The sequence below is a fragment of the Nerophis ophidion genome, linkage group LG11 (genome assembly GCF_033978795.1).
Source record: "Nerophis ophidion isolate RoL-2023_Sa linkage group LG11, RoL_Noph_v1.0, whole genome shotgun sequence".
In the NCBI taxonomy this organism is placed as follows: Eukaryota; Metazoa; Chordata; class Actinopteri; order Syngnathiformes; family Syngnathidae; genus Nerophis; species Nerophis ophidion.
Window position 1 is genome coordinate 28,410,892 of NC_084621.1, and position 72,089 is coordinate 28,482,980.

Consider the following 72,089-nt stretch of genomic DNA (forward strand, 5'->3'; position numbering starts at 1 on the left):
CCGATTCAACCATTCCACCATCAACACATTCCACATTTTCTAGTTTTATGTCCCAAAATTTGCCGGTTTTCCCACCTTTTTGTAAAGGGTCTATTAAAGGTGTTACTACTTCCTCGCTATTTCCTTGCTAATGCATGCTAAATGTGGAGGTATATACTCTTCATACAGAACACCTCAGAGTTTAAATGTTTTGTTGCTTGACACATGCTAACTGTTAGCAGGCTAGCTTTTATGCTAATTTTGCGGGTGCCTCAGAGTCAAATATTTTGTGAATTGACACATGCTAACTGCTAGCATGCTAACTTTTAGCTAGTTTTGCTGTTACCTCAGAGTCAACATTTTGTTATTTGACACATGCTAACTGATAGCATGGCAACTTTTAGCTACTTTTGCTGATACCTCAGAGTCAAATATTGTGTTACTCGACAAATGCTAACTGTTAGCATGCTGGCTTCTTTGCTAATTTTACAGGTACCAAAGAGTCATACTTTTTGTTACTTGACACATGCTAACTGTTAGCATGTTAGCTTTTTTTTTACAGGTAGACAGAGACATATATTTTGGTACTTTACACATGCTAACTGTTAGCATGCTGGCTTTTTTCCACAGATTTTAAAAGGTACTGTCACGCCAAATTTCTTCCCCCTACAAAAACCTTCCCCCCGGAAGGACCCCAATGAGGGTGGAAGGACCTTAAAGCAGCCCACACAGCTGCCTGTTTTAAAAGCATTATAATTGGCTTGATTGTCATTGGTGAAAAATAACAGTGAGGAAAAAATATCAGCATTCCAGCATGCTAACCTTTCAATCTATTTTTGCTTCGCTAATTTTGCAGCTGTAACCCTTGAGAGTCATATAACTTGGTATTGTTCCGCTCTCATTGGGGTCCTTCAGGCATTGGAAGGGCTTCCGGGGGGAAGGTTTTTGTAGGGGGAAGAAATTTGGCGTGACAGTACCCCAGAGTAATATATTTTGCTACTTGACACATGTTAACTGTTAGCATGATAGATTTTAACTAGTTTTACCGAGACCTCAAAGGCAAATATTTTGTTACTTGACACATGGTAACTGTTAGCATGCCAGCTTTTCAGCTAATTTTGCAGGTACCTCAGAGTCAAATATTTTGTTATTTGACACATGTTAACTAATAACATGCTGGCTTTTAGCTAGTTGTACTGATATCTCAGAGACAAATATTTTGTTAATTGACACATGCTAACTGTTAGCATGCTAGCTTTTAGCTAGTTTTTCTGATACGTCGAAGTTAAAATTTTTGTTACTTGACACATGCTAACTGTTAGCATGCTAACTTTTTAATAAATTGTGAGGTGCCTCAAAGTCAAATATTTTGCTACTTGACACATGCTAACTGTTAGCATGCTGGCTTTTTTCCACAGATTTTAAAGGTACCCCAGAGTAATATATTTTGTTACTTGACACATGCTAGCATGCTAGCTTTTAGCTAGTTTTGCTGATACCTCAGAGTCAATTATTTTGTTACTTGACACATGCTAACTGTTAGCATATTAGCTTTTTAGCTTATTTGTACAGGTACCTCTGAATAAAATATTTTAGTACTTGACACATGCCAACTGTTAGCGTGCTGGCTTTTTTGCTAATTTTACATGGACCACATGCTAACTGTTAGCATGTTCACGTTTTAGCTAATTTTTACAGGTATCTCAGAATCAAATATTTTGTTACTTGACACATACTAACTCTTTGCATGCTGGCTTTATCTTTGCAAATTTTACAGGTACCACAGAGACATTGATTTTGTTACTTGACACATGCTACCTGTCAGCATGGTAGCTTTTTAGCTAATTTCGCAGGCATACCCATCAGAATCAAATATTTGGTTATTTCACACATGCTTACTGTAAGCATGCTAAAGTTAACATGCTAACTTTTCTTTAAAGCAAATTTCGCTGGTGTACGTTGTCGGGTTGTATATTTTGCTGACGCCATCTGGTTAACATTTAAGTCCGTCATTCACACAATTTCTACTGAATCGTCATTTTTTATGGGCCTGCTGCATTGCAAGCAGCCCACATTATTTTTGCTCATACTTAAAATTTTATTCTATCTTATACAATAATACAAGACAAACCGGCCAACGAACCCCCACATATGTTATACCGTCGGAAAAGTCTCGTTCGCGCCAACGAGGGTACTCAAAATTGGGAACGTTTCGTGTTACCATGGCAACGATATGCACGAACAACAACAAAAAAACAAGCCAATTTAATGGGTAAATTTATTTTAATGGACGATTGCTCTGAGACAAACGCCAAAAAGACAAGATTACCTCGTCTTGTAGCTCAGCCATTCTTTCACGTAGCATTCAGGTCTCATTTTGTTCACTTGGTATGTGACACAAGATAACTGTTAGCATGCAAACGTTAGCATGCTAACTTTTTGAGCTAGTTTTGCAACTGTTTACACCAGAGTCATTTAACTTCCATCCATCCATTTTCTACCGCTTATTCCCTTCAAAGTCACGGGGGCGCTGGAGCATATCTCTAATTTTACCTTTTTTACCCTATTTTCACAGCCATACACCTTTTAGTCATATTACTTGGTATACGAAACATGCTAATTGTTATCATGCTAATGTTTGCACACATACTAAATGTTAGCATTTTAATGTAAGCATGCTAACCTAATAAGCAAGCTGTCTAGGTCATTTTGTACAGTTACACCTAAAACTCTCTCATTCAGATACTCGGCCCCATTTTAAAAGCACGGCGGCATCCGGCGACCCCCGGCCAGAGGTCCAGGGCACAGATCAACGCAAGCTAGTGTGTTTCAGCTTTGTTCAAATTACCACTTTGCGCCTCTGGGGGTGCTAGTGAGTAACATGTTTAGAGTTAGAGTCATTTAAGGGCTACAATTATTGCCTTTAGGTCACCAAGTTATATAATTGTGTCTTTGTAAAGTAACATAATAATTATTATACTGATATTACTTTTGGCTGTATAGTGGAATAAAAGAGTATGCTGCCCTCAAGTGGTTTGGAGTTTGGAGAAAATTATTGATTGTATTCTTTAAAGGCCTACTGAAACCCACTACTACCGACCACGCAGTCTGATAGTTTATATATCAATGATGAAATATTAACATTGCAACACATGCCAGTACGGCCTTTTTAGTTTACTAAATTGCAATTTTAAATTTCCTGCGAGTTTCTTTTTGAAAACGTCGCGGAATGATGACGCGCACACGTGACATCACGGACTGTCAGGAAATATTAGCAGTTGCACCACTCGCGGCTAAAAGTTGTCTGCTTTAAGGGCATAATTACACAGTATTTTGGACATCTGTGTTGCTGAATCTTTTGCAATTTGTTCATCAATAATGGGGACTATAAAGAACAATGCTGTTGGTGGAAAGCGGTGTATTGCAGCTGTCTTTAGCACCAAGACACAGCCGGTGTTTCTTTGTTTGTTGTGAAGCTTTAACACAGAGCGGTCAAGCGAACATGTTTTCTCTACGTCAACCAGCATGTTTTTGGATGGGGAAATTGTGATATATATCTTATCGGAGACATCATTGGATTATTCGGCGCCCTGCAGCAGCTGTTTAAAAGGCAGCTGTGAGCTTGGCTCCTCGGCTTCTCTCTGAGACACTTCGTGTTCACCCCAGCCATCCGACCTCGAGGTATGACTTTACAATCTTTAAAATCTCACTAAAACACTATTAAACCAATAAGCAGATAAGGGATCTTCCAAAATTATCCTAGTAAATGTGTCTAATTACATCTGAAACGCTCACAAAGCCGCTGCCCGGAGGCGTCGCTTTTAATTTTTGTAATTATTATTATTTTTTTTTATAGTCCTTCACTATCAATATCCTAATTCACGAATCTTTCATCCTCGCTCAAATTAATGGGGAAATTGTCGGTTTCTCGGTCCGAATTGCTCTTACTGCTGGTGGCTCCCATTAAAAACAATGTGAATATGTGTAGAACCCTGCAACTCGTGACGTCACACGCACATACTTCAAGTAAAGGCAGGGCTTTTCTATTAGCGACCAAAAGTTGCGAACTTTATCGTTGATGTTCTCTACTAAAGCCTTTCAGCAAAAATATGGCAATATCGCGAAATGATCAAGTATGACACATAGAATGGACCTGCTATTCCCGTTTAAATAAGAAAATCTCATTTCAGTAGGCCTTTAGAGTGTTTTTGCTGTATGCTATGAAAATAAAACAGGCCTAGATTCACATCGTGTTGTGCTAGTGTTGCCGTTTTAAAGTAACTAATTTGCTATTATGTAGCAGGTGCATCCTGTTGGTGCAGGAAGTGTTTTTGCTGCAGGCTGCTGTAAAAACATGCGTGCAGCAAGTGGGAAGGATGCAGTTTTTTTGTTATTATAAGTACGTGCAACAGTCTAATGACAAAAGACTGAGATGGCATTTCATAATCATCACATGAATATATGTGACTTCTCCTGTTTGGATAAGATAAGAAAAGATAAGATGAGGTTGACAGAGCCTGAAGAGGAAACGAAATGACAAAGAAGTGAGCCATTAAGTTGTAAAAGATATGAGGTGGTAAAGGTAGTAAATGTGATGGCCGTGTTGCTTTCTGATGCTTGGGTTCTTCTAATGACTTTTACATTTTATATCTGTCTTATTTTTATCTACAACCCTTTATGTTGTGAAGATTCAACATTTGAAAGGCTACATTTAAAAAAAACAAAAAAAAAACTGTGTACAATACATATATGAGCTAGAAAAACAGAAGTCATAAGTGAGAAAGCAAGATTTAAATAGTGACTATTTAATATTAAAAAATATATGACACAATATGATTAATAAAATATAAAAAGCAAAGATTGAAAAAAAAATTATTTAGGAAACTAATAAGATTAAATATATATAATAAATATATACTGCGATGGGGTGGCGACTTGTCCAGGGTGTACCCCGCCTTCCGCCCGATTGTAGCTGAGATAGGCGCCAGCGCCCCCCACGATCCAAAAAAGGGAATAAGCGGTAGGAAATGGATGGATGGATAATAAATATATAAAAATATAAAGAATAGTATAAACAATACAGTACATTATAAGAAATACAATTTTAAACAAAATCAATTTAAGAAATAAATATAATTACAAATAAAATACATGTATAAGAAAATATAATAAATACAACAAAAATAAAAATAATTAATATAACAAAACAAAATACAATTAAGACATAAATACAATGACCAAAAAGATGAAGTGAAGTGAATTGTATTTATATAGCGCCTTTCTCTGGTGACTCAAAGCGCTTTACATAGTGACACCCAATATCTAAGTTACATTTAAACCAGTGTGGGTGGCACTGGGAGCAGGTGGGTAAAGTGTCTTGCCCAAGGACACAAGGGCAGTGACTAGGATGGCGGAAGCGGAAATCAAACCTGCAACCCTCAAGTTGCTGGCACGGCTACTCTACCAACCGAGCTATACCACCCCATATAGATACATCTATATTACAAATATAAATATAATACAACAAAATACAAACCCCAAAACCAGTGAAGTTGGCACGTTGTGTAAATCGTAAATAAAAATAGAATACAGTGATTTGCAAATCCTTTTCAAGTTATATTCAATTGAATGGATTGCAAAGACAAGATATTTAATGTTCGAACTGGAAAACTTAGTTATTTTTTGCAAAAATTACCTCATTTGGAATTTGATGCCTGCGACTGAAAGAGTTGAGGACTGCTCATCAAACACTTATTTGGAACATCCCACAGATAAACGGGCTAATTGGGAACAAGTGGGTGCCATTAATGTGTATAAAAGCAGCTTTCAAGAAATGCTCAGTCATTCACAAACAAGGATGGGGCGAGGGTCACCATTTTGTGAACAAATGCGTGGACAAATTGTCAAACAGTTTAAGAACAACATTTCTCTACGAGTTGTTGCAAGGGATTTAGGGATGTCACGGTCCGTAATATCATCCAAAGTTTCAGAGAATCTGGAGAAATGACTTCGCGTAAGCGATGATATTACAGACCTTCGATTCCTTAGGCGGTATTGCATCAAAAACTGAAATCAGTGTGTAAAGGTTATCACCACACGGGCTCAGCAACACTTCAGAAAACCACTGTCAGTAACTACGGTTGGTCGCTACATCTGTAAGTGCAAGTTGAAAATCTGCTATGCAAAGCGAAAGCCATTTACAGTATCAACAACACCCAGAAACGCTGCCGGCTTCACTGGGCCCGAGATCATCTAAGATGGACTGATGCAAAGTGGAAAAGTGTTCTGTGGTCTGACGATTCCACATTTCAAATTGTTTTTGGAAACAAACAGGAAAAGAACCATCCGATATTTGTTCTCGGCGTAAAGTTGAAAAGCCAGCATCTGTGATGGTATGGGGATGTATTAGTGCCCAAGGCATGGGTGACTTACACATCTGTGAAGGCACCATTAATGCTGAGAGGTACATACAGGTTATAGAGCAATATATGTTGCTATCCAAGCATACAGTATGTATATATATATATATATATACATACATGTACATATATAAAAGAATGCATACATTTAATGTATATATAATAATGCGTACATTCAATCAATCAATCAATGTTTACTTATATAGCCCTAAATCACTAGTGTCTCAAAGGGCTGCACAAACCACCACGACATCCTCGGTAGGCCCACATAAGGGCAAGGAAAACTCACACCCAGTGGGACATTGGTGACAATAATGACCCAGTGGGACGTCAGGGACAATGATGACTATGAGAACCTTAGAGAGGAGGAAAGCAATGGATGTCGAGCGGATCTAACATGATACTGTGAAAGTTCAATCCACAATGGATACAACACAGTCGCGAGAGTCCAGTCCAAAGAGGATCCAAGACACAGCAGCGAGATTCCCGTTCACAGCGGAGCCAGCAGGAAACCATCCCAAGCGTAGGCGGACCAGCAGCGCAGAGATGTCCCCAGCCGATACACAGGCGAGCAGTACATGGCCACCGGATCGGACCGGACCCCCTCCACACGGGAGAGTGGGACATAGAAGAAAAAGAAAAGAAACGGCAGATCAACTGGTCTAAAAAGGGAGTCTATTTAAAAGCTAGAGTATACAAATGAGTTTTAAGGTGAGACTTAAATGCTTCATATACATATAATGCAAACTTTTACTGTATGTATAATAATGCATATAATTATTTATATAATAATCTATACATACATAATGCACACATGTTATATATAATAATGCATACATTTACAGTATATACAATAATGCATGCATTGATATACAATGTATATTTTTACAGTATATAAAATAATGCATACACGTATATATAATAATGCATTTATTTACTGTATGCATAATAATGCATTTAATTATTTATACAATAATGTGCATATATAATGTATACATTTATATATATAACAATGCAAAAATTCACTGTATACGTAATAATTACAAGCTGTATAATAATGCATATAATTATATAATAATGCATATATATAATTCATACATTTACTGTATGTATAATATTGCATATAATTAATAATGCATACATTGATCTATAATAATTCATTCATTTATATAATGCAGACATTTACCAATGCAAATGTATGCAATATTATCTATAAACCTTATATATTATATTGCATACATTTTCTTCATGTATGCGTCTACGCAGCATGAATGTGACATTGAGCGCGGGCTAAGAAAATGTTAGCATGAGAGTAAACGCATGCCTGTGTGGGCGTTGTCTTTCTATTTTGGCGGCGTGGACAGTGTGAATATGTCCTCTAATCTCCTCTCAGCTGTCTCATCGCTCAGCAGGGGAGGGGTCATAGCCCAAATACTAACCCCCCCCCCCCGCCGACACACACACACACACACACACACACACACACACACACACACACACACACACACACACACACACACACACACACACACACACACATTCTGGTTATCATTTGTAATGGGGACCATGTTTTTGAGCATACCTTGAGGGGACCACTCTTTCCACAGGTTGTGGAGGCATAAAAACAATGAGGCTGTGGAGAGGCGTAGCCGACAGCGGGGTAGCAGTCCCACTCAAGATGGCGGCCAGGAGGCGGAGTGTGCGGCGGAGCGGAGAGGCGGGGCGCGCTTGAAGCGACGCTGCAGCAATCCGAGTCAGGTGCGTAAACCACACACCTGCTCTCAATCCCTGCATCTTCTCCTGGCCACCATCTTGAGTAGGACCGCTACGCCGCTGTCGACCCGTCGGCTACGCCTCTCCACAGAGGCAAAATGGCCACTGCCCAGTTAGCTCATACACGTCTTTAAATCTCTGGATTGATGAAGTAATGTGCTGATCATTCTTACATTAAATCTCTGAATTGATGAAGTAATGTGCTGATCATTCTTACATTCTTTACTTGATTGTAAAATATGTCGATCGAAAAGGGGTGTGACATTCATATTTTCTCAATAGTCAGTGTTTTTTCGCTCATAGAAAAATGTAAATGTCATAGTTAGTTGTTGACGAACCCCAAGATGCAGAGAAGGAGGCAGGCATTTTGAAAGTAAACATGGTTTAATCAAAATACTAAGACAAAACCAAACAAAGGGTACAAACAAAAAGTACGCACATGGGCGGATAACAAACTAAGAGAGCTAGCATGGGAGCTAGAAAACAAAAAGGAACTTTAGCATTGAAAACTGAGGTCGTACTTGTAACTTAGAAAACAAAACGGAAGCAGGGAACAAAAGACAGTAAGCTAAAAACCCGCTATCAAACATAGCTTACCGCAATGCTGCATTGACACATCAAGATACAACACGACAGGTAGCAAAGACAAGTTCGACATGTGGCTACGAAAAATCATTAATCCAGCAACTGACTCAAGACAAAGCAGGTACAAATAGGAGCGGGCTGATCGACAACAGGTGTGGCCAGGTGCCAATCAGTCGCAACTGAGGGAAAACAGCACACAGGGAGACAAACAGGAAGCTGAACCAAAATAAGAGCGCTGACCGGAACTAAGGACAGGAAATAATAAACGCACAGAGGAAAAACTAAAACACAAACAAACTGTCAGTGGCAAGCCTGACAGTAACATTCCATTACGTTTTTTAAGGCGGTCTGTCATAACATTTTTAGCATTCAGTCAGACATTATTGTACATTTTTGTATTAGTGTCCCTCAAAATAGATACACCAGCCCCGAGACACATTTTTTTCTCTAAATGAGGCCCCCGAGTCAAAATAATTGCCCAGACCTTCTTTATGGTAATAATGTTTTGTACTATAAACGGAAGAAGTGTGAGCAGAGCAGCGAGTGCAGTACCAGCTCCAGCCCGATGAGGGGGCTGCTGTGCAAATGTCTCACATGCAAACGAACCATTAAACATGTTTTATGGGCCAAAGCTTGAAAATCATTTTGGCAGCTTCAGAATGGTTTCCCTTTAGGGCACCAGTTTTTTGGTTGCCTATACCGTCAGAAGTCCCCTAAAGGTGTAAACCAGGGGTGTCAAACGTACGGCCCCCGGGCTCCATTATACACCCCCACTAACCCCCCTCCGTGCGTCGGTTGAGGTGGGCGGGGTTGGGGGGGTGGGTTTTGGTGCTAGTGGGGGCCGGATCAGGCCCGCGGGCCGATCGTTTGACACCCCTGGTTCTGAACAGGTTTTATCCGGCCCGCGGGATAAGTTTGCTACATATACAAATTAACCTGAAATTTTTGAATGAAAGAAACAGCTCTTTTACATGTGTTTACTGGATGTTGCAATAGCAATTATTTCTATCTCTGTAGATCAGCGGTCGGCAACCCGCGGCTCCGGAGCCGCATGCGGCTCTTGGATCACTCTGATGTGGCTCAGCTGCATACATGCCGACCCCCCCATTTTACCGGGAGGTTTTCCAAATTTCATTGCCTCTGCCAGAAAAACATTCTCAGATTTTCACCCAGACAACCATATTGAGGCCGTGCCGTGATGGCAATGCCTTAAATGTCCTCTCGACAATGTCGTAGCGTCCGCTTTAATACTATGCTATCTGAGTGCCGACCGGCCACATCTAGTGTGCAGCTGCTGACTCAACGCACAAGCGACTGCAAGGCGTAGTTGTTCAACAGCCACACAGATTACACTGAGGGTTGTGATATAAACAACTTTACCACTCTTACTAATATGCGCCACACTGTGAACCCACACCAAACAAGAATGACAAACACATTTCGGGAGAATATCCGCACTGTAACACATTATAAACGCAACATGACAAATACCCAGAATCCCATGCATCCCTACTTATTCCGGGCTCCATTATACACCCCCCTCCGTGCGTCGGTTGAGGTGAGCGGGGTTGTGGGGGGTGGGTTTTGGTGCTAGCGGGGGTGTTACACAGAAAACAATCTGAAGGTGTCTTTATTTTTAAGTTATCGTGCAGGGATTTTATTAGTCCGGCCCACTTGGGAGTATATTTTTCTCCATGTGGCCCCCGATCTAAAATGAGTTTGACCCCCTGGTGTAAACAGAGCTATGTCCCAGTTAAGTAAGCATTGCCAGCACACGCACACGCACACGCACACAGCCAGAGAGAGACAAGTGGGTCATGCTCCAGCCGTGGAGCTGTGATGTCCCAGTTGAGGCAGCAATGAGACAAAATGGAGCACAGCTCAGACCAAAACAAAGCCCTTGTCGGCCATGACGGGGGGGGTGTGGGGGTGGTCTCACGCTCATGAAGACGCCAACACAACATTGTGTGCGCCGCTAACACCAGCAGACATTAGCATGGAGTCAATGGAAACGTCCGCTGACTGACGGCAAGCGCCCTCCCGAAACGAGAGGCTGAATTATTCAGGCGGTCATCCCTGTGTTCATTTCCTGTTCAATCACAGCGTTTGAGCGCTGGTTCACCGACGATGAATGTGTCCTTTGAGGAATGACAGCACAGTTTGATTCTCTCTCTCTCTCCTCTTTCTCGGCTGTGTCGTGACCGAAAGATCGCTGGTTTGATACCCAAAAAAGATGAGATTTCACACGACCTATAAAGGTGACCTTTTATCGACGCACGTTCTCCACAGAGCCCGTTTATGTGCACCACATGTATCCCCTCCGTCACAGGCTTCGCTACGCGTCCTAAGATAATGCTACGGTCTTGTAATTTTTATTCAGTAAATATGCTAACCTAGCATGATGTTGCTGTCAATGTTAGCATGTAGGTCACAGACTGTGCCAGTGTTATTAACTCCTGGATATATATGATGGCATATATTGTGTTGGGCAAGCGCTCAATTTCACTGCGCATGTCATGAAAACGCTGCGATGAGGTGGCGACTTGTCCAGGTTGTACCCTGCCATCCACCCGATTGTAGCTGAGATAGGCACCAGTGTCACCCGCGACCCCAAATGGGAATAATGGATGGATGGATGTCATGAAAACGGAATAAAGTAGGCAATCTGGAAGCCAAAACACCATTTATTAGCATTGAAGCTACAACAGCATTAAATTGTCGCATTTCCAGTGGGGGTGATGATTTGATTCAGAACCGATTCTCGATTTAACACAATTCTTTCAAAAATTTTAATGAATTTTTAAGACTTAAAGTTTGAAAAGCTCCTTCTGGTTGCACGGAGATGGCCTGAAAAAGGTATTTAAATTAATTGTTTATTTTATTTTTTATTAAAAAAACTAAAACATGATTCTTCTTTTAAAAAGAAACAAAACATCTAAAACATTTTTTTTATTTTTAAATTGATTTTTTTTGCACCTGTAATTCCCTTATGATTTACTAAAATTACTTCTAAACTGTTTAAATTCTCAATTAAAAAATTAAAACCTGTTTACAACCTTTTCAAAAAAGTTATTTTTTAAAAATTTGTACTTGAAAATAGTTTTTTTTTAAATTCATACTTAGAAAAGCTCCTTCTGGTTGCATGGAAATGGCCTGAAAAAGGTATAAATAAAATGTTTATTTTTATTTAAAAAAAAAAAAGAACATTAATTTTCTTCTGAAAAGAAAAGAAAACATAAAACAAATGTTTTATTTTAAATAGATTTTCTGTGCACCTGTAATTCCCTTACGATTTACTAAAATAACTTTTAAACAGTTTAAATTCTCAGTTAAAACATTGAAACCTGTTTACAACGTTCTCCAAAAAATATATTTTTTAAATCTATACTTAAAAATAGTTTTTTTTAGTTTATACTTAGAAAAGCTCCTTCTGGTTGCATGGGAATGGCCTGAAAAAGGTATAAATAAAATGTTTATTTTTTTTTTTTTTAAATAATTTAACATAAATTTTCTTCTAAAAAGAAACAAAAACAACTGAGAAATATTTTTTTATTTTAAAATCGATTTTTTGTGCACCTGTAATTCCCTTACGATTTACTTAAATTACTTCTAAACTGTTTAAATTCTCAGTTAAAATATTAAAACCTGTTTACAACGTTCTAAGAAAAAATGATTTTTAAAATATATACTTAAAAATAGTTTTTTTTTTAATTTATACTTAGAAAAGCACCTTCTGGTTGCATGGAAATGGCCTGAAAAAGGTATGAATAAAATGTTTATTAAAAAAAAATTAACATGAATTTTCTTCTAAAAAGAAACAAAAACTTCTAAAAAATGTTTTTTTATTTTAAATCAATTTTTTGTGCACCTGTAAAAACATTAAAACCTGTTTACAACGTTCTCAAAAAATTTTTTTTAAAATGTATACTTAAATTTTTTTTTTTTTAAATTTATACTTAGAAAAGCTCCTTCTGGTTGCATGGAAATGGCCTGAAAAAGGAATAAATAAAATGTTTATTTTATTTTTTATCAAAAACATTTTTACATTAATTTTCTTCTAAAAAGAAACAAAAACATCTAAGACATATTTTTTTTAATTTCAAATCGATTTTTTGTGCACCTGTAATTCCCTTACGATTTACTTAAATTACTTCTAAACTGTTTAAATTCTCAGTTAAAACATTAAAACCTGTTTACAACATTCTCAAAAAAACTTCTTTTTTAAATTTATACTTAAAAATAGTTTATTTTTAATTTATACTTAGAAAAGCTCCTTCTGGTTGGATGGAAATGGCCTGAAAAAGGTATAAATAAAATCTTTATGTCCAGGGTGTACCCCGCCTTCCGCCCGATTGTAGCTGAGATAGGCGCCAGCGCCCCCCGCGACCCCAAAAGGGAATAAGCGGTAGAAAATGGATGGATGGATGGATTAAAAAAAAATTAACATGAATTTTTTTCTAAAAAGAAACAAAAACATCTAAAATATTTTTTTTATTTTAAATCGATTTTTTGTGCACCTGTAATTCCCTTACAATTTACTAAAATTACTTCTAAACTGTTTAAATTCTCAGTTAAAACATTAAAACCTGTTTACAACCTTCTGAAAAAAATGTATTTCTTAAATTTATACTTAAAAAATAGTTTTTTTAAATTTATACTTAGAAAAGCTCCATCTAGTTGCATGGAAATGGCCTGAAAAAGGTATAAATATTTTTTATTTATTTATTTCTTTATCTAAAAAAAATTAACATGAATTTTCTTCTAAAAAGAAACAAATCGATTTTTTGTGCACCTGTAATTCCCTTACGATTTACTAAAATTACTTCTAAACTGTTTAAATTCTCAGTTAAAACATTAAAACCTGTTTACAATGTTCTCAATTTTTCATTTTTTTTAATTTATACTTAAAAAATAGTTTTTTTAAATCTATACTTAGAAAACCTCCTTCTGGTTGCATGGAAATGCCCTGAAAAAGGTATAAATCCATCCATCCATGTATTTCCTACCGCTTATTCCCTTTGGGGTCACGGGGGGCGCTGGTGCCAATCCCAGCTACAATCGGGCGGAAAGCGGCGTACACCCTGGACAAGTCGCCACATCGCAGAAAGCTATAAATTAAATGTTTATATTATTTTTTATTACAATTATTTTTACATTTTTAAAAAGAAAAAAAACATCCCAAAAAAAATGTTTTTCTTATTTTAAATCGATTTTTTGTGCACCTCTAATTCCCCTAAGATTTACTAAAATTACTTCTAAACTGTTTAAATTCTCAGTTAAAACATAAAAACATGTTTACAACCGTCTCAATTTTTTTTTTTTTTTTTTTAATTTATACTTAAAATTACACTCAAAACAACAGCCACACTCTTTTAATCCAGTGATGCACGATTTTGAACAGTGGGCTCTGATTGGTTTGGTCTCATCTAGTGACCAATATTACTGTTGTGGTGATATTATTAGTTCATTTAGACATTTTGCATGCTTGAAAAGGTTAATTTAAGCCAAAAATACAAAGAATATGCTCAAAATCCACAACCAAATGTGGAAGTGCAATGTGACGACTGTAATGTGGCATCTTACTATGCGTCCTTCAAAAGTAACTCTTGCATCAGATAAATAAAGGGCAGCCTGTTCCTGAGCGGGAATGTGCTGCTCCACCCTCACAGCCAACACCCCTCACATGATAAGCAACATGGTGTCACTCCGCAAACACAGAGTAAAGTCGTTGCTAAGGTGCTCTTAGAGAGAATTATAATAATTACATCCTGACAAAGACAACACATGAGGCGTCCAACATTCTTTTCAGGGCTCAAGAGCCTCCGTTTAACTGGTTTCTTGCTGTTTGGATGCTAACTTAAAGCCCAAAGTTTAGGGATGTCAGACACTTTTATTACTTTTCAAGGACTGAAAAATAGTCTATATGCTGGTTTCTTAGCTTCTCATTTTTGAACTCATTTCATTAAAATATACAAACCCCTTTTTCATATGAGTTGAGAAATTGTCTTAGATGTAAATATGAACGGAATACAATGGAATAAGCGGTAGAAAATGGATGGATGGATGGATACAATGTTTTGCAAATCATTTTCAACCCATATTTAATTGAATGCACTACAAAGACAACATATTTGATGTTCAAACTCATTTACTTTATTTTTTTTTGCAAATAATAATTAACTTAGAATTTCATGGCTGCAACACATACCAAAGTAATTAGGAAAGGGCATGTTCACCACTGTGTTACATCACCTTTTCTTTTAACAACACTCAATAAACGTTTGGGAACTAAGGAAAGTAATTGTTGAAGCTTTGAAAGTGGAATTCTTTCCCATTCTTGTTTAATGTAGAACTTCAGTCGTTCAACAGTCTCCATTGTCATATTTTACGCTTCATAATGCGCCACACATTTTCAATGGGAGACAGGTCTGGACTGCAGGCGGGCCAGGAAATTCCCCTCACTCCTTTTTTAGGGAGCCACGGTGTTGTAACACGTGCTGAATGTGGCTTGGCATTTTCTTGTTGAAATAAGCAGGGGCGTCCATGAAAAAGACGGTGCTTAGATGGCAGCATATGTTGTTTCAAAACCTGTATGTACCTTTAAGCATTAACGGTGCCTTCACAGATGTGTAAGTACTCATGCCTTGGACACTAATGCACCTCCATACAGATGCTGGCTTTTGAACTTTGCGTCGATAACCGTCTAGATGGTTCGCTTTCCTTTTGGTCCAAATGACACAATGTCAAATATTTCCAAAAACAATTTGAAATGTGGACTCAGACCACAGAACACTTTTACACTTTGCATCAGTCCATCTTCGATGATCTCGGCATTTCTGGATGTTGTTGGTAAATGGCTTTCGCTTTGCATAGTAGAGCTTTAACTTGCACTTACAGATGTAGCGACGAACTGTATTTAATGACAGTGGTTTTCTGAAGTGTTCCTGAGCCCAAGTGGTAACATCCTTTAGAGATTGATGTCGGTTTTTGATATAGTGCCGTGGTTTCCGGCCATGCTGCTTACTTGGAGTGATTTCTCCAGATTCTCTGAACCTTATGATGATATTTTGGACCGTAGATGTTGAAATCCCTAACATTTCTTTGCAATCACACTTTGAGAAATGTTGTTCTTAAACTGTTTGACTATTAGCTCACGCAGTTGTGGACAAAGGGGTGTACTTCGCCCCATCCTTTCTTGTGAAAGACTGCCCATTTTTTGGCAAGCTGTTTTTATACCCAAACATGGCACCTACCTGTTCCCAATTAACCTGCACACCTGTGGGATGTTCCAAATAAGTGTTTGATGAGCATTCCTCAACTTTATCAGCGTTTGTTGCCACCTTTCCCAACTTCTTTGTCATGTGTTGCTGGCATCAAATTCTAAAATTAATGATTATTTGCAAAAAAAAATTGTTTATCAGTTTGAAAATCAATTATGTTGTCTTTGTAGCATATTCAACTGAATATGGGTTGAAAATGATTTGCTAATCATTGTATTCTGTTTATATTTACATCTAACACAATTTCCCAACTCATATGGAAACAGGGTTTGTAATTTGGAATAAAAAAACGGCTATTTTTATGATCACTTTAGGCACTATTTTAATTTTTAGTGGAACATAATTTATTTTCTGAGTGTTTGTTGATTCTATGTTTTTTTTATGGGTCCACTTTGTACTTTAAATCAGGGTCCTCCAACCTTTTTTACACAGGGAGTGGTTTAATGTATGCATTATTTTCACGGACCGGTTGTCTACTGTACGTGTGGCAGATAAAAACAGCAAAAAAAAAATAAAAAATCATTTGGCTACAATCTGGCACATTAACATTGTGTATGTATAAGTTAAATTGGAGAAATTGCTTTAGATCATAAATTAATTTATGTTTCTGTGTGGCCCGGTAGCTAATGTGTCACGCACCGGTACCGTCCCATCATATTTATTTAAAATTAGTTTTTGAGCAAAATGTGGATGTTTTCCATTTTTTAGCATGATTCGCCTTTTCCAAAGTATTGATTTTGTCATGTCTTTGTGATCATGTTCTGTTTAGTAATGCTGTTTTGTTTTTGACTCCATTAGTTCCTGTTTTTGTCCATTTGTTTGGACTCACGCACCTGTCAATAATCACAGCACTATTTAAGCCTGTAGTTGCCAGGCAGTCAGCCTGTGACATCACCCTCTACACACCCTTGATACCCGATTGATTGCTCACTTCCTGCCATAGATTCATGATTTTCACGTCACAGTAAGTGTTTTCGTTTTTGCTGTCCATAGTTATGCCATTGTGCGAGTTTTTGTTTTCAGAATTGAAAACCATGAATTGATTAACGTGGACCCCGACTTAAACAAGTTGAAAAACTTATTCGGGTGTTACCATTTAGTGGTCAATTGTACGGAATATGTACTGTACTGTGCAAACTACTAATAAAAGTATCAATCAATCAATCAATCAAAGAGCCAAGTTTTGAACCTCTGCTGAGAGCGCCTTTCGTTTGTTCCTTTTTTTGAGTTAATAACAAAAGATGTCATTACCTTTACGCCATGTCCAGTCCAGTAGATTTGCACCACGGGAAAACAAACGACACCATATTCCACATCCTGACAGATTTGTTATCCGTATCAAATGAAATGTAAATGCAATATCATTTATTTTCTCAGTATGTATTCTCACAGGTATTCGTTTAAAATTAAAAGAAAAAAATTATACTATTTCACTTTTTTTTTTTTCTACACAGCTATATTATAGTATTTGCTGACTTATAAATAATTAATTGCTCTATTAATTTGCAGGTCAAATATTGTGATTTTTTAAATTCGGCAGATGGCCCCATTATGAAACAGCAACACAGTATCAGTGCAACCAGTGAGTGTGTCACACACTCACTGAGGCGTCATTTAACTGTTACTAGTTACAGTATATGATGGTATACTTATGACAGTTATTTTCAAATGTACTACTTAGCTATTATTGTGTATATAATATTTAAATAATTACATCTGTTTAGCTCATATGTCACAAACTTCCGTTAGAATAAAAATTATTTGTTATTTTGACCAAATTATTGCGGTTTTCTATTTTTCCAAAACGTTCCAAGCACCGTTTATTGATTTTATATTTTTCTTTTCTTTCACCTTGTGCGTTCAGTAAAATATCTTTGTATTTATTCAAAATGAAAATAAAGGACTTGCAGCTGAGATAGGCTACCGCACCCCCCGTGACCCCGAAAGAGACAAGCGGTAGAAATAGATGGATGGATGGACTTTATATCTATTTCCCCCTTTGTTTGTTTTTGTATCATAGTTACTTCTATAACATTTTAGATGTTTTAATTTCAATACATGGGATTTTTTGTCGATTACAATACATTTTTATTTATTTTGACAATTATTATTATTTTTACATTTATTTTTTCTCACTTTTTTCTTCTCTTGTTGGAAACGGGGGGTAGCTGGGTGTGTTGGCACATTGCTTCCTCTACGAAAATTGGGGTGGGGGCATTTTGTTTTTCTATCTCAATGATGTTCCCATTTTTTCAACCAAAAAAATATATAAGTACAAATACAAAAATAAAATAAAATTAAGACAAACATATACATGTAAAGACAAAACTTGGTCTCAGATTTCTGTTTTAGGTGACAAAGTTTATTATTTATAGCTATTAGTATCAACATTTCAGCTTTTTCTCACTGAAACAATATTCAACGGTATTTGTTATTGGTTCTTTTGTGTGTGTAATAAATGTTAATAGTTTTTTTTTTTAATCTATTTTTTTTAGCGCAGCATTTAAAAATGAGCTAATTAAGAAACGCTGCCGGCTTCGCTGGGCTCGAACTCATCTAAGATGGACTGATGCAAAGTTGAAAAGTGTTCTGTGGTCTGACGAGTCCACATATCAAATTGTTTTTGGAAACCGTGGTCGTCGTGTCCTTCGGAAAAAAGAGGAAAAGAACCACCCGGATTGTTCTAGGTGCAAAGTTCAAAAGCCAGCATCTGTGATGGTATTGGGGTGTATTAGTGCCCAAGGCATGGGTAACTTAAAAATCTGTGAAGGCACCATTAATGCTGAAAGGTACATACAGGTTTTGGAAAAACATATGTTGCCATCCAAGCAACGTTATCATGGACACCCCTGCTTATTTCAGCAATACAATGCCAAGCCACGCGTTATAGTAAAAGAGTGCAGGTACTAGACTGGCATCCCTTTAGTCCAGACCTGTCTTCCATTGAAAATGTGTGGCGCATTATGAAGCCTAAAATACCACTACAGAGAACTGTTGAACAACTTAAAATTTATGTCAAGCAAGAATGGGAAAGAATTTCACCTGATAAGCTTCTAAAATTGGTCTCCTCAGTTCCCAAACATTTCCAGAGTTTTGTTAAAAGGAAAGGCCATGTAACACAGTGGTAAAACATGCCCCTGTGCCAACTTTTTTGCAATGTGTTGTTGGCAATAAATTATAAGGTAATGATTATTTGCAAAAAATAGATTACATTTCTCAATTCGAACATTAAATATCTTGTCTTTGCAGTCTATTCAATTGAATATGAGTGGAAAAGGATTTGCAAATTATTGAATTCTGTTTTTTTGCAATTTAGACAACATGCCAACTTCACTGGTTTTGGGTTTTGTATAGTCACCGACCCTGGAGAGCAGCAGTAACTGCTATGTGGCCTTCAATGAAAAGTAGTTTGATACCCCCGATCTGTACATACAGTGGGGCAAAAAAGTATTTAGTCAGCCATTGATTGTGCAAGTTCTCCCACTTAAAATGACAAAGGTCTTTAATTTTCATCATAGGTGCACTTCAACTGTGAGCGACAGAATGTGAAAAAAAAAAATCCAGGAATTCACATTGTTGGAATTTTAAAGAATTTATTTGTAAATTATGGTGGAAAATAAGTATTTGGTCAACCATTCAAAGCTCTCACTGATGGAAGGAGATTTGGGCTCAAAATCTCACGATACATGGCCCCATTCATTCTTTCCTTAACACGGATCAATCGTCCTGTCCCCTTAGCAGAAAAACAGCCCCAAAGCATGATGTTTCCACCCCCATGCTTCACAGTAGTTATGGTGTTCTTGGGATGCAACTCAGTATTCTTCTTCCTCCAAACACGACCAGTTGAGTTTATACCAAAATGGATGATACAGCAGAGGATTGGGAGAATGTCATGTGGTCAGATGAAACCAAAATAGAACTTTTTGGTAAAACTCAACTCGTCATGTTTGGTGGAAGAAGAATACTGAGTTGCATCCCAAGAACACCAGACCTACTGTGAAGCATGGGGGTGGAAACATCATGCTTTGGGGCTGTTTATCTGCTAAGGGGACAGGACGATTGATCCGTGTTAAGGAAAGAATGAATGGGGCCATGTATCGTGAGATTTTGAGCCAAAACCTGCTTCCATCAGTGAGAGCTTTGAATGGTTGACCAAATACTTATTTTCCACCATAATTTACAAATAAATTCCTTAAAATTCCTACAATGTAAATTCCTGGATTTCTTTTTCACATTCTGTCGCTCACAGTTGAAGTGTACCTATGATGAAAATTACAGACCTCTGTCATCATTTTAAGTGGGAGAACTTGCACAATCGGTGGCTGACTAAATACTTTTTTGCCCCACTGTATGTATATTGTGCAGGTAAACCTATAAAACATAACCTTCTGCCCAACACTAATATCTTCCTTCTCTGTGTGTGTGTATGTGTGCGTGTGTGTGTTCAAGCCGAGTCATGTGAGAGTCACACTTCAACAGTCCTTTACTCCTTTTTCCAACAAAGCAAACTACAGCAGCAGATTAGATTAAATAAAGAAAAAACAAAAACAAACATGCAGTCATCTACACAAACATGCAGCAAGATAAGAGTGACATCCTCTTACGGAACAATCTCTGACTGCTTGTTATCATTTCGAAAAACACACGGTGTGTGACTCCCCGGCTAATCTTTTCTCCACTCTAATTGGCTTAACTGTAAACCCCGAGCGGTGAGGCGCTCATCCGTGACGACATTCCCAGGGTGGATGATGAAGAAGGTGTGTGTGTGTGTGTGTGTGTACCACACGGTGGCTGGTTCCACTAAAGTTAGTCTGCGTAACGTCAAGCCAGTGTGTACTGTAATGCAAACACTATAAATGGCGCCTCCACATAATAAGAGTGAGACGCTGCCACAGCCAATCACCAGCCAGCATTTCACGGGTGGGAACGTGTTCTTCCCCGCCCACTTGAGGTTTGTGGTAGACCCTTAAAGGCCTACTGAAATGAGATTTTCTTATTTAAACGGGGATAGCAGGTCCATTTTATGTGTCATACTTGATCATTTCACGATATTGCCATATTTTTGCTGAAAAGATTTAGTAGAGAACATCGACGATAAAGTTGGCAACTTTTGGTCGCTAATAAAAAAGCCTCGCCTGTACCGGAAGTAGCAGACGATATGCGCGTGACGTCACGGGTTGTGGAGCTCCTCACATCCTCACATTGTTTACAATCATGGACACCAGCAGCGAGAGCGATTTGGACCGAGAGAGCGACGATTTCCCCATTATTTGAGCGAGGATGAAAGATTCATGGATGAGGATAGTGAGAGAGGACTAGAAAAAAAAAAGACAGCAGTAGGAGCGATTCAGATGTTATTAGACACATATACTAGGATAATTCTGGAAAATCCCTTATCTGCTTATTGTGTCACTAGAGTTGTAGTGAGATTAAACCGTCGTACCCGAAAGTCGGAGGGGTCTGGCCACGGGTGTGGTGACCACCGGTGTTTCTGAGGGAAGCTGCCTCTTTGACAGGTGCACGATGAACGACGCAAGCTCCGCTCATGTCTACAGTAAGAGTCGAGTTATTACCACAATTTTCTCACCGAAACCTGCCGGTTGACATGTGGTCGGGAACCATGTTCGCTTGACCGCTCTGATCCATGGTAAAGTTTCACCTTCGGGAATGTAACCAAGGAGACAACGGCTATGTTTGTGTTGCTAAAGGCGGCCGCAATACATTGCTTCCCACGTACATCTTTCTTGTTTGACGTCTCCATTATTAATTGAACAAATTGCAAAAGATTCAGCAACACCGATGTCCAGAATACTGTGTAATTGTGCGATTAAAGCAGACTACTTATAGCTGGGATCGGGCTGGAAAAAAATGTCCACTACAATCCGTGACTGTCAGGCTAGGACTTGGTCTTGGGTTGTTTTCCCGAGGTGCGAAGCGAATGGAGTGGAAACGGCGTGAAGGTAGGTACATATTTAATTTATTTACTCATAAACTAAAAACAGGAACAAACAAAAAGCGCTCACAATGGAGGTACAAAACTTGGGCTTTGAAACAAAAGACCAGCACAAAGGCTATAAACTATAAACATGAAACAAAACACTTGTGCTATGGCATGAATGACAAAAACTTACGTGGACAAAATGAACAGCATAGCAAGGCATGACGCAGATATTCGAGGTCGTGAAGGAGGTGATGTTGCTGGACTGACTACTTGGTAACTGTGGCTTAAATAATGAACGTGATAAGTGAAAACAGGTGTGAGACAAGACAGGTGAACTGATTGGTTGTCATGGTAACAAAACAGGGAGTGAAAAAAAAAAGGAACTTAGAGTCCAAAGGTCAAAAGCACCTGGTATTCTTAGGCAGTCTCCCATCCAAGTACTAACCAGGATGCTAACAGGTAGTATGCTTAGGGTAGTATGGCGATAGAAAACTCATGATCAGACATGACGGATGAAAACTAAATCAGTTGGCATGGTAACAAGACAAACAAGGAAATGCAAAACAGGACTAAATGTCCCAAAAACTAAACATAGCATGACCAAAACAAAAAATGAACCATAGGCGTGACAGTGACGTCACGCGCACGCGTCATCATACCGCAACATTTTCAGCAGGATAATTTGCGCAAAATTTAAAATTGCAATTTAGTAAACTAAAAAGGCCATAATGGCATGTGTTGCAATGTTAATATTTCATCATTGATATATAAACTATCAGACTGCGTGGTCGGTAATAGTGGGTTTCAGTAGGCCTTTAATGGAACCCGCAAGTCTAAATGTGACCTGAAGGGGTCAGATTTGGTCTGGACGGAGTCTGAATAGGACACAGATCAAGCACGTTAAGGTTTGATGCCAATGAGCGGCTCCGATATAACAGTAGTACTATATTGTCCTGGGGCTTCACGGTGAAAGAGCGGTTAGTGTGTCTGCCTCACAATACGAAGGTCCTGGGTTCAATCCCGGGCTCGGGATCTTTCTGTGTGGAGTTTGCATGTTCTCCCCGTGAATGCGTGGGTTCCCTCCGGGTACTCCGGCTTCCTCCCACTTCCAAAGACATGCACCTGGGGATAGGTTGATTGGCAACACTAAATTGGCCCTAGTGTGTGAATGTGAGTGTGAATGTTGTCTGTCTATCTGTGTTAGCCCTGCGATGAGGTGGTGACTTGTCCAGGATGTATGCCGCCTCCCGCCCGATTGTAGCTGAGAGAGGCACCAGCGCCCCCAGAGACCCCAAAAGGGAATAAGCGGTAGAAAATGGATGGATGGATGGATATATTGTCCCGATATTTTGGCATTTGTCTACATTTGTTTACATTCAGTAGCACTAGCTCGCTATTGTATTCTCCTATGGTGTGTAGTGAAACATGTTTAGCTAGTACTCGTTCTGCAGAAATTATATTTGGAAAAAAACGTTATTTTTCGCCATGCCGGCGAGGATTAGGGATTTAGAAGTAGCTAAAACACAGATGTTAGCCGCTAGCTAGCTATGTTTTGAAGCAGTGGTTCTCAAATGGGGGTTCACGTACCCCTGGGGGTACCTGAAGGTATACCCAGGGGTACGTGAGATTTAAAAAAAAATATATTCTAAAAATAGCAACAATTCAAAAATCCTTTATAATTATATTTATTGAATAATACATCAACAAAATATGAATGTCAGTTCATAAACTGTGAAAAGAAATACAACAATGCAATATTCAGTGTTGATAGCTAGAACATTTTTTGTGGACATGTTCCATAAATATTGATGTTAAAGAGTTCTTTTTTTGTGAAGAAATGTTTAGAATTAAGTTCATGAATTCAAATGGATCTCTATTACAATCCCCAAAGAGGGCACTTTAAGTTGATGATTACTTCTATGTGTAGAAATCTTTATTTATAATTGAATCACTTGTTTATTTTTCAACAAATTTTTAGTTCTTTTTATATCTTTTTTTCCAAATAGTTCAAGAAAGACCACTACCAATGACCAATATCTTGCACTGTTATACAATTTAATAAATCAGAAACTGATGACACAGTGCTGTATATTCCTTCTTTATCTCTTTTTTTTCAAACAAAAAGGCTTTGCTCTGATTAGAGGGTACTTAAATAAAAAATAAAAAATGTTCACAGGAGGTACATCACTGAAAAAAGGTTGAGAACCACTGTTTTAAAGCACCCCTTGCGGAGCGGCGGTTCAGTGTTTATAGCCTCAACATTATCGTTAGTTTTATTCTAAGCCAAAATATGTTCATTCTACTTCTTCTGTGTCTGCCCTGTGACTGCTTGTAAGTGCTCTGTGCGTGTGTTTTGACTACCATTCGCCTTTGCTCGTATTACAAGCAATCTAAAAGCGGCGCGGCGTCATGTCCGGGAATAAATAAATAAAAATTACAGGTATTTTTCAAAGGCAGTATGGTACCCATTTTAATTCTTTAGTATCGCATTACTTTATTAGTACCGTTATATCATACAAATCTACGTAATACTACGGCTGTATTTTGTTAAGATTTTATCGGTACACTTTTATCGATATCCCCTCATCGATACCGGTATTTATCTGTACTCTTCTCAATACTATATGTAATTTGTGTAAATGTTTTTTTTATTTTTTTATTTGTTTAATTAGCATTTCTATTAGCACAAATTCAACCATAACCCTTAACAACACCTGTTTTTTTAAAAGTCTTAAACAAGTCATCTATATTTGCTAATGCAGTTATGTCATCTTCATGTCAATTACCCTCAGCTGGAAATTATATTTATGTATGGCATGCATGTGCCATACATGCATGTCACAAACCGTTTACATGTTATGTCACATCAAATATGTCATATAAATCAATACAATCAAAGAGCATGTTTTGTGGGTGTGCATTTCCTAACTATAGGGATTGTTTGTGTCTATGTTGCACACGGATGTATTAGAGCAGGGGTGTCGAACTCATTTTAGCTCAGGGGCCACATGGCTGAATATATTTTCCCAAGTGGGAATAGATGGCATGATAACTTAAAAATAAAGATAACTCCAGATTGTTTTTTTGTTTAATATTAGACCAATCACACTCTGAAAATGTACAAGTCATAATGGTTTTTTTAGATTTACATGTTGCAGTTAATTGTATTCTATTTTCATTAGTTATTTATACTTTCTGAATAAATGATGCGCTAATGTTCATTAGTCAAATCGGTGAAATTGAGCCTGGCAGAGTTTTAAAGTGCTCCCATTGGTGATAATTTCCAAATATATCGGAAAATGAAATTAATGTAATTTATTGATTTTCTTCAACGTATGTACTAACATCATGTGGTTAATTATGTACATATATACAAACCCCGTTTCCATATGAGTTGGGAAATTGTGTTAGATGTAAATATAAACGGAATACAATGATTGGCAAATCATTTTCAACCCATATTCAGTTGAATATGCTACAAAGACAACATATTTGATGTTCAAACAGATAAACTTTTTTTTTTGTGCAAATAATCATTAATTTTGGAATTTGATGCCAGCAACATGTGACAAAGATGTTGGGAAAGGTGGCCATAAATACTGATAAAGTTGAGGAATGCTCATCAAACACTTATTTAGAACATCCCACCGGTGTGCAGGCTAATTAGGAACATGTGGGTGCCATGATTGGGTATAAAAACAGCTTCCCCAAAAATGCTCAGTCTTTCACAAGAATGGATGGGGCGAGGTACACCCCTTTGTCCACGACTGCGTGAGCAAATAGTCAAACAGTTTAAGAACAACGTTTCTCAAAGTGCAATTGCAAGAAATTTAGGGATTTCAACATCTTCAGTCCATAATATAATCAAAAGGTTCAGAGAATCTGGAGAAATCACTCCACATAAGCGGCATGGCCGGAAACCAACATTGAATGACCGTGACCTTCGATCCCTCAGACGGCACTGTTTCAAAAACCGACATCGATCTCGATAGGATATCACCACATGGGCTCAGGAACACTTCAGAAAACCACTGTCAGTAAATACAGTTTGTCGCTGCATCTGTAAGTGCAAGTTAAAGCTGTACTATGCAAAGAGAAAACCATTTATCAACAACATCCAGAAACGCCGCCAGCTTCTCTGGGCCCGAGATCATCTAAGATGGACTGATACAAAGTGGAAAAGTGTTTTGTGGTCCAACGAGTCCACATTTCAAATTGTTTTTGGAAATATTTGACATTGTGTCATCCGGACCAAAGGGGAAGCGAACCATCCAGACTGTTATCGGCGCAAAGTTTAAAAGCCAGCATCTGTGATGGTATGGGGGTGCATTAGTGCCCGAGGCATGGGTAACTTACACATCTGTGAAGGCACCATTAATGCTGAAAGGTACATACAGGTTTTGGAGCAACATATGCTGCCATCTTAGCGCTGTCTTTTTCATGGACGCCCCTGCTTATTTCAGCAAGACAATGCCAAACCACATTCAGCACGTGTTACAACAGCGTGGCTTTGTAAAAAAAGAGTGCGGGTACTTTCCTGGCCCGCCTGCAGTCCAGATCTGTCTCCCATCGAAAATGTGTGGCGCATTATGAAGCTTAAAATACGACAGTGGAGACCCCGGACAGTTGAACGTCTGAAGCTCTACATAAAACAAGAATAGGAAGAAATTCCACTTTCAAAGCTTTAACAATTAGTTTCCTCAGTTTCCAAACGTTTACTGAGTGTTGTTAAAAGAAAAGGTGATGTAACACGGTGGTGAACATGCCCTTTCCCAACTACTTTGGCACATGTTGCAGCCATGAAATTCCAAGTTAATTATCACTAGGTGTGGTGAAATGTGTCCTTTGCATTTGACCCATCCCCTTGTTTACCCCCTGGGAGGTGAGGGGAGGTGTGAGTAGCAGCAGTGGCCGCGCCTCGAAATCATTTTGGTGATTTAACCCCCAATTCCAACCCTTGATGCTGAGTGTAATGGGTAATGGGTCCATAGTCTTTGGTATGACTCGGCCAGGGTTTGAACTCCCAACCTATCGATCTCAGGGCGGACACTCTAACCGTGGTTAACTTTTAACTGACATAACGTGCGTGACTTTGAAGAACTTTTGAGGAGGGAATATTGTGGTGTTACAAACTTTTGTGTGGTGATGCTTCCTTTTTTGTCATTACTCAAAGCTGAACTGAATGTGACTGTGTGTCATAATTACGACGGCCAGCTGGAACGAAAAATACAGACAGCAGTGTCATTAGTCCAGAATTGTCACAGTTCTCCTGGACCGACGTAATTAGGAACCGGTACCAAAAAATAGCGGTACTCGGTCAACATCCCTATGTAGTACTATAGTAATAATTTGGCTTTTTGACCACAGCTGCACTTGAATATTCATTTCTGCACAGCTAAACAATTATATTTCAGAACTATTAATTGTATTTGTAGGTCAATTGTAGTTACTATGTTAAATCCAGCAGATGTCAGCATCGTAAAACAGCAACACAGTATCTGTGCAGTGTTAAAGAGGAACATTATCACAATTTCAAAAGGGTTAAAAACAATAAAAATCAGTTCCCAGTGGCTTGTCGTATTTTTAGAATTTTTTTTCAAAATTTTACCGGTCTCGGAATATCCCTAAAAAAAGCTTCAAAGTGCCTTTTTTTCGCTCTCCGCGAAGACACTATCCATTTTCCTGTGACGTCATGCAGTGCTGCCAATGTAGACAAACAATGGCGAATCGCACAGCAAGATATAGCGACATTAGCTCGGATTCAGACTCGGATTTCAGCGGCTTAAGCGATTCAACAGATTACGCATGTTTTGAAAGGAATGGTTGGAGTATAAAAGTATTGAAGAAGAAACTGAAGCTATTGAGCGAATAGCTATTGACGCTATTCATAGCCATAGCATGGCCAAATAGCTGCGTTAGCATCGCCGGTAAAATGTGCGGACCAAACGATCAAGACTTTCGCATCTTGTGACACTGGAGCAACTTAAATCCTTCGATTGGTAACTGTTTTTTTCACATTAAATGTGGGTGGAAGGAAACGTAATATAGTTGCAAATGCATCTGCAGGTTATCTTTGTGCCATGTGTGCTTTAGCACTGCCGGTAAATAGCATGTTAGCATCGATTAGTGTAGCATGTTAGCATCGATTAGCTGGCGGTCACGCCGCGACCAAATATGTCTGATTAGCACATAAGTCAACAACATCAACAAAACTCACCTTCGGGATTTAGTTGACTTTATTGTTGCAAATGCATTTGCAGGTTATCCATACATCTCTATGTCATGTCTGCCTTAGCACCGCAGGTCAAATGTGCAGACACTCCGGCACATTCAATGGGGGTCTGGCGGAAGATTTCTTGCCACTTTCGCATCATCGGACCAGTGGTGTAACTTGAATCCCTCCCTGTTAGTGTTGTTACACCCTCCGACAACACACCGACGTGGCATGATGTCTCCAAGGTTCCCAAAAATAGTCGAAAAAACGGAAAATAACAGAGCTGAGACCCGGTGTTTGTAATGTGTTGAAAATGAAAATGGCGGCTGTATTACCTCGGTAATACCACCAAAAGAGCCATTAACAGAAAGGCGTTTAATTCGCCAAAATTCACCCATTTAGAGTTCGGAAATCGGTTAGAAAAATATATGGTCTATTTTCTGCCACATCAAGGTATATATTGACGCTTACATAGGTCTGGTGATAATGTTCCCCTTTAATACAGCTAGTGAGTGTGCTACACACTCACTGAGGCATCATTTACCCATCACTAGTTGCTCGTAAAATTATGACAATTATTTATTTGAATGCATACCCACTTATCAATATCAAACTAAATCTACCCACCTTAAATGGCCCAAATTTCCATGAAATAAAAACATATATGGACTATTTCCCTAAAAAAAAATAGTTCAGGCACAGTTTCCGAAGTACTGATTTGGTCTGGTATCGGTTAAAATAAATCTTCAACAAAAGTACAGTAAAAGTGATGTTACACATTTATTTATGCTTTTCATTAATTTTTTATTATGTATTTTGCGTTGTTTCCTGCATGCAAAATTATGATTACTTAATAATAAATGTGATTTGTGTCCATATATATGGCGTCTAGAACGGAATAATTGGATTTATTTATATTTTTATGAGAACAATAGCTTTGATTTTGTTTTCAGTTTTTGTCAAACGGATTACTCGCGAAAACTGAGGTACTGTTGTGTAAGGAGAGAGACAGTTCCCTCAAACCGCCACTAGAGAGCAATCTAGTCAATGATGGCCGGTCGGAAAGCTGACAAACTTGTCAAGGAAAATGTGGTCCAAAAGTGGAACGAGTATATATAACCCAAACCAAAATAAATAAAAAAAGCAAGTGTTTAAAAGTGATTTTTGTGTTTTATTAGAAATATTGAAGATGATAAGCATAACTACAAAAAGAAAATAGCCGTGAAAGATGTTACTGACACTACTTCTTTAGACTTAGACTTAGACAAACTTTATTGATCCACAGGGGAAATTGTCATTTACATTTACAAAGGATGGAAAGGGTAAGGATGGAAAGGATAATGCACACAAGGGCACAAAAAGAGGGCGAAAACCAAAGGTATAAAGTACTCTTAAAAAATGTACCATAGTAGCAATATAAAATATAAAATTTTTGTAATATTCAAATGTTATATATACAGTATATAATATATTATCCTATTATGTTGTATATTGTATACATTATATACAAATACTGTGATGAGGGGGTGACATGTCCAGGGTGTACCCCGCCTTATGCCCGAATGCAGCTGAGATATGCTCCAACGACCCCAAAAGGGACAAGCGGTAGGAAATGGATGGCTGGATATATACAAATATAATATAAATTATACAATTCATCACTAATTCTTTATTGCTTTTACATGTTTTTATTGAAAATATACACATTGTTTCTAACAATACCTGTATACTGTTTAGTCATTTTATGACACCTGGAAGGAATGAATAATAATATTTCCATTCATCTTTTCTAAACCCATTCCGAGTAAAAAATATATATATATGTATACATGTATATTTTTTTAAATATATTACAAAATAAATAGTACCTCTATCAAGTCACTTTGAAAAAATCTAGTGCCAACCAACAAGTAAAGAAACACATTTTTATCCAAGAGGAGACTGAGGGCAGCAAGAAAAAGGAGCGCGGCGGAAAAGTGGGGACTGTGGTGTTTAGCTACTGTGTGCGTTGATCCTACATTACATGGTATTTTTTAGTACTTCTACAGATATTACTCGGTAATTTTGCCAAAGCGTAAATAGGATAGTGTTGAGCGAAGTCGGTGCTGTGCAGTGACCACTAGTGGACGCTTTTGCTATTGCATCCAGCAGTTTTGTTCGCCACTTCAAAGCGTCACCCACTGTGTGTAAAATAAACAAGGTTCAATTCCCCTTCATGATTTCCAAATCTTTTTTTTTTACACTCATGCATAATTTAAGAGGAGCCAATTATTATTGTTGTTATTTTGAAGTGCAGAAGCGGCCCACAGCAGGCTAAGACTGCGGGACTTGAACGTTTACTTCGGCAGCAGAGCGCTGCGGGGGTCAGACGTGGTAAAGTCAACAGTGCCGAGGAATCTTTATTGGTCCAATTACAGCACATTAATACATGTAACAACGGCACGGTTACTCCCTTGGGGAACTGTCCTGACAGGAGGACTGGGAAGAATGTTTTTAGCACTCAGGTCTTTGATCCACACGGGACTTAGGGCCTCCGATGCAGCGTGAACCTGTGGCCCAGCATCAGTTATCATGCAGAGTAAATAATGAATAATAGGTTTGTTTAAATGCAAGGATTAACTGACCTTGTAGAATGTAAAAACAAAACAAAAAAGTTAATGTTCATGCAAACGTGCTTTTAAAACTTCAAAAATAATTTTCAGGAGTCCATTGGAGCTGCACAAGAAATGAACATGCTGTAATTTGCTGCTCTCTAGTGGCCAGTATTGTCATCGCAGGTAGGAATTTTAATATCTTTATTATATTATTGTATTCAGCCAGCAAGTTTGTTGTAATGATGCCATATGGAAAGACTTCTACATAGTTGATAATAAAGGTGAAAATGTGTTGAATTATATGAAATGAATTAAATGTAACCCTCAGGGGGAAAAGGCTGACTATATTTGTGTCCTTTCAGTAATTTTTTGCTGTTTTTTGGTGTGTTATTTGTACGTTACATTTAAACAGTGATTTCACATGTGTTCCCTAGTTATTCAGCCATATCCCAAACAGGAAATACAAATCGTTCATTTTTCAAAGGGCATAAAAACAATATGGATTCCCCCCCCCCTCTCAAATCTATTAATTAACTTTAACCCCATAGAAAGGTTTTTATTTTATTTGAACTCTTTCATCAAATGATGTCACAGTTTTAATTAGTATAAATGTGCATATTTACTCAATACAACCTGTGCCGTTGTCTGAACAAAAGGCCTTTTAAAAGTGTCAAAATCAAAATAAACATGACATGTTTGGTATTTTTTTGTTAAGGACTGAAATGTGTTAAATTTGAGAAAGAAAGAAGAAAGAATTGCCAGTATGAATCAAAGTTTGTTTCTCGCCCCTCAAAATGTAAAGACTTTTAAATCCTGTTTGGCCTTAAAAAAACAATTCAATACAAATTTGTGTTGGAATTTTCAAAGGTTTTATTTCACTTTTAAAAACTAATCAATTGCTAAATTTTTAACTTCATTTAATTTTTCAAGCAAAAAATAAATAATTGTCGTGTAATACAGTCATTGCTAGTAATATTTCCAGGTCGATTGTTATTCCACTATAATTTACCTAACATCCATCATGACTATTTACATTATAAAGGATCACCAATCATCAATAAAGATGTGATAGATAGATAGATAGATAGATAGATAGATAGATAGATAGATAGATAGATAGATAGATAGATAGATAGATAGATAGATGGATAGATAGATAGATAGATAGATAGATAGATAGATGGATAGATAGATAGATAGATAGATAGATAGATAGATAGATAGATAGATAGATAGATAGATAGATAGATAGATAGATGGATGGACGGATGGATGGATGGATGGATGGATGGACAGATGGATAGATAGATGGATAGATAGATAGATAGATAGATAGATAGATAGATAGATAAATAGATGGATAGATAGATAGATAGATAGATAGATAGATAGATAGATAGATAGATAAATAGATAGATAGATAGATAGATAGATAGATAGATAGATAGATAGATGGATAGATAGATAGATAGATAGATGTATAGATGGATAGATAGATGGATAGATAGATACATAGATAGATAGATAGATAGATGGATAGATAGATAGATAGATAGATAGATGGATAGATAGATAGATAGATAGACAGATAGATAGACAGATAGATAGATAGATAGATAGATAGATAGATAGATAGATAGATAGATAGATGGATAGATAGATAGATAGATAGATAGATAGATAGATAGATAGATAGATAGATAGATAGATAGATAGATAGATAGATAGATAGATGGATAGATAGATAGATGGATAGATAGATAGATAGATAGATAGACAGATGTGTAAAATTATCAATTCAGGTTTGGTTTGTAAATACAATGGCATAAAGTTGTCACAAGGGAGCGCCATTGTCACTCACAAACAGTCTCCACTGGGTTAAACACATATAACTCTTTCAAACATCTATCCACCCATTTTCTACCGCTTGTCCCTTAATCGATACAAAATTCTAGATTTTTGTCATGCAAATTTTTGAATGGGTGAAACAAAAACAAAACAAAACACTTCTTACAGTTATTAGAAGTCTAACAAACAATTTCTGGTCACAAATATAACGAATGACGGCCCTTTTTAAAATTTTTTTAGATCTATTTCTTGAATACAAATACATTTCACAACAACTTTAACCTTCTTTTACAGGATTACGGCCTACTACAACTTCCTGCACACGCCATGTGTTCAAACAACTATAACACATTTTTATGGAGCCATAAATGAGGAGTCCAAACAGGGAAGCGGTCGCCATGGAGACGGTCGGTGCCTATGACGTGAGGAAAAAATGGCGGCCAGGTGGATTCATCGATTGTTCGACCGTTTAGGTTACACATAACAACGTCACGCGGTCATAAAATTTAGGAACCGTAATGTCAGCACAGTCTTGGAGCGGTCCGGCGCGTGTTGCCATGGTAACGCGTGAGGCACTCTCGACACTTCTCTTTTTACGACAATCCAAACCAGAGCGATGTCGAACCAATTAGCGACATGCGAGAAGAAAGACACGTTTTTTATTTTATTTTTCATTTTATTTTTTTTACCTGAGCCCGCCTGCAGTCCAGACCTGTCCCCCGATGATAAAAAACGTGTGATTGTCACCAAAAAGAAGGAGGAAGGTGGCGAAGTGAAATCTCAGACTTAGGAACCCATAATAATTATGGTGAAGGTTTTCTTCCCATGATGCACCGGGGCCGGTAGGGCTGGGAGTGACCCATCACCGTGACCCCAAACAGGACCGGAAAAACTGATAAAACGCCTGTTTGTGATGAGTCAGCTGAAATTGTAGGTTTTGGATGATGTTATCGACTAATTATACATTATTTGGGAGGTTTTACGCTGCACCATGAATTGATTAACGTGGACCCCGACTTAAACAAGTTGAAAAACGTATTCGGGTGTTACCATTTAGTGGTCAATTGTACGGATTATGTACTGTAATGTGCAATCTACTAATTAAAGTTTCATCCATCCATCCATCCATTTTCTTTCGTGGGGTTGCGGGGGCAGCAGCCTAAGCAGGGAAGCCCAGACTTCCCTCTCCTCAGCCACTTCGTCCAGCTCCTCCCGGGGGATCCCGAGGCGTTCCCAGGCCAGCTCGGAGATATAGTCAATCAATCAAAAAACTTTTTAGATAAGGGATTAGCGTTCAAACTTGACTCATTAAGAGTTTGATGGTATGGGGGTGCATTAGTGCCCAAGGCATGGGTAACTTATACATCTGTGAAGGCACCGTTAGTGCTGAAAGGTACATACAGGTACCTTTCAGCATATGCTGCCATCTAAGTGCCGTCTTTTTCATGGACGACCCTGCTTATTTCAGCAAGACAATGCCAAGCCAAATTCTGCATGTGTTACAACAGCATGGCTTCATAGTAAAAGCATGCGGGTACTAGACGGGCCTGCCTGTTGTCCAGATCTGTGTCCCATTGAAAATGTGTGACATATTTTGTATATTCTAAGCCACATTCAGTATATTCTACAACAGCGTGGCTCCATAAAAAAAGAGTGTGGGTACGTTCATGGCCCGCCTGCAGCCCAGACCTGTCTCCCATTGAAAATGTGTGGCGCACTATGAGGCGTAAAATACGACAGCTGAGACCCCGGACTGTTGAACGACTGAAGCTCTACATAAAACAAGAATGGGAAAGAATTCCACTTTCAAAGCTTCAACAATTAGTTTCCTCAGTTCCCAAACGTTTATTGAGTGTTGTTAAAAGAAAAGGTGATGTAACACAGTGGTGAACATGCCCTTTCCCAACTACTTTGGCACGTGTTGCAGCCATGAAATTCTAAGTTAATTATTATTTGCAAAAAAAAAAATAAGTTTATGAGTTTGAACATCAAATATCTTGTCTTTGTAGTGCATTCAATTGAATATGGGTTGAAAAGTATTTGCAAATCATTGTATTCTGTTTTCATTTACCTCTAACACAATTTCCCAACTCATATGGAAACAGGGTTATATATATATATATATATATATATATATATATATATATATATATATATACATATACCGTATTTCCTTGAATTGCCGACGGGGCGCTAATTTATTTAAAACTTCTTCTCACTCCTGCGCTTACCAAAGGCATGCGGTAAAAGTAAGCATGCACTAATCATTTTAAAACCTCCTCTCACTCCGGCACTTACCAAAGGTATGCAGTAAAATTTTGAGTGTGATGTAAGCTTAGGCCTTAAATCCTACTGAATAGCTCTTAATCTTCTTCCCTTTATGCGATTTCAAATTAACGGTATTGAAATCAGCCTCCTCCATTTTGAAAATAATGACAGGGGAAGTGTCACTCGTGACGTCACAAGTTTGACCAGGCGGTAATACTAAGCCTGCGCTAATTATTTTGGGAAGCGAGTTTGACCCGGCAGTAATTCAAGGCAGACGCATACTATATGCCCTGCGGCAATTCAACAAAATACGGTATATTTATGCATATATATATATAGTCGAGGTAACTGGGGTTTAACCGTTTATACATTAAATCAGGAACAAACACAGAGGCTATTTTATCCCTCCAAGCCTGTTTCACAGGTTTCCCTGCTTTTCAGGGGATTTTAAAATCCCCTGAAGAGCAGGAAAATCAAATAGCCTCTGTGCTTTTTCTTGACCTAACGTGTCACAAACACACATTTATATATACAGCATATTCATATGTATATATATTCATTCATATATATATATATATATATATATATATATATATATATATATATATATATATATATATATATATGCACATTCACACACACACACGCACACACACATATCCAATAAAAATGAGGTGCACTTGGTTTGTTGGCTAAAATTTTCAAAAATGTGGATGCTTTTAATGTAACCCTAACGAACGAAGTTTCGTAGAAATCATAAGAAGTGGTGTAGACTCCTTTAGTGTACCATCTAGAGAAAGAAGTCAGTACATATGTACTGTATATGGAATATCATCGTTGAGGATGTTTGTGCATTGTGTGTAATGTTGCAGTGACCAAAAACATTCAATAATCTTGTTCAATAAAACCTCTGCCTTGTTTTTAATGAATACTCAGGTCTACAACGCCACCGATCATTGTGGTGGTGGTACTTAGAGAGTCAAATTTTTTGTTTTTTTAAGGTGATCCTCGGTGAAAAAAGTTTGAGAACCACTTTAACTAGAGATGTCCGATAATATCGGACTGCCAATATCATCAGCTGATTAATATTTTAAAATTTAATATCGGAAATTATAGGTTTCATAAAGTAAAATGTTTAACTTTTTAAAACACTGCTGTGTACACGGACATAAGGAGAAGTACAGAGCGCCAATAAACTTTAAAAGCACTGCCTTTGTGTGCCGGGCCAGTCACATAACATGTACGGCTTTTCACACACACACAAGTGAATGCCACGCATACTTGGTCAACAGCCATATAGGTCACACTGAGGGTGGCCGTATAAACAACTTCAACACTGTTACAAATATGCGCCACACTCTGAACCCACACCAAACATGAATGACAAACACATTTCGGGAGAACAACTGCACCGTAACACTACATAAACACAACAGAACAAATACCCAGAACCCCTTGCAGCACTAACTCTTCCGGGACTCTACAATATACACCCCCCACCCCCTCCCACCTCAACCCAGCCCCCCCAAACCCACCCACCTCAACCTCACATGCTCTATTCCAAGCTGCTGTTTCGAGGCATGTTAAAAAAATTAATGCACTTTGTGACTTCAATAATAAATATGGCCGTGTCATGTTGGCATTTTTTTCCATAAGTTGATTTATTTCGGAAAACCTTGTTACATTGTTTAATGCATCCAGCGGGGCATCACAACACAATTATGCATAATAATATGTTAATACCACGATTGTATATATCGGTATCGGTTGATATCGGAATCGGTCATTAAGAGTTTGGCAATATCGGAATATCGGAGATCGGCAAAAAGACATTACCGGACATCTCTAACTTTAAACTACTGGTCCGTAGTAGAGTAAAAAGCAGAAAAAGTAGTCATTCCTGCAGAATTCACTTGAGGGGGTGAAATATATCAGTGTTTTTCTCAAAAGGTCAAAAAGTCATGAGGCCTGCTGTCTCCTTCCATTAGGCTTCATTGATCAGCAGCCATGTTCTAATTGGCTGAGGCTGACCATCAGGGTATTCCTCATTGGATGATTGACCTTCCCCCTCCCACTCCCTCACTTCCTGCCCACCCCCCAGAAAAGTCCCCATAAGTCCTGTCCTGGCCCTAAAGGTGTTTTTTTTAGTCTGGTCGTCAGTCACGGCCTAAACGTGTGTTGCAGTATTAATATTATATTCACTTATAAACACATTTGCATGCATGAAGATACAAAAAAAAAAAGAAAAGTTGTTTGAATTTGGGGGCGGGTTCAGGGTGGGGGTGTCATTTGCATTTGGTGAAACATATGGCACGGCCACGGAAGCCACGGGCCATGCCTTCATTACCCGATCTCCGTTTCATCAGCTCCTCGCTCACCCGCTGAGCCTCCCCACGGCGGGGCCTTCTGTCCCCGAGGTTCCAGTGACAGGGGACAATATGTCCCCGAGGTGAGGGGCTGGGGCGCGGGGGGCGGGGGGGCGACGGTAGTGTTTGAGGGGTGGGGTGGTGGATGCGGGGGGGTTTATGCGGCTCGTATATACTGTACGCTGATTGTTTAATCACTCTTCTTCTGTGGATGGGGAGGAGGCGAGTAAGGTGAGTGCGTCGCTTGTTCGCCGTCTGTTCAACGCCACGCACGAACAAGGCAAGGAGACAAGAGAGGAAAGGAAGGGAGGAGGCAAGGAGGAGAGAGGAAAAATAAAAGCACACGTGAGGAAAATAACTGCAGGATCCATTTTTAAAAATGGCAAAATAAATTATTTTAATCAAATTACTCTGGATTTAAAAAAAATACAATTACACTTTTACACTTAAAATGTTTACACATAAGTATACATATAAGTGTGTATAAATATACACATGTGTATACTTAAAATAATGAATAAAATAAATAAAAAATATATATACATACACATTTAGATACTACATGTATATATACACACACACACATATATATATATATATATATATATATATATATATATATATATACACATATATACATATATATATATATATATATATATATATATATATGTATATATATATATATATATATATATATATATATATATATATATATATATATATATATATATATATATATATATATCCCCATCCATTTTCTACCGCTTATTCCCTTTTGGGGTCGCGGGGGCGCTGGCGCCTATCTTAGCTACAATCGGGCGGAAGGCGGCGTACACTCCGGACAAGTTGCCACCTCATCGCAGGGCCGTATATATATACATATATATATATATATATATATATATATATATATATATACGGCTGATCAAACAAAACAGAAGTCATCGTCATGGACCCACTGGCCGCGGAAGCTAGCTCTCCAATCAGCTAAAACAGGCCCAATAACTCCACGGTGACGTTTTGGTAAATTTGCTGAGGAATTTGTGAAACTGAAAAAAATACAAAAAGTTATTATTTCTAACACACAATCGTAAATGTGCTAGCATATTATCTAACGTCAACAACGCAAACGTCATTACATTTTGATAGCGCGTCCAAATATGCATGAAAACATTTTGACAGTCATAACACACGGGACCTTTTACTCACTAGGACTTGTTTTAGTTATATTGTAAAACCTAACAAACGTTGGTTGGAGTCTTTAAGAAAAATAATTCATCAGAGTACAAACGCTATGGACAATTAGAAGAAGGAACAGCACTTGTACTTCCGGTTCAAAGCTCCAAACAGTAGGAAACACTGTAAATGTTCATCCAGCAGCACCTGCGGTGAGTAAATATATATATTTTTATATTTATATATATAAGCGGTATAGCTCGGTTGATAAAGTGGCCGTTCCAGCAACTTGAGGGTTCCAGGTTCGATCCCCGCTTCCGCAATCCTAGGGACTGCCCTTGTGTCCTTGGGCAAGACACTTTCCCCACCTGCTCCCAGTGCCACCCACACTGGTTTAAATGTAACTCAGATATTGGGTTTCACTATGTAAAGCGCTTTGAGTCACTATAGAAAAGCGCTATATAAATATAATTCACTTCACTTCAAATGTGTCCAAAAGATGGCGTCACTAACACTCCATTTCAACGAATTTGCATGTGTTTATAGCAAAAATGTGCACCATGGCCATCAGTGAAGAAAAAAACTAAAATTAGCCACATTGTTGTATAAGCCACAGGGTTAGCGTAGAAAAGAAATGTGGAGGCTTATATAGTCTTGAATTTACAGTAATAACTAAATATCCTTGTAATATTTCATGTTTGCAAAAATTAATGCATGCTTTTTAATTTGCTCCAGAATTATCCTAGACATTTAAATAACTTAAAATATATATTTCATATTTTACATTTTTCCAATTTACCATTCATTATTTTCAAACTGCACATTTGCAGTTAATTTTGATTGCACAGAGTACAATTTTAATTTTAAACCTAAGGCTTCTGACTTTCCTTTTCAGAAGAATATTTACATGAAAAGAAGAAGAATATTACTCCCTAGAATAAAAAACAGAAAGAGTGTTGTCCTATATTAGAGGTGTATTGTCACACATGCAAACCAGCAGGTGGCGCCAAACGACTTATCAGCAAACCAGCGTTTTTAATTACATTTTGTGTTTAAAAATATATTCTAAGGTCGTCTTACATTTGGGTCAATGCGGTAATTATTTCCATTAAATATGCTCACACACACGCACGCATGAAAAACAAAACCAGCCAGTAGGACTATTAAAAGAGTGTGTGTGTGTGTTGTGTTTATAAGGTGAGTTATATAAATATATTTATAAGGTTTGTAAGGTGAGTTTAAGCTCCGCCCCTTATGGCAGCCCAACATTTGCTTGTGTAAAGAAGGTGGTGTGTGTGTGTGTGTGTGTGTGTGTGTGTGTGTGTGTGTGTGCGTGCGCGCGTGTGTGTGTGTGTGTGTGTGTGTGTGTGTGTGTGTGTGTGCGTGCGGTGGAGCTGTTGGTGATTTGGTTAAGTGTACCACAAACCTCAGAACCCCGGTGTGGGCGGGACCTCGGACAGGGGGCGTGGCCACAATGGCTTGGGTTTAAAAGGTGTGGACTTTGTTTTCATTAATGGATTTTGCAAGATTATTATTTTTAACATAATTATTGGATACATACATACAGTACATACATACATACATGCATACAGTATATATGTACACATTACATACACCTGATATGTATTAATGTATACATGTATATACACACAGATATACATGTACAGTTTATACTGTATGTACACACACACACACACACACATTTATATATGTATATACAAACAGATATATATATATATATATATATATATATATACAAACACATATATTTGTGTATATGAATATTCAAACGTCTACACTTGTACACACATACACATACATACATAAACGCACTTATAAAGACACATCTATATACAGTGGGGCAAAAAAGTATTTAGTCAGCCACCGATTGTGCAAGTTCTCCCACTTAAAATGATGACAGAGGTCTGTAATTTTCATCATAGGTACACTTCAACTATGAGAGACAGAATGTGAAAAAAAAAAATCCAGGAATTCACATTGTAGGAATTTTAAATAATTTATTTGTAAATTATCGTGGAAAATAAGTATTTGGTCAACCATTCAAAGCTCTCACTGATGGAAGGAGGTTTTGGCTCAAAATCTCACGATACATGACCCCATTCATTCTTTCCTTAACACGGATCAATTGTCCTGTCCCCTTAGCAGAAAAACAGCCCCAAAGCATGATGTTTCCACCCTCATGCTTCACAGTAGGTTTGGTGTTCTTGGGATGCAACTCAGTATTCTTGTTCCTCTAAACACCACGAGTTGAGTTTATACCAAAAAGTTCTATTTTTGTTTCATCTGACCACATGACATTCTCCCAATCCTCTGCTGTATCATCCATGTATCCATTTTGGTATAAACTCAACTCGTCGTGTTTAGACGAAGAAAAATACTGAGTTGCATCCCAAGAACACCAAACCTACTGTGAAGCATGGGGGCGGAAACATCATGCTTTGGGGCTGTTTTTCTGCTAAGGGGACAGGACGATTGATCCGTGTTAAGGAAAGAATGAATGGGGCCATGTAATGAGAGATTTTGAGCCAAAACCTCCTTCCATCAGTGAGAGCTTTGAATGGTTGACCAAATACTTATTTTCCACCATAATTTACGAATATGTCCTTTAAAATTCTTACAATGTGAATTCCTGGATTTTTTTCACATTCTGTCTCTCACAGTTGAAGTGTACCTATGATGAAAATTACAGACCTCTGTCATCATTTTAAGTGGGAGAACTTGCACAATCGGTGTCTGACTAAATACTTTTTTGCCCCACTGTACAGGCACACACACACACACACACACACACACATACACACACACACACACACACACACACACACACACACACACACACACGCACACACACACACACACAAACACGCACACACACACACACACACACACACACACACACACGCACGCACGCACGCACGGACACGTACACACGCACACGCACACACGCACGCACGCACACACTTAGTTGCGTTAAACACATACACACATATACATTATATATATTTACATACACACATATACATACACGCATACATAATATTAATGTGTTTATGTGTGTGTGTGTATATATATATATATATATATATATGTATATATATAATATATATTTATATATATGCATATATATATAATATATATATTTATAAATAAATATATATATTATGTGTGTATGTGTGTATGTATATATAAATGTATATATACATACATATATTTATATATATATATAGACATACTGTATATACTTATACAGTATGTACACACACATACACACACACACACACACACACACACGCACACACAAAAACAGACATTTAGTTGAATTAAACTCATACACACATATACATTTGCAAATCCTTTTCAACCCATATTCAATTGAATGCACTACAAAGACAAGATATTTGATGTTCAAACTCATAAACTTAATTTTTTTGGGCAAATAATAATTAAAATTATAATTCTGATTATTATTATTATAAAATTAGAATTTCATGGCTGCAACGCGTGCCAAAGTAGTTGGGAAAGGGAATGTTCACCACTGTGTTACATCACCTTTTCTTTTAACAACACTCAATAAACGTTTGGGAACTGAGGAAATTAATTGTTGAAGCTTTGAAAGTGGAATTCTTTCCTATCCTTGTTTTATGTAGAGCTTCAGTCGTTCAACAGTCCGGGGTCTCCGCTGTCGTATTTTACGCTTCATAATGCGCCACACATTTTTGATGGGAGACATGTCTGGACTTCAGGCGGGCCAGGAAAGTACCTGCACTATTTTTTTACTAAGCCACGCTGTCGTAACACTTGCCTTGCTGAAATAAGCAGGGGTGTTCATGATAACATTGCTTGGATGACAACATATGTTGCTCCAAAACCTCTATGGACCTTTCAGCATTAATGGTGCCTTCACTGATGTGTAAGTTACCCATGCTTTGGGCACTAATACACCCCCATACCATCACAGATGCTGGCTTTTCAACTTTGCGCCTATAACAATCCGAATGGTTATTTTCCTCTTTGTTCTGGAGGACACCACGTCCTCAGTGGTTTCGTCAGACCACAGAACATCTTTCCACTTTGCATCAGTCCATCTTAGATGAGCTCGGGCCCAGTCAAGCTGGCGGCGTTTCAGGATATTGTTAATAAATGGGTTTTGCTTTGCATAGCAGAGTTTTAACTTGCACTTACAAATGTAGTGACAAACTGTAGTTACTGACAGTGGTTTTATGAAGTGTTCCTGAGCCCATATGGTGATATCCTTTACACACTGATGTCGGTTTTTCATGCAGTACCGCCTGAGGGATCAAAGGTCCGTAATATCATCGCTTACGTGCAGTGATTTCTCCAGATTCCCTGAACATTTTGATGATTTTACGGACCGTAGATGGTAAAATCCCTAAATTCCCTGCAATAGCAAGGTTGAGAAATGTTGTTCTAAAACTGTTTGACAATTTGCTTACAATGTGGTGACACACACCCCATCCTTGTTTGTGAATTACTTAGGATTTCATGGAAGCTGTTTTGATACCCAATCACGGCACCCACCTGTTCCCAATTAGCCTGCACACCTGTGGGATGTTCCATATACTCTAAGTGTTTGATGAGCATTCCAATTCCATTCAAATTCTAAAGTTAATGATTTCTTGCACACAAAAAAAATGTTTATCAGTTTGAACATTGAATATGTTGTCTTTGTAGCATATTCAACTGAATATGGGTTGAAAATTATTTACAAATCATTGTATTCTGTTTATAATTACATCTAAAACAATTTCCCAACTCATATGGAAACGGGGTTTGTATATATTTATATATTTACATACACACATACACATACATGCGTATATACAGTAAACACACATAATATTAATGTGTTTTTATATATGTGTGTGTGTGTGTGTGTGTATATATATACAGGACTGTCTCACAAAATTTGAATATTGTGATATTGTCTTTTATTTTCTGTAATGCAACTAAAAACATGAAAATGTCATACATTCTGGATTCATTACATATCAATTGAAATATTGCAAGCCATTTATTATTTTAATATTGCTGATTATGGCATACAGCTTAAGAAAACTCAAAAATCCTATCTAAAAAAATGAGAATATTTCCTCAGACCAAGTAAAAAAAAAAGAATTATAACAGCAAAACAAAATCAAACATTTGAAAATGTCAATTAATGCACTCAGTACTTGGTTGGGAATCCTTTTGCTCGGATTACTGCATCAATGCGGCGTGGCATGGAGGCAATCGGCTTGTGGCATTGCTGAGGTGTTATGGATGCCCAGGATACTTCAATAGCCGCCTTTAGCTCATTTGCATTATTGGGTCTGGTGTCTTTCATTTTCTTCTTCACAATAACCCACAAATTCTCTATGAGGTTCAGGTCAGGGGAGTTGGCAGGCCAATGGAGGACAGTTATGCCATGGTCAGTACACCGGTTACTGGTGGTTTTGGCACTGTGGGCAGGTGCCAGATCATGCTGGAAAATGAAATAATCATCTCCATAGAGCTTTTCAACAGATACAGCTTCAATAGCCGTATTCCCATGGTCCTGAACTCTAGACAACGGAAGTTCCCTCAGTCAGCAATGGTTTGGGGAGCCATGTCAGCTGCTGGTTTTGGTCCACTGTGTTTCATCAAGTCCGTAGTCAATGCAGCTGTGTACATGCTTCCATCTGTTGTAAAGCTCTATGGAGATGATTATTTAATTTTCCAGCATGATCTGGCACCTGTCCACAGTGCCAAAACCAGCAGTAACTGGTGTACTGACCATGGCATTACTGTCTTCTGTTGGCCTGCCAACTCTCCTGACCTAAACCCCATAGAGTAGTGGTTCTCAACCTTTTTTCAGTGATGTACCCCCCTGTGAACATTTTTTTAATTCAAGTACCCCCTAGTCAGAGCAAAGCATTTTTGCTTAAAAAAAAGAGAGAAAGAAGTGAAATAAAGCACTAGGTCATCAGTTTCTGATTTATCAAATTGTATAAAAGTGCAAAATATTGCTCATTTGTAGTGGTCTTTCATGAACTATTTGGGAAAAAAGATATAAAAGTAACTAAAAACTTGTTGAAAAATAAACAAGTGATTCAATTATAAATAAAGATTTCTACACATAGAAGTAATCATCAACTTAAAGTGCCCTCTTTGGGGATTGTAATAGAGATTCATCCGGATTAATGAACTTAATTCTAAACATTTCTTCACATAAAAAGAAATCTTTATCATCAATATTTATGGAACATGTCCACAAAAAAATCTAGTTGTCAACACTGAATATTGTACTGTTGCATTTCTTTTCACAGTTTATGAACTTACATTCATATTTTGTTGAAGTATTATTCAATAAATATATTTATAAAGGATTTTTGAATTTTTGCTATTTTTAGTATATTTTTAAAAAATCTCTCGTACCCCTTGGCATACCTTCAAGTACCCCCAGGGGTACGCGTACCCCCATTTGAGAACCACTGCCATAGACAATTTGTGGGGTATTGTGAAGAAGAAGCTGAAAGACACCAGACCCAATAATTCAAATGAGCTGAGGGCCGCTACTGAAGCATCCTGGGCATCCAAAACACCTCAGCAATGCCACAGGCCGATTGCCTCCATGCCACGCCGTATTGATGCAGTAATCCGTGCAAAAGGATTCCCAACCAAGTACTGAGTGCATTAATTGACATTTTCAAAAAGTCTTTTTTTTTTTCTTGGTCTGAGGAAATATTGACATTTTTGAGATAGGATTTTTGAGTTTTCTTAAGCTGTATGCCATAATCAGCACACACACACACACACACACACACACACACACACACACACACACACACACACACACACACACACGCACACGCACACGCACACGCACACGCACACGCACACGCACACACACACACACACACACACACACACGCACACACACACACACACACACACACACTCATTTAGTTGAGTTATACATCATATTTATTTAACCAAAAAGATTCAGATTTGCTTGTTTTAGAGGCGTAACATTTGAGTGAGTGAGTGTGTGTGTGTGTGTGCGTGTGTATGATCACATGAATAATGTTCTTTATTCCAAACGTTAAAGATTTCTGAGGCGGCGCCTGTTTGCCTGAAGAGTCACCGCCGTTCTTCTGAGACGACAAGCAGGCCTCAGCTAAGTAAACATTGGATTCAAAATATTGCTTTAATTAATCCCCCTTATGATAACGACTCCATCTTGGGCTTATAAATTCTCAGTTGTGCTGCCCCACTCCCCCCGCAGTGGAACCCCAATATTACTTCTGCTGTTTGCTTGGCGCTCAAACGGGGGCAAACAGGATGGAGGCGCCCTAAACGCCACGCAAGCGGCAACTTGGGGGTGAAAAAAAAAAAAAGAAGAAATCAAAAAGCATCCAGGTTGTGAATAAGTGATGAGTGCCCGACATCACAGGAACTTTGCACCACAACAAAACAAGCTTTGATAATAATGACGCTCAATAATTAAATCAACGTCATTATTGTTGAACAGGAAGCAGCCATGGCGGCGCCGCGCCGCAATTTACAACCTGAGAGATCAGGTCAGCGAATTAGGCGGGACCCACCTGGGACCTTGACTGATGCAAAATCTATATTTCAGCGGCTAAAATTAGCATGAGAGCAATCCAAATACGGGAAGTGACGAGAGACGAACACGTGAGTTCACTTGGACGGAGTTCTTCCACACCAAACTTTTGTCCTTGAATAAAATAGTGAACATACTAGACAACTTGTCTTTTAGTCGTAAGTAAACAAACAAAAGCTCCTAATTAGTCTGTTGACGTATGCGGTAGCATATTGTGCCATTTCTCGTTCTATTATTTTGTCAAAATTATGAGGGACAAACTGTAAAAATTGATTATTAATCCACTTGTTCATTTACTGTTAATATCTGCTAACTTTCTGTTTTAACATGTTCTATCTACACTTCTGTTAAAGGCCTACTGACACCCACTACTACCCACCACGCAGTCTGATAGTTTATACATCAATGATGAAATATTAACATTGCAACACATGCCAATACGGCCTTTTTAGTTTACTAAATTGGAATTTTAAAATATCCCGGGAGTTTCGTCTTGAAAACCTCGTGTAATGATGACGTGTACGCAAGACGTCACGGGTTTTCAGGAAGTATGAGCGCTACGCACACACACACAGCTAAAAGTCGTCTGCTTTAACGGCATAATTACACAGTATTTTGGAGATCTGTGTTGCTGAATCTTTTGTAATTTGTTCAATTAATATTAGAGAAGTCAAAGTAGAAAAATGGAGTTGGGAAGCTTTAGCTTTTAGCCACACAAACACACGGTGATTCCTTGTTTAAAATTCCTGGAGGTGAGACTTTACTATGGATCAGAGCGCGGTCAAGCGACCATGAAACACGACGGAATGTCAACCAGCAGGTTTCGGTGAGAAAATTGTGGTAAAAAGTCGCTTCTTACCGGAGAAAAGCTGAGCTTGTGCCATCCATGCAGCTGCCGTCAACTCCCCTGAGACATTGGCGTCAAGACACCCGTGGACGTACACCTCCGACTATCAGGTACTATTTAATTCACTAAAACATTAGCAACACAATAGAAAGATAAGGGATTTCCCATAATTATCCTAGTAAATGTGTCTAAAAACATCGGAATCCGTCCCAATGCAAACGCGTTTTTTTTTCTTTACTTTTTATTATTATTTTTTTTTTTTCTAATCCGTCGCTATCAATATCCTCACGAATCTTTCATCCTCGCTAATATTAATGGGGAAATTGTCGTTTTCTCGGTCCGAATAGCACTTTTTGTTGGAGGCTCCCATTATAAACAATGTGAATATGTGAGGAGCCATCAAACATGTGACGTCATCGTCTGCGACTTCCGACAGAGGCAGGGCTTTTGTCTTAGCACCGAAAGTTGCGAACTTTATCGTGGATGTTCTCTACTAAATCCTGTCAGCAAAAATATGGCAATATCGCAAAATGATCAAGTATGACACATAGAATGGACCTGCTATCCCCGTTTAAATAAGAAAATCTCATTTCAGTAGGCCTTTAAAATTTAATAATCCCTTATTCTTCTGTTGTTTGATACTATTAGTTTTGGATGATACCACAAATTTGGGTATCAATCCGATACCAAGTAGTTACATGATCATACATTGTTCATATTCAAAGTCCTCATGTGTCCAGGGACGTATTTCCTGATTTTATAAACATAATATAATTTTTTTTAAATGAAAAAAAAAAAATAATAATAATTTAATCGATGTAATTATAGTTGTATCGACAAAATACGCTCTTGTACTTGGTATCATTACAGTGGATTTCAGGTGTAGATGCAGTCATCGCATTTGTGTACATTAAGGAGCAAATGTGACACACTATTGTACCCTCCTACGACAGGGGTCGGCAACCTTTACCACTCAAAGAGCCATTTTGACCCGTTTCACAAATTAAAGAAGACAAAGGGAGCCGCAATCATTCTTGCGAATATCTGCTGGTGGTCACCCATATAACAAGAATAAGGGCGTGCCATGAAGCCATTGACTTTGACGCCTTCTACAACATGTACAGACATCTTGCCTGTCCAGTAACATGTTGTATGTGGCTTCCGCAGATACACGTACACGACTGCAAGGCATACTGGGTGACACAGAGTACACTGAAGGTTGTGATATAAACAATGTTATACACTCTTACTAATATGCACCACACTGTGAACCCACACCAAACAAGAATGACAAACACATTTCTGGAGAACATCCGCACTGTAAAACATTATAAACGCAACATAACAATTACCCAGAATGCTATGCTTCCATGATTCTTTCAGGCTATATTATACACCCCTCTAGCACCAAAACCCTCTCCCCCCCCCCTTCCGTGCGTCGGTTGAGGTGGGCGGGGGTGTATAATATAGTCAGGAATAGTCACGGATGCAAAGTATTCTGGGTATTTGTTGTGTTGCGTTTATGTTGTGTTACTGTGAGGATGTTCTCCAGAAATGTGTTTGTCATTCTTGTTTGGTGTGGGTTCACAGTGTGGTGCATATTAGTAAGACTGTTAAAGTTATTTATATCACAACTTTCAGTGTGCTCTGTGTCACCCAGTATGCTTTGCAGTCGTGTACGTGTATCTGCAGAAACAACATACAACATGTTACTGGACTAGCAAGATGTCTGTACATGTTGTAGAAGGCGTTAAAGGCACTGGCTTTATGGAACGCCCTTATTACTGATATATGGGTGACCACCAGCGGTTATTCGTGAGAATGGTTGCGGCTCCCATTGTCTTCCTTATTTTGCGAAATGCGTCAAAATGTAGAGGGCGCTAAAAGTAAAGCCATCATGGCACGCCCTCAATATTGTTGTCCGAGTGAAAATCGAAGAATGTTGACCCCGGGTGATGTCCGGAAGAGGCACCGAGAACCGGAATCCCCCCATAACCATCGGGGGAGAGGGGGCAGCGATTGTGCAGCTGAGCCACATCAGAGTGGCCAAAGAGCCGCATGCGGCTCCGGAGCCGCGGGTTGCTGACCCCTGTCCTATGGTGTGTAGTGAAGCATGTTTACCTATTCCTCGTCGGGATGATACTTGTAAGAAATTTACTTAATTTGTGGCGCGGATTACTGATTTAGAAGTAGTTAAAACACTGCCGACTGCGGGTGGACTTAAGCCGCTAGCTAGCTAGCCATGTCTTAAAGTGCCTCTTCCTGAGAGTGTTTCACCTTCACCTTTATAGAATAGAATAGAAAGTACTTTATTGATCCCTGAGGGAAATTCAGCACCACAGTTCACTCACAATAAATAATAGATAACATATGACATATATTATATATATAATATATGAATAATATAAATATATTTTACATACATTCTACATTTAAGTGCAGTCAAGGAACATATGCATTATACAGTCTAATGGCTGTCGGTATGAAGGACCTCCTGTGTAGTTCTGTGTTACATTTTGGGAGTCTGAGCCTGCGATTGAACGTGCTCATTCTCTCCGCAAGGTCCGAGTGTAGTGGGTGGGAGGTGTTGTCCATAATGGCTAGGAGTTTTGATAGACTTCACTTCTCTGACACCACTGCCAGAGAGTCCAGCTCCACTCCCACCATGTTACTGGCCTTCTCTACCAACTTGTCCAGTCTGTTTGCGTCTCTCACTCTCAGCCCGCCGCCCCAGCAGGCCACGGCGTACAATAAAGCGCTCGCCACCACCGACTCGTAGAACATCTTCAACATCTTTGTACAGACGTTGAATGATCCTAGCCTCCTGAGGCTTCTTGTAGAGGGCCTCAGCGTGTTTTGACCCATTCAACTTGTTGTCGATGTGTACTCCGAGGTATTTATAATCCTCAACCATGTCCACATCGACCCCCCTGATGGAAACAGGGGTCGCCGGAGTACTCCTCCTCCTTCTCAGGTCCACAACCAGCTCCTTGGTCTTCGTCGCATTGAGCTGGAGGTGGTTCTTTCCACACCATATGACAAAGTCCTCCACCAGTGCCCTGTATTCATTTTTTAGTTTTTAAGCCAAAATGCGTCAGTTCTCCCTTTTTTGTCTACACACTGTGTCTGCTTGTAAGTACTCTGTGATTAAATAAATTATCTATCCATCCATCCATTTTCTACCACTTGTCCCTTTTGGGGTCGCGGTAGAAAATGGATGGATAATTTCTTTAATACACTGTAGCACTTTGAGGTTGTTTGCTAAATGTGAAGAGCTTTTTACAAATAAAATCTCCATCCATCCATCCATTTTCTACCGCTTGTCCCTTTTTGGAGTTGCGGAGGGTCGCTGGTGCCTAGCTCAGCTGCATTCGGGCGGAAGGCGGGGTCCACCCCGGACAAGTCATCACTTCATCGCAGACAAATAAAATCTGTTATTATTATTATTACGGCGTGGCGCAGTGGCATAGTGGCCGTGCGCAACCCGAGCGACCCTGGTTCAATCCCCACCTAGTACCAACCTCGCCACGTCCGTTGTGTCCTGAGCAAGACACTTCACCCTTGCTCCTGATGGGTGCTGGTTAGCGCCTTGCATGGCAGCTCCCTCCATCAGTGTGTGAATGTGTGTGTGAATGGGTAAATGTGGAAGTAGTGTCAAAGCGCTTTGAGTACCTTGAAGGTAGAAAAGCGCTATACAAGTACAACCCATTCATTTATTTGTTATTATTATTATATTGTGACCTTCTATCGCTCGGCTGTCGAGAGCCTGCTGACGTACTGCATAACAGTGTGGTACGCCAGCTGCACTGAAGCAGACATACAGGCGATTCAGAGGGTCATAAAGTCTGCACAAAAAATCATCGGCTGTCCCCTGCCCTCCCTGAAGGATTTACACAACTCCCGTTGCCTCAACAGAGCAAAAAACATTACCAAAGACAGCACACACCCTGGCTTCCACCTGTTCGACTTGCTACCATCAGGCAGCTTCTTTCCCAAAGCTGTCACCATCTTGAACTCTAACTTATAATAATAATTCACCCCTATACAATATCATGCCCTAATACCCTACTGTGCAATACTACACTTCGAGTGCAATACGTCCGACACCGATTGTTATTTATTACTTCGGTACTCTTGTCTTGTTCTGTATATTGTACAGTATTTTGTGTTTTGTACTTCTATAGTGTTTTGTATATTGTACAGGATTGCTTATTATTTTTATTGGATAGTAGTCTGTTTATTTCAATTGTTAGTTTTTCCTTTTTACCTCTTATGTCATATATTTCACCCAATATTTGTTCCCACTACCGCAGTGGTTCTCAACCTTTTTTCAGTGATGTACCCCCTGTGAACATTTTTTTAAATTCAAGTACCCCCTGATCAGAGCAAAGCATTTTTGGTTGAAAAAAGAGATAAAGAAGTAAAATACTGCACTATGTCATCAGTTTCTGATTTATTCAATTGTATAACAGTGCGAAACATTGCTCATTTTTAGTAGTCTTTCTTGAACTATTTGGAAAAAAAGATATAAAAATAACTAGTGATTCAATTTTAAACAAAGATTTCTACACATAGAAGTAATCATCAACTTAAAGTGCCCTCTTTGAAGATTGTAATGGAGATCCATCTGGATTCATGAACTTAATTCTAAACATTTCTTCACAAAAAAAGTCATCTTTTACATCAATATTTATGGAACATGTCCGCAAAAAATCTAGCTGTCAACACTGAATATTGCATTGTTGCATTTCTTTTCACAGATTATGAAATTACATTCATATTTTCTTGAAGTATTATTCAATAAATATATTTATAAAGGATTTTTGAATTGTTGTTATTTTTAGAATATTTTAAAAAAATCTCACGTACCCCTTGGCATACCTTCAAGTACCCCCAGGGGTACGCGTACCCCCATTTGAGAACCACTGCACTACCGCACCTTAAATTGGAGTCTTTAATCTCGTTATATGCAAATATAATGAAAATAAAGTTTATTCTATTGTATTCTATTCCATGCTATTATTATTATTATTGATGAGCAAACACTTTTTAGTTTTAATAAATTAGCTAAAAAAAAACCTAAAAAAAACCTCTCCACATTGGGGTATTGCGTGTAGAATTTTTAGGACAAAAAAGTATTTATTCTATTTAGGAATAAATAGAATGAATAACGTGGAAAAAGTGAAGTGCTGTGAAGTCCTGACAAACCGGAGTTCATTGTGGTGGTTTGTGGCACACCTTGACTTCCTGCCCGCGACGTTGTCCATCCAAATGTGGAGGTGTCACATTTGCAACTCAAAAGCGTTTGAGACGGAGGCGGCGGTTCGCGTCCCTGTTGGGATTTGAATGACACAATGAGCGGGAGAAGAGGAAACGTGGAAAAGGTCTTTCAGTGTCTCCTTTCACGCACATTTGGCGTCCATTGTGGCCCTATGACTAATCATAACATCATTGACAGCGCCGCGCCATTGACAACCTTTGCTCCCATTCACCGCCGAGCCGCCAGTCAATTCGCCGCTGATGGCGGCAGCTGCGAGAAGAGTCGTCATTACCCGACATCTGCATTCGGCGGTGCTCAATTGCGCGTTCATTCATTCCCATAGAGGCGGCCGACGTGGAGGGAGTCGAGATGGGGCCCAAGGCCAGAGCGCGGATCACCAATCAGGCGACAAGGAGGTACGAGGAGGCCGCCGATGAGCCCTAATTGCCAGATGGCGAAGAGTTGAGCTCCCTTTCACTTGTTCGACGCCGCATTAATTGCAGGCCTGCCCGGGGGCGGAGCCGTTGTGATCGGCGTGCCACTGGATCGGGACCCTGATTGCCCTGCCACTCACTGAGCAGACACTAAGGGGGCGTCATGCCACCTGTGTCCCCCCCTCCCCCTAGATCATGCCTTGGAGTTTAAACGGGGAGGCACCGAGGTGAGGCAGGCCCCGCCCACCCGTCGTCGCCGCCTCGAAAGGACGTAATTGAATTAAATAAAGGCCTTCCTTCGGGGCAGCTGTGTGCCGAGAGCACTTACGCGTGCTCCAAATTAGCGGGTCACGGAGGCGGACGCCAGCGCGACGAGGGGGCACACAGCTGCGAGCAATTCAGGCGCAGAATGGCGGCGCTTTCAGACCTGCTGATTAGCCGGGGCGTACACACGTGCTCACGCATACACACGCGCCGGGGTCAGTGTGGTATTTAGGGAGGCGTTAATGACGCATTTAGCCAGGACAAAAGTGGCAAGTGTTATCCATTAAAAGGCCAATGAGGATCAGGACCATTTGGAGAGGCAATTAAGCTGAATATGTAACATATATGATATGAACGCGACAATAAGACACGCTGATTTTAGATTAGATTAAATAGTACTTTATTTATTCCATCAGGAGAGTTCCTTCAGGAAAATTAACATTTTCAGCACAATCCCATTCAAGAGAAAAAAATAGAAGATTAAAATAAAATAAAAAAATCGGTCTCAGCCTGGGCCCTAAAGACGGGGTGCAGACTGAGGCCAAGGGGAAAAAAACAACTCATAGCCATAGTACACATACCTCTTACATGTGTGTAAGAGGGAAACATCAAACATCAAAGAACACACAGGACATTAAAGGGGAACATTATCACAATTTCAAAAGGGTTAAAAACAATAAAAATCAGTTCCCAGTGGCTTGTTGTATTTTTTTAAGTTTTTTTTCAAAATTTTACCGGACCCGGAATATTCCTAAATAAAGCTTTAAAGCGCCTTATTTTCGCTATCTTCGAAACCACTATCCATTTCCCCGTGACGTCAAACAGGGCTGCCAATACAAACAACATGGCGGTTACCACAGCAAGATATAGCGACATTAGCTCGGATTCAGACTCGGATTTCAGCGGCTTAAGCGATTCAACAGATTACAAATGTATTGAAACAGATGGTCGGAGTATGGAGGCAGATAGCGAAAACGAAATTGAAGAAGAAACTGAAGCTATTGACGCTATTCGGCCATAGCATGGCTGCCTTATTAGCATCGCCGGTAAAATGTGCGGACCAAACGATCAGGACTTTCGCATCTTGTGACACTGGAGCAACTTAAATCCGTCGATTGGTAAGTGTTTGTTTCGCAATAAATGTGGATATCTAGCTTCAAATGTACATACAGCTAGCTTAAATAGCATGTTAGCATCGATTAGCGTAGCATGTTAGCATCGATTAGATGGCAGTCATGCCGTGACCAAATATGTCTGATTAGCACATAAATCAACAACATCAACAAAACTCACCTTTGGGATTTCGTTGACTTAATCGTTGCAAATGCACCTGCAGGTTATCCATACATCTCTGTGCCATGTCTGTCTTAGCATTGCCGGTCAAATGTGAAGACACTTTGGTACATTTGATGGGGGGCTGGCGGCAGATTTCTTGCCAGTGGTGCAACTTGAATCCCTCCCTGTTAGTGTTGTTACACCCTCCGACAACATACCGACGAGGCATGATGTCTCCAAGGTTCCAAAAAAATTGTCGAAAAAACGGAAAATAACAGAGCTGAGACCCGGTGTTTGTAATGTGAAAATGAATATGGCGGGTGTGTTACCTCGTTGACGTCACGTTCTGACGTCATCACTAAAAGACCGATAAACAGAAAGGCGTTTAATTTGCCAAAATTCACCCATTTAGAGTTTGGAAATCGGTAAAAAAAAATACATGGTCTTTTTTCTGCAACATCAAGGTTTATATTGACGCTTGCATAGGTTTGGTGATAATGTTCCCCTTTAAAGACATTAAAGCAGCAGATACAACCAGACACTCCTAGAATACAGCTATGAATAAAAAGCAAAAGAAACATATCCACTGTGGTGGCCTCTGCGGTGTTCCACACCATCGTCCGCTGGGGTGGAGGGAGCATGGCCAGAGACAGGAGCAGACCCAACAAAGCAACCAAGACAGCCGACTCCACTCTTGGCCGCCAACCAACTATTGGCCAATGTCCAGTCCGCTTGGATGAGCGAGGATACTTCCAAGGTGACTGAGGTGTCCGACACCTGCTCACCCAGCCAAGACACCGCGAAGCCTCTCCGTCCCAGCGCTCAGTGATTTTGTCGATTTACCGAGCCAAAGCAGCTCCCATGCACACGTTCAGTAAAACAAACTCATATTAAAGGCCTACTGAAATGAGATTTTTCTTATTTAAACGGGGATAGCAGGTCCATTTTATGTGTCATACTTGATCATTTCGCGATATTGCCATATTTTTGCTGAAAGGATTTAGTAGAGAATATCGACGATAAAGTTCACAACTTTCGGTGCTAAGAGAAAAGCCCTGCGTCTACCGGAAGTCGCGGACGATGACGTCACATGTGTGGGGGCTCCTCACATATTGTTGGAGCCTATTTATATTTTTTATTTATTGTTTTGACAATCTAATTCAATAATGCCAATGAAGATGTTGATTATGTATTGGATGTTTTAGATGAATTATGATTGATTGATTGTTTTCAGCTGCTCACGCTCCTCCTGGTGGGCAACTTCCTCCTCCTATAATTAGGAGGACAGCACAGCTGGGTGCTGCCTTTGTCTGTCTGTTATATTGAAGGAGTGAGGAGTGATATTGTTTGTTTACTTTGTTACGGCTACTCTGACGTTCCAAAAAGGGTTCGAATAAATGACGCCCCTGCTTATTTCAGCAAAACAATGCCAAGGCACTTTCAGCATGTTTTACAACAGCGTGGCTTTTAAAAAAAAAAAGAGTGCGGGTACTTTCCTGGCCCGCCTGCAGTCCAGACCTGTCTCCCATCGAAAATGTGCGGCACATTATGACGCGTAAAATACGTCAGCGGAGACCCCGGACTGTTGAACGACTAAAGCTCTACATAAAACAAGAATGGGAAAGAATTCCACTTTCAAAGCTTCAACAATTAGTTTCCTCAGTTCCCAAACGTTTATTGAGTGTTGCTATAAGAAAAGGTGATGTAACACAGTGGTGAACATGCCCTTTCCCAACTACTTTGGCACGTGTTGCAGCCATGAAATTCTAAGTTGATTATTATTTGCAAAAAAAAAATAAAGTTTATGAGTTTGAACGTCGAATATCTTGTTTTTGTAGTGCAATCAATTGAATATGGGTTGAAAACAGAGTTGGGTAGTAACGCGCTACAATTACTCCGTTACATCTACTTGAGTAACTTTTGGGATAAATTGTACTTCTAAGAGTAGTTTTAATGCAACATACTTTTACTTTTACTGGAGTATATTTATAGAGATCCTACTTTAAAAGTAGGATCTATCACATGCGTGCGTTTCACCAATCAAACAGAGCCAAGCGGTCACATGATTAACTGCACACTTTTTTTCAAGAAACCTTTATTTATAAATTTCAACATTTCCAAACAGTTGAAAATAATAGTCAAAGTAAGTTAAAAAACAGTACAAAATAGTATAAAAATCGTACAAAACAGCGCCAGCGGGTTGTAAATTCAAAGTAACTAAAATAGAATGCAAAAAAAAATGTATATATAAAATAAACAAAGAGCAAAGCCACAGGCTCACTCAATCTCAGTAAATAACTTTAATTTGGAACAGCATCGTTTTCACAACTTTTTGGTTGTTAGAGGTAGAGTGTTTTAATGTAGAGTTCTAAACCTTTTTTAAAGGCACAAAAAACAGGTGGGTATTGAGAAACTTACATTTATGAATATACAACTTAGCCAATAGTATAATGAGGTTGCAAAGGTAAAATTCATTTTCAATTTTTTTTTCAACACAGTGTAAAACCAAACATATATTATTTAATATATATTATTGTTTTAGTTGCTTAAGAGATATACCTGGCTCTGAATTTGTTCATTGCTATTTTTATATTTTTGTGCATTACTTGTTGCCGTCATCATTAAACGAACAGGTTACTCATCAGTTACTCAGTACTTGAGTAGTTTTTTCACAACATACTTTTTACTTTTACTCAAGTAAATCTTTGTGTGACTACTCCTTACTTTTACTTGAGTAATACATCTCTAAAGTATTATTACTCTTACTTGAGTACAATTTCTGCCTACTCTACCCACCTCTGGTTGAAAAGGATTTGCAAATCATTGGATTCCGTGAAAATTTACATTTTACACAATTTCCCAACTCATATGGAAATGGGGTTTGTAATTTCTGGAACCTATGCAAGATAATCGCCCTTTTTTGAGTTTCATTTGTCACAAAGAAGGACTTCTCATCACGCTGTTTCTTACACTATGATCCAGAAAGAACAGCCACAATATGAAAAATAAGTATTTGTGTTGCACAGCCACCATAGTAAACATGTTGTCAAGTGAGCACGAGAGTAAAATGAAGTGCAGGTGTACCTAATGATGTGACCAGTAAGACTCAAGTCAAGTGTTACTGTATCCCATAATAATCATCAACAATCATCTCATTGACTTGTCACTCAAAGTCTGCTGGGCAATTAAGGAATATTTGCATTAGTGTTCAACGTTGTGTCCTAATTGCGTGTGTTTGCCTCAGGGACCCATGATTACAGTAGCGGCACTCAATTCAAAAGTCAAACGGGTTTCACTTTTCTTTTTGTTTTGTTTACAACTTCCTGAACTTTGAGGTGTTCTGGGTCTTTGTTCGGACATTTTTTTTGGAGGACTTCGGAATTGAGCCACCAAATAATTGTACTGGAGAGTCAAAACCAAGGATGTGCTGATCGATGGGCCATTTTCATGAAAAAGTATGTGATCGCCGATGTTTTTGTCTCCCGGCTGACAGCAACCAATTATGTTCACAGTGTGGAGCCGCTTCGCAAAACAAAATATTGGAAATTATTGTTTTGAAATTTTAATGATCACAAAACAGTTCATTTCAATTTACACTTGTACAACTATCTTGTTTTTTTCATTTTAATTTTATAATATTTTTGTTATTATTATCATTTTTATTATTATTATTTTATTTTTTCAATTAAGAAAGTCAAAATTGATGCGAGTCTTCCATCCATCCATCCATCCATCATCTTCCGCTTATCCGAGGTCGGGTCGCGGGGGCAACAGCCTAAGCAGGGAAACCCAGACTTCCCTCTCCCCAGCCACTTCGTCTAGCTCTTCCCGGGGGATCCCGAGGCATTCCCAGGCCAGCCGGGAGACATAGTCTTCCCACCGTGTTCTGGGTCTTCCCCGTGGCCTCCTACCGGTTGAACGTGCCCTAAACACCTCCCTAGGGAGGCGTTCGGGTGGCATCCTGACCAGATGCCCGAACCACCTCATCTGGCTCCTCTCGATGTGAAGGAGCAGCGGCTTTACTTTGAGTTCCTCCCGGATGGCAGAGCTTCTCACCCTATCTCTAAGGGAGAGCCCCGCCACCCGGCGGAGGAAACTCATTTCGGCCGCTTGTACCCGTGATCTTATCCTTTCGGTCATGACCCAAAGCTCATGACCATAGGTGAGGATGGGAACGTAGATCGACCGGTAAATTGAGAGCTTTGCCTTCCGGCTCAGCTCCTTCTTCACCACAACGGATCGGTACAACGTCCGCATTACTGAAGACGCCGCACCGATCCGCCTGTCGATCTCACGATCCACTCTTCCCTTACTCGTGAACAAGACTCCTAGGTACTTGAACTCCTCCACTTGGGGCAGGGTCTCCTCCCCAACCCGGAGATGGCATTCCACCCTTTTCCGGGCGAGAACCATGGACTCGGACTTGGAGGTGCTGATTCTCATTCCGGTCCCTTCACACTCGGCTGCGAACCGATCCAGCGAGAGCTGAAGATCCCGGTCAGATGAAGCCATCAGGACCACATCATCTGCAAAAAGCAGAGACCTAATCCTGCGGTTACCAAACCGGAACCCCTCAACGCCTTGACTGCGCCTAGAAATTCTGTCCATAAAAGTTGCGAGTCTTCTTGATTTTAAATTCTAATTATGTACAGGTTAGATAGATGGATAGAAAGGTCTTTAATGTCATTGCACAAGTAGAAGGAGACTTTGTTTTCAGCACAAACCCGTTCAAGATTAGACAAACAAACAGTGTACAGCAGGGGTCCCCAAACTACGGCCCGCTGGCTGGATACAGCCCGCCAGCGTCCAAAATCCGGCCCGGGGGAAATCCCAAGTTAAAAAATATAAAATAATTATATTATTTTATTTTCAATTTGATTTTTTTTAATATTTGTCCTTTCTAATCCATTTTACTCTCCCAGCCTCTCGGGCAAATCCTATTGTCGAAAAATGCATTTTCCCATCAAAAACTTGACATCATCAGCGGCAATTGCGCACTCTTTTAGTCAATTAGTGCGCGAGGAATATATATATATATATATATATATATATATATATATATATATATATATATATATATATATATATATATAAATATATATATATATATATATATATATATATATATATACATATATATATATACATTAGGGACGGTGTGGCGCAGTGGAAGAGTGGCCGTGCGCAACCCGAGGGTCCCTGGTTCAAATCCCACCTAGTACCAACCTCGTCACGTCCATTGTGTCCTGAGCAAGACACTTCACCCTTGCTCCTGATGGGTGCTGGTTGGCGCCTTGCATGGCAGCTCCCTCCATCAGTGTGTGAATGTGTGTGTGAATGGGTAAATGTGGAAGTAGTGTCAAAGCACTTTGAGTACCTTGAAGGTAGAAAAGCGCTATACAAGTACAACCCATTTATTTATATATACAAACCCCGTTTCCATATCAGTTGGGAAATTGTGTTGATTTGCAAATCATTTTCAACCCATATTCAGTTGAATATGCCACAAAGACAAAATATTTGATGTTCAAACTGATGAACATTTTTTTTTTGCAAGTAATCATTAACTTTAGAATTTGATGCCAGCAACATGTGACGAAAAAGTTGGGAAAGGTGGCAATAAATACTGATAAAGTTGAGAAATGCTCATCAAGCACTTATTGGAACATCCCACAGGTGTGCAGGCTAATTGGGAACAGGTGGGTGCCATGATTGGGTATAAAAGCAGCTTCCATGAAATGCTAAGTAATTCACAAACAAGAATGGGGTGAATGTCACCAATTTGTAAGCAAAATGTCGAACAGTTTTAGAAAAACATTTCTCAACGAGCTATTGCAAGGAATTTAGGGATTTTACCATCTACGGTCCATAAAAATCATCAAAATGTTCAGAGAATCTGGAGAAATCACTGCACGTAAGCGATGATATTACGGACCTTTTATCCCTCAGGCGGTACTGCATCAAAAACCGACATCAGTGTGTAAAGGATATCACCACATGGACTCAGGAACACTTCATACAACCACTGTCAGTAACTACAGTTGGTTGCTACATCAGTAAGTGCAAAATAAAACTCTGCTATGCAAAGCAAAACCCATTTATCAACAACACCAAGGAACGCCGCTGGCTTCGCTGGGCCCGAGCTCATCTAAGATGGACTGATGCAAAGTGGAAAAATGTTCTGTGGTCTTACGAGTCCACATTTCAAATTATATTTGGAAACTGTGGATGTGGTGTCCTCCGGAACAAAGAGGAAAATAACCATCCGGATTGTTATAGGCGCGAAGTTGAAAAGCCAGCATCTGTGATGGTATGGGGGTGTATTAGTGCCCAAGGCATGGGTAACTTACACATCTGTGAAGGCACCATTAATGCGGAATGGTCCATACAGGTTTTGGAGCAACATATGTTGTCATCCAAGCAATGTTATCATGGACGCCCCCGCTTATTTCAGCAAGACAATGCCAAGCCAGGTGTTACAACAGCATAGTTTCATAGTAAAAAAAGAGTGCGGTTACTTTCCTGGCTCGCCTGCAGTCCAGACCTGTCTCCCATCAAAAATGTGTGGTGCATTATGAAGCGTAAAATACGACAGCGGAGACCCCGGACTGTTGAACGACTAAAGCTCTACATAAAACAAGAATGAGAAAGAATTCCACTTTCAAAGCTTCAACAATTGGTTTCCTCAGTTCCCAAACGTTTATTGAGTGTTGTTAAAAGAAAAGGTGATGTAACACAGTGCCCTTTCCCAACTAATTTGGCACGTGTTGCAGCCATGAAATTCTAAGTTAATTATTACAATATTTGCAAAAAAAAACAACGGTTATAAGTTTGAACATCAAGTATGTTGTCTTTGTAGTGCATTCAACTGAATATGGGTTGAAAATAATTTGCAAATCCTTGTATTCCGTTTATATTTACATCTAACATTTTCCCAAATCATATGGAAACAGGGTTTGTATATATATATATATGTATATATATATATATATATATATATATATATATGTGTGTGTGTGTGTGTATGTACATATATATGTATGTATATATATATAAATATATATATATATATATATATATATACATATATATATATATATATATATATATATATATAAATATATATATATATATATATACATGTAGGTGTGGGAAAAAATCACAAGACTACTTCATCTCTACAGAACTGTTTCATGAGGGGTTCCCTCAATCATCAGGAGATTTTAATGGAAGCATTCACATACAATGGTTTATATAGGGCACAGAGTGGGTGGGTACAAGCAGGCGTAGGGTGTGGTGATTGGCTCATGTGTTACCTAGGAGGTGTTTCCGTCTGTGGCGGCATGTTGAAATGATTTCACTGCGCTTGTTGAGGGATGATAGATCTGGATGATATATAATAAACAGTTTCTCTTTTAAGCATAGGTTGCATCTTTTATTACCACTGTTGTAAGGTGTGCTGGATACAAGAATTTGCCATGTTATTGAATATTCAACATTATTGTCTTTGAGGTTCCAAATGTGTTTGCTGAGTTCTGTAGAATTCCGCAAAGTCTGGTTTCTAAAGGAGGCGTTGTGATTATTCCATCTTGTTTTGAATGCTCCTTCGGTTAATCCTACGTACGTGTCGGATGTGTTAATGTCCTTGCGTGTTACCTTTGCTTGGTAAACGACTGATGTCTGTAAGCACCTTCCGTTGAGAGGGCAATCAGGTTTCTTGCGACAGTTACATTCATTATTGGTTTCAGAGTCGTTTAGTCTGGGGGTAGGCAGTCCTTTTGCAATTGCTTTGTTGTGGTTTGAAATGATTTGTTGCATGTTATTCATACAGCTGTAGCTCAATTTAATGTTGTTCTTGTTGAATATTTTTCTTAGGGTGTTGCCTTTGGGGAAGTGTTTGTCGATCAGAGTGAGGAACTTGCGGCCGATGTTGGTTGAGACGTCTTTGCTGAATGGTGGATTGTACCAGATGATGTTGTTTCGTTTTCTGCTCTTTTTTGGTTGGTTTCCTGGAGTGGGTTCATAGGTGAGGGTGAAGTTGTATCCGCTTTCATCAAGTGCTTTCTGGTACGGGGGGGTTGCTTGGTCGAATTCAGCTTTGCTAGATGACAGCATCGATAGCCTTTTATTAATTCCGGTAGGTATTCTTTTCGTGGTGGTGGGTGGGTGGTTGCTGTCATGGTGCACGTATTGGAGTGTTGTGTTGGGTTTCGTGAATGGTTGGTAGCTGTTATTTCTCAGGTTGAAAGTGACGTCGAGGAAGTTGACGGTTTGCTTGTTGGCTTCAATCGTGATCCGTAGGCCGTTTTCTTTGAAGATTTGGCATATGCGCTTCTTGGTGTTCTCGCTGCTCCTTGGCGAGGCGCGACACACTGCCAGTCCGTCATCACGGTAAATACCAAGGTTCAGGTTGAGGCTAGCAAGCTGGGAGAGGAGGAAACTCCCAACGAGTTTGCACGTTTCTGCTCCGTCAAAACTCCCCATAGTAACGTCAAATGTTGAATGGTTCTTTTTTTGCCATGGTGTACAGTTGTGGATGAGTATGGAGTTCTTTGCGTGGATGATGATGTTTCTTTCGTTGCCTGTGATTGAGTCGTAGTCCGAGGCGAAGTTTAGTGCTTGGGTCAGTAGGTCTTGCGTGATGGAAGGGTAAAATTCTTCGATGTCGAAGGAGATAAAGTTGTGTTGCTGTTTGTCTTGGATGTTGTTAAACCATTTGATTACTGCTGCTGTATTTCTCCATTGGTTGAGTGGTGTTTTGTCCTTGATTTTTGCGTTGATTCTGTCTAGGATTATTTTGCTGATTTTTCCTATTTCGGATTTAGTTGGGTTTATTAGTCGGCATGTTGGGTTATTTGCGAAGTTGGGTTTGTGGTCCTTCAATGTGATGAAGGCTTCTTTGTTGGCTGTGGCGTCCACCCTGTCCTCAATGTCCAGTTCGGTTGCGATCCGCTTGTTTTCCACGTGGATGTTCTGTTAAGTGTTGGGTTGAGCTTTTTTGTATGATTTGGTGATGCTTCTGTCCAGTAAAGAGTTATGTTCTGGTATGTCCATTCTGTAGAAGTTTGTGGTTTTATCGGCGGCTATGATGAGGTTGCTTACTTTCTTGATGCGCTCAAAGACAATAATGTTGAATATTCAATAACATGGCAAATTCTTGCATCCAGCACACCTTACAACAGTGGTAATAAAAGATGCAACCTATGCTTAAAAGAGAAACTGTTTATTATATATCATCCAGATCTATCATCCCTCAACAAGCGCAGTGAAATCATTTCAACATGCCGCCACAGACGGAAACACCTCCTAGGTAACACATGAGCCAATCACCACACCCTACGCCTGCTTGTACCCACCCACTCTGTGCCCTATATAAACCATTGTATGTGAATGCTTCCATTAAAATCTCCTGATGATTGAGGGAACCCCTCATGAAACAGTTCTGTAGAGATGAAGTAGTCTTGTGATTTTTTCCCACACCTACATATTGCGCTCTACCACGGTATCGAGCACTATTCTCTGGATAATCCAATCAAGACATATATATATATATACATATATATATATATATATATATATATATATATATATATATATATATATATATATATATATATATATATATATATATATATATATATACAAACCCTGTTTCCGTATGAGTTGGGAAGTTGTTAGATGTAAATATAAACGTATATATATACAGCCCAGCCCCGGCCATATTTTTGAAACCCAATGCGGCCCCCGAGTCAAAAAGTTTGGGGCCCCCCGCTGTACAGGTTTACAGAACACGAACGCTGATGGGTCGCCAGAAGGCGCCCCGTAAAAGGAAAAATGTATACGCTGGGGAAGGATGAGTAAAAAAAATACAATCTAGACTGGACTCTTAAGGGGGCCCAGTCAGGAGTGGGAAAAAAACCCCTCCATAGCAAAGCACATATACATATTACAATGTACATCTCGAGATATCTAACAACAGAGGGAAGGGAGTGCGGGGTCATGGTGGTAGGCCGCAGCTCTCAGGCGCTGACCATCCTTCCATTACCCCTTTGGGATTTGCGTCGAGGGCGTTGGATTGGGGGTTAACTTTTCTTTACACTTTTAAGAATAAAAATATTGAAAAAGTAAGTGCTATTATTTTCAAGTTTTGATATCGCACACTTGTAAGACAATTAAGAATGATGAAAATTGTTGTTTTGTAAATTTAACTAAGTTTTTACACTTTTACAATCTTGTTTTTTTATTTTAATATTATAATGTTAACTTTTTTTACACTTGTACTGCAGTTAAGCATGTTGAAATGCAAAGTTTTCTTGATTTTACATGATATTTTAAATTCTAATTACGGACATGTTAATGTCTTTTTACAATCTAAGGATTTAATAATGGACAGCAGTTAACTTATCTTCACACTTGTATGACAATTAAAAATGTTGATTTAAGTCTTATTGATTTTACATTCTAATTATGAATGAGTTAACTTATTTTTACACTTGTACAACAATTTTGTTTTATTTCATTTTATTTAGTTGTTAACTTCATTTCTTTTTACACTTGTACAACAATCTTGTTTTTTCATTTTAATATCCATCCATCCATCATCTTCCGCTTATCCGAGGTCGGGTCGCGGGGGCAGCAGCCTAAGCAGGGAAGCCCAGACTTCCCTATCTCCAGCCACTTCGTCTAGCTCTTCCCGGGGGATCCCGAGGCGTTCCCAGGCCAGCCGGGAGACATAGTCTTTCCAACGTGTCCTGGGTCTTCCCCGTGGCCTCCTACCAGCTGGACGTGCCCTGAACACATCCCTAGGGAGGCGTTCGGGTGGCATCCTGACCAGATGCCCGAACCACCTCATCTGGCTCCTCTCGATGTGGAGGAGCAGCGGCTTTACGTTGAGCTCCTCCCGGATGGCAGAGCTTCTCACCCTATCTCTAAGGGAGAGCCCCGCCACCCGGCGGAGGAAACTCATTTCGGCCGCTTGTACCCGTGATCTTATCCTTTCGGTCATGACCCAAAGCTCATGACCATAGGTGAGGATGGGAACGTAGATCGACCGGTAAATTGAGAGCTTTGCCTTCCGGCTCAGCTCCTTCTTCACCACAACGGATCGATACAACGTCCGCATTACTGAAGACGCCGCACCGATCCGCCTGTCGATCTCACGATCCACATTTTAATATTATTATTATTATTATTATTATTATATTTTTTCAATTAAGAAAATCAAAATTGATGCCAGTCTTATTGATTTTAAATTCTATTTATTTACAGGTTAACTTTCCTTTACACCTTTAACAATAAAAATATTAAAAAAGTAAGTGTTATTATTTTCAAGTTTTAGTATTGCACATCTATATGACAATCAAGAATGGTGAACATTTTTGTTTTTTATTGTTAATATCACAAAGCGGTTAACTTATTTTGACACTTCTACAATCTTGTTTTGTTATTTTAATATTATACTGTTAACTTGTTTTTACACTTGTACTCCAGTTAAGAATATTGACATGTAAAGTTTTATTGATTTTACATGATATTTTAAATTCTAATTATGTACATGTTTACGTCTTTTTACATTTTTAAGTTTCGCACAGCAGTTAACTTATATTCACACTTGTATGACAATTAAAAATGTTGAAGTTTAAAGTCTATTTGATTTTACATTCTAATTATGTATGAGTTAACTTCTTTTTACACTTGTACAACAATTTTGTTTTATTTTATTTTATTCTGTATGGTTGTTAACTTCATTTTTTTTACACTTGTACAACACTCTTGTTTTTTCATTTCAATGTTATGATATTATTATCATTATTATTATTATTATTATTGTTGTTATAATTATTATATATACATATATATATATATGTATATATATATACTGTATATATATATATATAAACATATATATATATTTTTTTTTTCAATTAAGAAAGTCAGAATTGATACAAGTCTTATTATTTTCAATTCTAACTATGTACAGGTCAACTTTCTTTTACAGTTTTAACAATAAAAATATAGAAAAAGTAAGTTTTATTATTTTCAAGTTTTAATATCGCACATTTGTATGACAATTAAGAATGGTGAAAATTGTTGTTTTGTAATGTTAATATCACAAAGCGGTGAACTTATTTTTACACTTCTACAATCTTGTTTTGTTATTTTAATATTATACAGTGACATATTTTTACACTTGTACTGCAGTTAAGAATGTTGAAATGTAAAGTCTAATTGATTTTACATGATATTTTAAATTCTTATTACGTACATGTTAACGTCTTTTCACATTTTTAAGTTATCTTCACACTTGTATGACAATTAAATATGTTGAAATTTAAAGTCTTATTGATTTTACATTCTAATTATGTATGAGTTAACTTCTTTTTACACTTGTACAACAATTTAGTTTAATTGCATTTTGTTTTATTTTATTTTATTTTATATGGTTGTTAACTTCTATGACAATAAAAATCTTCAAAGTGTAAGTGTTATATTTCAACAGTTTAATAACATTTAAAAGCCTATCTTCACACCTCTTTGACAACAATTTTAAAAATTATTCTTTTGAAATGTTAATATCACAGAGCGGTCAACTTCTTTTTACACTTGTACCACAATCTTGTTTTTAATTGTAATAATATGCGGTGTTAACTTATTTTACAATTGTATTTAAATCAAGAATTTTGAAATTTAAAGTCTTTTTGATTTTACATTCTATTTACGCACAGGTTAACTTCTTTTTACACTTTCATGACAATAAAACATGTTGGAAATGTGAAACTTTTATGTTTTAGTATCGTTTTAATATTAACATATCTCTACTTTTGTATGACAATTAAAAAACTTGAAACTTAAAGGCTTATTGATTTAAAATTGTACTTTTGTAAACGTTAACTTCGTTTTACACTTTACAACAATTGTGTTTAATTTGATTTTATACGGTTGTTAACTTCCATGACAATAGAGATTTTTCAAAATGTAAGTGTTATATTTTACATTTTTAATAACATTTAAACGCTTATCTTCACACCTGTTTGACAAGAATGTTAAAAATTATTGTTTTGAAATGTTAATTTCACAGAGCGGTCAACTTCTTTTTACACTTGTACAACAATCGTGTTTTTAATTGTAATAATATACGCCATTAACTAATTTTACATTAGTATTTAAATTAAGAATTTTGAAATTCAAAGTTTTATAGATTTTACATTCCTACTACGCACAGGTTTACTTCTTTTTACACTTTCATGACGATAAAATATGTTGGAAATGTGTTATTTTTACGTTTTAATATCGTTTTAATATTAACATATCTACTTTTGTATGACAATTAAAAATATAGAAACTTAAAGTCTTTTTGAGTTCAAATTATACTTTTTTACAAGTTAGCTTCTTTTTACACTTGTACAACAATTGTATTTTATTCTATTTTATTTTATACGGTTGTTAACTTCTATGACAATAAAACATTTTAAAAATTTAAGTTATATTTTAAAATCTTGATAACATTTAAAAGCTTATCTTTACACCTGTTTGACAAGAATATTAAAATAATTGTTTTGAAATGTTGATATCACAGAGTGGTCAACTTCTTTTTACACTTGTACAACAATCTTGTTTTTAATTGTAATAATATATGGGGTTAACTTATTTTAGACTTGTATTTAAAGTAGGAATTTTGAAATGTAAAGTCTTATTGATTTTACATTCCAACTACGCACAGGTTTACTTCCTTTTACACTTTCATGACAATAAAATATGTTGGAAATTTGTTATTTTTACATAGTTAATATCGTTTTAATATTAACATATCTCTAAATTTTTATGGCAATTAAAAATGTTGAAACTTAAAGTCTTATTGATTTAAAATTATACTTTTTTTACAGGTTAACTTCTTTTTACACACGTACAACAATTGTGTTTTATTTTAGTCTATTTTATACGGTTTTTAACTTCTATGACAATAAAAATGTTCAAAATGTAAGTGTTATATTTTAAGGACACAAGGGCAGTGAGTAGGATGGCGATAACGGGGATCGAACCTGGAACCTTCAAGTTACTGGCACAGCCACTCTACCAACCAAGCTATACCGCCCCATACAGCAATTTTAATAAAAATGTTAATACCATACGGTTATAACTGATTTTTACATTCGTACTTTTTACAGTATTGTAGGAATTCAAAGCCGTATTGAGTAAACATTCTAATTACGTACAGGTTAGCTTCTTTTTACACTTTTATGACAATAAAAAATGTTGCACATGTAATTATTGTTTTCAAGTTTTAATATCGCACTGCAGTTGACTTATCTTCACACTCGTGTGAAAATTATTGTTTTGAAATGTTAATATCAGAGAGCGGTAAACTTCTTTTTACACTTGGACAACAATCTTTTTATGTATTTATTTTTTACTTTGTATTTTAAATAAGAATGTTGAAATAATTTTCCAGTTGTAATATCACACATTACCTGCTCTTAAAGTTAAAGTACCAATGATTGTCACACACACACTAGGTGTTTGACTCATCACTCTTGTTCACCCCCTGGAAGGTGAGGGGAGCAGTGGGCAGCAGCGGTGCCGTGCCCAAGAATCATTTTTTAGTAATTTAACCCCCAATCCAACCCTTGATGCTGAGTGCCAAGCAAGGAGGTAATGAGTCCCACTTTGTATAGTCTTGGGTATGACTATGTCATGTTTTGTGGTCAGCTTTTCATTTTAGCTTCTGTTTTTTCGACAAATAATATTTGTGAAATATTTCTTCAAACCTATGATTAAAAAAAAAAAAAAATTGGGGGGCAAATCTAGAAAATCTAGAGAATCAAATTTAAATGTTATTTCAAAGTATTTTAAGTTTCTTTTAAAGTTTTTGTTCTGGAAAATATAGAAAAATAAAGATTTGTCTTTGTTAGAAATACAGTTTGGTCCAATTTGTTATATATTCTAACAAAGTGCAGATTGGATTTTAACCTATTTAAAACATGTCATCAAAATTAAAAAAAAAATAATCTTAATCAGGAAAAATTACGAACAATGTTCCGTAAAATACTTTTTGAATTTTTTTCACAAATATTCAAATTAGCTAGTTTTTCTCTTCTTTTTATTAGGTTGAATTTTGAATTTTAAAGAGTCGAAATTGAAGATAAACTATGTTTCAAAATTTTATTTAAATTTTTTGGGTGTTTTCTCCTCTTTTAAACCGTTCGATTAAGTGTTTTTTCATCATTTATTATTTACAAAAAAACCTTCCGTAAAAGGAAAAAAAATGTACTACAGAATGACAGACAGAAATACCCTTTTTTTTTTATATATAGATTAATCTATTAAAGGTACATTGAGCAAATTGGCAATTTCTGGCAATTTATTTAAGTGTGCATCAAACTGGTATCCCTTTGCATTATTTAATACCCAAGAAGTAGTTCTTGGTTTCAAAAATGTTGGTGACCCCTGGTTTAGTGTCTGTTGGCGCTAATGAAGAATGATCGGACATTGAATATGTGACGTGAAGTGTTCCGTGGCGGCCACAAAGGCAGTGACTAAGCTGTTTGCAGGCCACACGGGAGAATAATAGATGTGAAGACACACCTTTTAAAAGATGCATGAGAACCCGCCCGCCCCCCGCCCCCCCCAACCCGTGCAGAATAGAGCTATCAGTGGTGCCTGTTATTTCCCCCCCGAACCCCCAGGTAGAAAATGGTAATGATTGCACTTAACATGGCTGCACATATGGAGGGAAAATGGAAATGCCAACAGCACCTCAACTATAAAGCAAATCAAATTGAAATATTAATCCGCTGATGAATTTAACATAATTCTCTTTGTTGTCAGACAACAAAGGCTTGCAAAATAAGCAAGTGCCTGAGAGGTACGAGTCCCAGCGAGGTGCTAAAGCGCCTTTCAAACATCATTACTCTGCATTATGCATCGCCCTCCACCGTGCTGAGGTCTGATATTGATGTTTACGCATTTATTTTTTAATTAACCTTCCTTGTTAATGAATTCTTTGATGAGAGGCATTTTGTAAATCGCTACACTTGGAATAGGCGGGGGGGTAAGAAAGAAAGGAGAAACAGGGGACGCGGGGCCGCCGCTCGCCTCCTGGCCCCTGATACTTAGGAGCAGGAATGCGAGGTGTAAGGGGAAAAAGTTTGGAGGCCTTGTTTCAAGTTTTTGGATGCGCTCCCATTTTGCCTTCAGCGTTTGCGCTGCATCCATCTTCTGTCGACACAACTGAATTGTGTGTTCATTAGCGACAACCCTCGGAGTGGATGCACATGGAAGCGCTGATGGAAAGCAACATCACGACTTAAAGGCATGGAAAAGTTATCAAACTGTCACTTGGTCAACATCATCGTAAGGTTTCATCAGCAAATAAAAGTCCATTGCAAAATAAATAAAAGCCAACAGGCTGATTTTATTCCCTACATTTTTGCTGCATTTTGTTATTGATTGATTGATTTAAACTTTTATTGGTAGATTGCACAATACAGTACACATTCCGTACAATTGCGGTAGATGTAAATATAAATTGAATACAATGATTTGCAAATTCTTTTCAATCCATATTCAATTGAATGCACTACAAAGACAAGATATTTGATGTTCAAACTCCATCCATCCATCCATTTTCTACCGCTTATTACCTTTCGGGGTCGCGGGGGGCGCTGGCGCCTATCTCAGCTACAATCGGGCGGAAGGCAGGGTACACCCTGGACAAGCTAATAAACTTAATTTTTTTTGCAAATAATAATTAACCTAGAATTTCTTGTCCGTAACACGTGCCAAAGTAGTTGGGAAAGGGCATGTTCACCACTGTGTTACATCACCTTTTCTTTTAACAACACTCAATAAACGTTTGGGCACTGAGGAAACTAATTGTTGAAGCTTTGAAAGTGGAATTATTTCCCATTCTTGTTTTATGTAGAGCTTCAGTCGTTCAACAATCCGGGTCTCCGCTGTCGAATTTTACGCTTCATAATGCGCCACACATTTTCGATGGGAGACAGGTCTGGACTGCAGGCGGGCCAGGAAAGTACCCGCACTCTTTTTTTACGAAGCCACGCTGTTGTAACACGTGCTGAATGGGGCTTGGTATTGTCTTGCTGAGATAAGCAGAGGCGTGCATGAAAAAGACGGCGCTTGGATAGCAGCATATGTTGTTCCAAAACCTGTATGTACCTTTCAGCATTAATGGTGCCTTCACAGATGTGTAAGTTACCCATGCCTCGGGCACTAATGCACCCCCATACCATCACAGATGCTTGCTTTCGAACAGTCTGGATGGTTCGGTTCGCCTTTGGTCCGGATGACACAATGTCAAATATTTCCAAAAACAATTAGAAATGTGTACTCGTCAGACCACAGAACACTTTTCCACTTTGCATCAGTCCACCTTAGGTGATTTCGGGCATAGAGAAACCGGCGGCGTTTCTGGATGTTGTTGACAAATGGCTTTCGCTTTGCATAGTAGAGCTTTAACCTGCACTTATAGATGTAGTGACAAACTGTATTTAGTGACAGTGGTTTTCTGAAGTGTTCCTGAGCCATTTTGGTGATATACTTTAAAGGTTGATGTCGGTTTTTGATACAGTGCCGTCTGAGGGATCGAAGGTCACAGTCATTCAATGTTGGTTTCCGGCCATGCCGCTTACGTGGAGTGATTTCTCCAGATTCTCTGAACCTTTTGGTGATATTATGGACCGTAGATGTTGAAATCCCTAAATTTCTTGCAATTGCACTGTGAGAAACGTTGTTCTTAAACTGTTTAACTATTTGCTCACGCAGTTGTGGACAAAGGGGTGTACCTCGCCCCATCCTTTCTTGTGAAAGACTGAGCATTTTTTGGGAAGCTGTTTTATACACAATCATGGCACCCACCTGTTCCCATTTAGCCTGTACACCTGTGGGCTGTTCCATATAAGTGTTTGATGAGCATTCCTCAT

The 72,089-nt window shown here is 38.4% G+C and overlaps 1 long non-coding RNA gene across 1 annotated transcript; it reads left to right on the forward strand.

Annotated features, from left to right (window-relative positions):
- Positions 1-8,011: 8,011 nt before the first annotated feature.
- LOC133561404 (uncharacterized) lies at positions 8,012-33,689 on the forward strand. The gene is made up of 3 exons (XR_009808679.1): positions 8,012-8,156; positions 30,894-30,968; positions 32,928-33,689. It is a non-coding gene; the product is annotated as an uncharacterized LOC133561404 (long non-coding RNA).
- The last annotated feature ends 38,400 nt before the right edge of the window (positions 33,690-72,089 follow it).